Source organism: Myotis yumanensis, unplaced genomic scaffold (assembly GCF_028538775.1).
Source record: "Myotis yumanensis isolate MYYU_CA2020_CCGP unplaced genomic scaffold, mMyoYum1.0.hap1 SCAF_3, whole genome shotgun sequence".
In the NCBI taxonomy this organism is placed as follows: Eukaryota; Metazoa; Chordata; class Mammalia; order Chiroptera; family Vespertilionidae; genus Myotis; species Myotis yumanensis.
Window position 1 is genome coordinate 67,285,193 of NW_027223754.1, and position 63,470 is coordinate 67,348,662.

Here is a 63,470-nt window from a genome sequence, read left to right on the forward strand (position 1 = left end):
ATATATGCACCCCTAAGTTCATAGCAGCATTATTTATAATAGCCAACATCTGGAAATAGCCCAACTGCCTATCAGCAGATAAGTGGATAAAAAGGCCGTGATACATTTACACAATGGAATACTATCCTATATAATAAAGAGGTAATGTGCAAATTAACCCTCACAACCTCACAGGATGGCTGCCTAAGACCAGGCTGGCAGGGGTGTTAGTGAGGGATGACCAAACGACTGAACAAGCAGGCTGCATAGGGCAACTAGGCCGGTGGGGGCGTGGGGGACATGAGGGGCGACCAGACTGGTGGTGGGGTGGGGTGCAGTCGGGGGTGATTCAGCTGGCAGGGGGGGAGTGAGGGATGACTAAGCCAGTAGGGGTGCAGTTGGGGGCAACCAGGCCAGCAGAGGGGAGCAGTGGGGGGTGACCTGGCCAGCAGCAAGGGGCAATTAGGGGCGTCCAGGCTGCCATGCATAGGCAGTGAGGGGCGATCAGGCCAGCGGGGGGGGGGCGGGCAGTTAGGGGCAACCAGGCAGGTGAGTGATTAGGCACCAGAGGTCCAGGATTGTGAAAGGGATATCGGACTGTCGGTTTAGGCCCAATTCCCAAGATCGAGCCTAAACCAGCAGTCAGACATCCCCCAAGGGGTCCTGGATTGCAGAGGGTGCAGGCTGTGCTGAGGGGACTCCCTCCCATGCACAAATTCCATGCACCGAGCCTCTAGTGCAGCTATAAAAAAGAAGGAATTCTTACTATTTGCAACAGGATGAATGAACCTGGAGAGCATTATGCTAAGCAAAATAAACCAGTCAGAGAAAGATAAATATCACATGATCTAATGAACAAAATAAACTGATGAACAAAATAGATCCAGAGACATAGAAGCACGGAATACACTAATCAATTTCAGAGGGAAGGTGGGGGTGGATGTATGGGTGGGGTGAGATTAACCAGATAATTTATTTTTTTATTTTTATTTTTTAATTTTATTTTTTTTATTGATTTTTTACAGAGAGGAAGGGAGAGGGATAGAGAGTTAGAAACATCGATGAGAGAGAAACATCGGTCAGCTGCCTCCTGCACGCCCCCTACTGGGGATGTGCCCGCAACCAAGGTACATGCCCTTGACTGGAATCGAACCCGGGACCCTTGAGTCCACAGGCCAACGCTCTATCTACTGAGCCACACCGGTCAGGGCAACCAGAGAATTTATGTTGGTGCATATAAATGAATAGCTTATGGACAGACAATAGTGTGGTGAAGGCCTGGTAGGGGCAGATGCAGGGTGGAGGGGGTCAATGGGAAAAAAAACAACAAAGGGATATCTATAATACTTTCAACAATAAAGATACATTTTTAAAAAGCAATCAAGTAGAGCTTATTTTTAAAATAAGTATAATAGAAATGCTATGAAGCTACAAATTCCTATGACAATACCAAATTTTTTGAATAGTTCATGTTAACAGTAAATATTATAATAAGTTAGCATGAATCTTTCAGCTTTTTTGTTTTAGTCAGTATGGTTTGTTTTTCTAGATCCTTTGCATTTTTATATAAGTTTTAAAACCTACTAGTCAATTTCTCCAAACAGGCCTGAAGAAATTTAATTAAAACTGTTTTTTTAAGAATCATTTGGGATAATATTCACATCTTAACAATATTATCTTTCAATCCATAAATATTAGATATGTTTCCACTTATCTAGATCTCTTTAATTTCTCTCAGTACTTTGGTTTGGTTTGTTTTGTTTTTTAGTTTCATTGTAGTGATCCTGAATCTTTTTATTTTTATTTTTAAGGTTTATTGATGTGTCCCATTCAATTATTAAAATAATAACAACATCAACTCAAAAACAGCAATAATAAAGAAAACACCTGATAAACATTAAGTTTGACATTTGCAATAGAAATATTATTGTAAAATCAATTATTTTATATTTACTTTTCATGAAGATGAATTAGCATGAACAAGTTAAAAATAGAACAATTTTATTTGTAAATAATTCAATTAAATTGACCAGGACAAATATTTATATAACAATGTTGGTTTAAAAAGCAAAAATTAATAAGTTATAGCAATAGCTAAATTTATATTATGAAAAGTAACTGATCTATTTAATGATCAGAAGACTAGTGTTCTGGACTATTCTATTTCACTAATTAGCTATATGACTCTAGTCAAGTTATACAATCTCTTTTGTCTCTTGACTTCAGTTTATTCACCTGCAAAATAGAAAGAATAAACTAACTAAATTCCTCCCAGTACTAAAAGTATTTTATTTTCAAAGATTGCTCAAGGATTTCTTAATCAAGAAGTGAATATTACCATTAAGTTCATCAAAATTTTTGTATGTGTTTCTTCTGCAGAGGTGGTTTGACATGGTAAATATATTTATGCTTTGGTTTATGGTATAATAAATTGTGTGGAAAAGATATGTGGAATTTCTAGTCCTCAGTACCCCAGAATATCATCTAATTTGAAAATAAGGTCATTGCACATGCAATTTGTTTAGTGAAGATGAGGTAATGCTGGAGTAGGTTGGGCCTACTTTTGTCTTTTCAAGAATTACTTTTGAGTCCATGTTCCATATATATGTTTTCCCACAATTATGACTGCATTCCTTTAAGAATGTATCCACAGAGACCCACAAGGAGTATGTGAAGGAAGAAGCAGAGATTGGAATTATGTAGCTGCAAGTCAAGTACCACCAAAGATTGTCAGCAAACCACCAAAATCTAGGAAGAGACAAGGAATAATTTCACTAGAGTTCAGAGGGAGCTTGGCCTCACTGAAACACTGATTTTGGACTTCTAGTCTCTAGAATTTGGAAACAAACAAACAATAAAACAACAACACACACATAAAACAAACAAACAAACAAAAACAACACACACATAAAACAAACAAACAAACAAAAAACCCTCTTGGACTTCTAGTCAGAACTTTGAGAAAGCTAAGCCACCCAGTTTGTTACATTTCTATGGCAGCTTTAGAAAACGAATTCTTATGGAATACAGATTTTTATCCAGGCTCTGTTGTTTCCAGTATATGATCATGGTACTTAACCTGAATGAGCTTTAATTTCTTCTGATGTAAATTGTGGATAGTAAAATTTACTTCCTACTATTCTTTTGAGAATTAAGTTAGAATAGATATAAAAGTAACTCAAATACTCTTTCACTGTAATAGAAATTCAACAATTTCATTCTTTCTAATTTACATCACTGGTGCTCAATTTTAAGCTGTTGGAAAAGTTTTGTAAAATGTAGAGTTCATAGCCTCAACTCAATTTTATGAATTAAAATTTCTGGGAGTGTTTTTAATGAATTTATATTTTTAACTTTTTCCTGAGGTGATCTTTACTTCAGGCAGCCTACTAACACTCTACACATCTATTTTGGGAAGCCACTTATTTAAACGGTTTCATTGTTGATCTAAAAAAAAAAAACTTTTTATGTCTGCAGTATGAAATTATTGCTTTTAAATTTGAAGCACTCTTAAGAACTATAATTGGTTTCTTGAGGTGTTTTTTTAAAATCTCTTTAAAATCCCCTATGAAAAGTAGTTTGTACACATGTTTTGTAAATTAGGATTTCCAACCAAAAATTTTAAGGTTTGCATACTGAATAATAATCTTAAAAAAATGTGTTTCAAAGCCTCTGACAATCTATCAAGAAATTCATGAGTAGTTATTTTAAAAGACTATGAAATAATTTTGCTGACTTGCATTTTACAAATTTGAATTTTAAACTTCATTGATATTTTCTCAGAAAAAATTGTCATTATCATAATAATATTTATATTCTTAAATGTTTTTAATATGCTTATCAGGTTTTTTTCCCCCTGTGCATTACTTAACTTCTGCTGAGGTGTGTGTGGATGTAAAGGTCAGTTCATTGTGAATGTTATAAATTACCTTTAAAATGTTTGTTTTTAGTTAATTGTGGGAAAAAATATATATGGAACATGGACTCAAAAGTAATTCTTGAAAAGACAAAAGTAAGTGATGAAAACAGTCATGTAAATATTATAATCTAGACTTGCCATAAATAACTAATGAGATGGATGCCAATAATAATATAGATTATGAATCTGTGTGAGTTGGAGGAAATAAAACTGAGTGTGATAATTTTACACAAATAGATGAAGATGACTTAAAAGTGAGGATTGGAAAGTAGATTATTTTGAACTAGAAATTCATTATCTCAAGTTTTCAGTAGGTTATTGTTTATGAAAAACTCTTAAAGCAATTTTCTCTTTAGTAAATGAATCACATTTTTTTTTCTAGAACAGGTGCTCAATTTTAATTACAATGTAAATTTGACAGGCTTGTCATGATTTAGATGCCGAAATTATGGACATATCAAAGTTTTATTCTTTTAGGAAATCATAATCAATTATAATTAAGACATGTTATTTCAGATAATTATTCCTAAATGTTACCCTTGGAGAGAACACAGAATGGAGGATTAGCAAAATTCCTTTGTCAATAAAAATATATATGATAGCAGATATGGCAATTTACATTTTAATTAGACAGCTGATATGCAAAGTATGAGTAGCTCTTAGCATATATGTAGCATATAATAGTAGATGTGTTCAATATTTTACAGTTAATTCTCCTTATTCCAAGATTCTGTATTTGTGAATTTGTTGACTTGCTAAAAATTATTTGTAACCCAAAGTATATTCTTCTGATGCTTTAATGGTCATTTGTGAATATGCTTAAAGCAGCAAAAAAGGTGAGTTACCTGACATCCACATTCCCAGCTGAGATGATACAAGTCACAGCTCTGCCTTCTTGATTCAGCTCTCCTATGGAGATGACCTGAGGATGATGACAGTAGGGGGTAGTGGAGTGAAATGCAAGAAGATCCAGCTCTGAGGTGAGGATTGAATTCTAACTTTGGTACCTGTTATGTGGGGCAGCCTCAGGCAAGTCTGTTAACACTTTAGAACCTCAATCTCTCTTTTGCAAAAAAGAAAATAGAATCCACCAGGGTAAATTGTTTTTAAGATTTACCTATAGGTACATATTTTCCCTAAGTCAGTGGTTTACTATTTGCAAATTCAGTTTTTGACAACTTTATGGAACATTACTGTATGGAAGGGCTGTTCAAAATGAAAATTGACTGTATATTATCTGCACTACTAAACTTTATTAAGAATGAAAAAAATACATATATACTATTTTGTGATCGATTATATAGGCGGTAAATGTGTCTTAATCATCTTCCAACTTAATGTGGAAGGTTGAATATATAAGTTTTTACTTGCTGCCCAAACCAACTAAAATAATAGTTAAAAAATAAATAGCAGATAAACAGAAGGAAAAAGAAGAGAGGGGACAAGATATGTGAACAAAAATTTAGGAGATTGAATATATGTAATGAAATGTAATGATTTAAAGAGAGAAAAAAGCTGAAAGTATTAGAAGCAGTATAGGGTAACAGTTTCCTACTTCTTCCTTTTGGTAGTAGGTCCCCTCTTTTTTAGCTGGACACATGACTGCCTAGGTCTTACTATATTTCTCAACACCTGTTGCAGCTATATATGTTCATGAGATACAGTGACTCCCACAGGGGGAGTGCTGCTCAGCCAGAAGCCCTGAGTTTGGCTCAGGGCTGGTGAGTGCAGCGGCGGTGGTGGGAGCCTTTCCTGCCTCTGCGGCAACGCTAAGGATGTCTGACTGATGGCTTAGGCTATCAGTTGGACATCCCTCGAGGGCTCCTGGATGTGAGAGGGTGCAGGCCGGTCTGAGGGAGCCCCAGCCCCTGAGTGCACGAATTTCATGCACTGGGCCTCTAGTATTAACTATAATTTTCAAACTTAAAACTGTATAGCCCCAGTCCCTTTCCCTAACTCTCCAGAAAACTTCCCATATAGACATTTGGAAGACTCTTCTTTGAGCAAAATGATAAGCCAAAGAGTAAAATCTTCAAAGATTGATAGGTAGGAGTCTCTCCAAAACTGGTAAAGTCCACAGTTGTATAAGAAATCTGTGAACACCAAGTTTTCAGTTAACTTTTTAAGCATCTCACTTCTGAATATACATGGTCAGTCAAGAAAAAAAATACCATAACCGAGAATAACAAAATAATCAAGCAAGACAGAAAGAGGAACTCATAAAGTGTTAGCAAAACATACAGAAATAAAACAATATTTTTAATCTGAAATTAATATTATCTGTATTAGTCACTTAGTGCCGATTAATAGGTGATCTCAAAATTTATTTGCTTAAAACAACAATAAATATGTGTTATTTCCCATTGTTTTTCTTGGTTAGGAATTTCGGAGCAGTTTAGCAACTTATATATTCAAACTACCACATTAAGTTGGAAGTTGTGGATCTGGCTCAGGATTTCTCATGGTATAATAGTAAAAATGTTATTGGAGAGTTTTGTCTTCTGAAGGCTTGACTGGGGCTGGAGGACTCTTTTACAGGGCTGGCAGTTTGGTGCTGATTTATAACAAGACAATTCAACTTCTCCCCAGGGCTACTCAAATGTTTTCATGATTCTGGTGGCTGGTGTCTCCTAGTGTTCCAAAAGAAAGACAACACAGAGAAAACAAGTGGTGCAAGAGAAGCCAACACAGAAACTACAATTCTTATTTGGGTCCAGCTTCAGAAGAAATACAGTAATTTTCTCAGTAGTCTACTGAATATACTGTCTAATCATTGTTCATTGTGGGAGGGGTCTACAAAGGTGTGGATAGGAAGAGATAAGAATCATCAGAGTTCATTTTGGAGAATGCCTATTGCACTATCTATAAGAGATAGAGAAAAGTTGGAGATAAAATTAAATTGGAGATAAAAAATGGATATTATACTTCACCAAAGAAACTTTCTAAAAATAAAAGTAAATTTTTAGAAATTTAAATTTTGATGTCAACTAGTAAGAATTCAATGAAAAAAATATTTTTAAACTTCAGAAATTAGAATTTTAAAGGATGTTAAAATGTTAAAAATTAAAAAAAAGATAAAGAATTTGAAATTATGAAAGGAATGAGTTTGTGAAAATTTTCTAGGAAGCTGCCTGCCAAGAATTTATCTCATCCCTGTAATGCACACATCCCTTCCTGTCATATGATAAAGTCTATTTCCATTCCCTTTGAAGCTGGGCTGGCTCCAGGGTTTGCTTTGATAAAAATTTGGGAGCAAAATAAAGTATTTATCTTCTAACTCCTTCCTTTCTCCTATCTTTCAGGCTTGAAATTCACCTCATTTAAGTAACTTTACTGGAGTTACTTTTCTAGAGTTTTAGGTTATGACTGACATTTCTGAACAGTTCCCGGGGAATTGAGAGTCCCCTTTACCACCACCACCTAGCGGAGAGGTCCTTTGTGCGCCTAGAAATGGTGAGGTCTGAGGCTCTCCATGGGTTCATTAAGGCAACACTTGGCTGCTGCAGATGTTCTGCTTTCTCTACAGTGGGCCAGTTATCACTTCAAGAATTGCAGAGGCAGTTAGTAGTGTTAGGGCAGCAGTTCTCAATCTGTGGGTCGCCAACTTGTGGGTTGCGACCCCTTTGGGGGTCGAACAACCCTTTCACAGGGGTCGCCTAAGACCATCGGAAAACACATATAAGTACATATTGCTTTTGTGATTAATCACTATGCTTTAATTATGTTCAATTTGTAACAATGAAAATACATCCTGCATATCAGATATTTACATTACGATTCATAACAGTAGCAAAATTACAGTTATGAAGTAGCAACGAAAATAATTTTATGGTTGGAGGTCACCACAACATGAGGAACTGTATTAAAGGGTCACGGCATAAGGAAGGTTGAGAACCACTGTGTTAGGGGATGCTAGTTGCAGAAGCATCCCAATTCAGGGGGCAGATGGGACCTAACAAAACTGTTGGGAGAGCACATTAATTAGATTTCAGGCAGTCTATCCCTTGCACCACTCAAATCTGCTCACATTCTTGAGAGATACATCTATTGGCTGCCTCCCATATGCCCCCCAACCAAAACCAGGGATCAAGAGCTTGCTACCGAGGTTTGTGCCCTTGACTGGGATTGAATCATTTACCCTTCAGTCCTCAGGCCAATGCTCTATCCACTGAGCCAAACCGACTAGGGCACACATTCTCAATAATAATGTGAAAATAAGGTTGCCATACGTGTTTCACTAAGAATAGAGGCACCAATCCAATCATTTATATCCTATTGCAGAACTTTAAAAAGTATTGCAGAGGGTTATCAAGCAATACTACAATTCCTATTGCTACAGTTGCTTGTAAGATATAATTCATAGTTCTCTTCCAATTAATTACTAGTATATATTACCACCTCCTCATCACTTTTACCAGTATTTCACCTCACTTAGTGGAATAGGGAAGTGACCTAGATCTTCACATGCAAAAGTCTGAGTGTAAACGTATTGCTCATGTCAGACTGAATTCGCTGCATAGACACACCAAGTAATGTTACACTGAAATTCAATCATTTCATACATATTCCTTCTTGCACCCCTTGTGCTAAAGAACCCCAGTTTCTCTTGGTCATCAGGGTTAAATACATCAGATAGTCAGTGATTCACTCTTTGCCTTTTAATCCCTTTGAATGAGGAATCCAATATGGCCTAGTGATATTTGCAACGTTCATTCCAGTGAAACTCATATAGTTTATTCTGGTGGAAATCACCCTGATGGTAAACAGGACTATTTTAGCAGAATTACTCTAAAATTGTACAAGTTGATCAATGGGTGCCATAATGAGAGAGTAAATCATATTTCTTCCTCTTCTTACCTAGATCCTTTGGAATACAGCTTCATATATCAGCCATTGGATTAGCTCATATACAATCTCCAGGAGAACAATGAATTTGAATTCACTGTATTTCCCTAATGACCACAACAATATCTTTCATTCCATATGCTCTTAACTTTGTCAGTCTCCCATCAGGAGATAAAGTCTAAACCCCACATCACTTCCACCTCCATGAATCTGAGCCAGTCTTAGGGAGTACTTTGAGTAAATATAAGTGCTGATAGTATAGGCTGAATTATAAGAAATTTTGTAGTTTACACGTTATCTTTCAGAACACCAGTATTGAATGTTCCCTTCTAGGACCTAGACAACAAGCCCAAGCTGCATGGAAAATCCATGTGTTCATTCTCCAGTTATCAGCCCCAGCTGACATCAGCTCTCAATCATATGAGTGAGCTATCCACCCATTAAGCCTCTGCATTATCAGCTACTGTCCAGCCTTAGCCTCAGCCCCAATATCTGACCTAAGCCAACTGAACACCTACAATGAGGACATCCGTCTGAACCTAGTCAACCAACAAAAGAGAGAGATAATAATTTGTTTGAATCATTTGGTTTAAAAGTGATTTTTAAATAATCAGAGAGGACCTCAAAAACTTCAAAGTGTTGACCCTAAGTTGATATATTAGCAGAGACTTCAGTAGGCCATTCCATTATTCTATGGAAACAAATTATATATATATATACCTAAGCAACCACCCAACCATCTGACTGTCTGCTACCGGTAGCTATGATGCTCAATGACCACCAGGGTGCAGACACTCCAACCAGTAGTTATGACATGCACTGACCACCAAGGGGCAGACATTGAAAGCAGGAGCTACTGAGCTGTGGTGACTTGGTAGCTGGGGTTCTCGGGTGATGTACGTGGAACCAGAGAGGAGGGAGCCTGATTGTGGGGTGCGTCACCTGAGAACCACCCTTTCACAATCCAGGACCCCTTGAGGAATTTCAGAGAGCTGGTTTCGGCCCAATCCCCACAGGCCAGGGCAAGGGACCCCACTGGTGCATGAATTTGTGCACCAGGCCTCTAGTTTTAGATAATAAAAAACATTGTAAGATCAGAAAAGCCCATGTCCATACACCCATTATCAAAAGTCACTTCCATTATATGGTTTCTTTAGTTAGAGGCAATGCTGTGTGGGATATTGTTACTAGATCAGGCATTCTAAGGGTCATGATCAACAAATGGCAAACCCATATCCATAATATGCATCAATTTCAGTGAAAGTAATTTGTTTTATCCAAAGTGCCTGATGTAATCTACTGCAACTAGATAGTTGCTATGAATAATAGTGCCATGTTAAAGAGCCAACCTTATTCTTTACTTCAATGGTTGGGTGTTCTGTAGCAGGTAATTCAGCCTTTGCAACAGTAACCCACAATTTTTGACAAACACATGCCTTCCAGCTATGCCACCATAGCTTTTCTGCTCCCAGGCCAATTTTGCAGGTAACAAGATAGCCAGGAAAGAGACTGGCTAATATGCACAGTATAGGTCATCTCTTATCTATCTTTGTTAAATTACACTGGTGGGCATTGACATGAAACAAAATGATCTTTATACTTTGTGCCCTCTTTAGTAAGTTCATCCATATTTCTCTTCTCCAAACATCCTTATCCACAGTCTTCCATTCTTTTTTTAAAATATATTTTGTTGATTTTTTACAGAGAGGAAGGGACACGGATAGAGAGTTAGAAACATCGATGAGAGAGAACCATCGATCAGCTGCCTCCTGCACACCCCCTACTGTGGATGTGCCCGCAACCAAGGTACATGCCCTTGACTGAAATCGAACCAGGGACCCTTCAGTCCACAGGCCGATGCCCTATCCACTGAACCAAACCAGTCAGGCCCACAGTCTTCCATCCTTATTTCTTTATCTACTACAAAGCATTTCATGTGCATCCATACATAGACAATATCTCCACTCTGTACAGGATGGCTGAATGAGTATATTGCCCACAGCTTTGCCCCTTGATATGATTTAATTTGACTAATATTTATCAGGGCCATGTATGAGTGGGGGTATAATATGACAGCAGCCCCTTTCCAGATAGTGTCAACGTATTGTGGAGTCTATGTGTGAGCCAGGTTTAAGTCTCTTCTTCCTCTGTCAATTGGTCAAAAGTTACCCTCCTTAAGGACATAGTTGTGAGTTGAAGGATACACATCAGATAAACAGAAGTAGGTGACAAGGGAGTCTGGGTTGTCTGTTCATTTCATTTACTTACACTTTCTGAATCTGTTTCAGCCTACACCTAAATGTGTCAATTTCATTAAATCTTCTAATGCTATAACATCTGCTTAACCTTAGGACTAACTGAATTTTAAAAAAAATACTTAGTTCATTCATGGTAGAAATTTCTGGTTTCATAATCTGGTGGTGTTTCTTGGTCAGGTACTCAGACAAAAGCAGTTGCTTAGATTAAAACAGTTACCAGCATATGCATGCAAAACTATACTTTTCAAATGAAGGTTAATTCTCTGCCCTGGTGGGCAAGGCTTTGCTCCAGAACTTTATGTGAATATCCCATGTCTAGAATTCAGTATCCTTATCTACCAATGATTCCTCTAACATAAATCAGTCAATTGATTAATGTATGAACAGCAGGGCAACCTGCTCTGAAGACTGGGTTTTTAATATTTTAGCATTAAGAAGCTCCTAGACCAGTGATGGTGAAACTTTTGAGCTCGACATGTCAGCATTTTGAAAAACCTTAACTTAACTCTGGTGCCGTGTCACATATAGAAATTTTTTGATATTTTCAACCATAGTAAAACAAAGACATATATTTTTTTAATATATTTTTTATTGATTTTTTACAGAGAGGAAGGGAGACGGATAGAGAGTTAGAAACATCGATGAGAGAGAAACATTGATCAGCTGCCTCCTGCACACTCCCACTGGGGATGTGCCCGCAACCCAGGTACATGCCCTTGACCAGAATCGAACCTGAGACCCTTGAGTCTGCAGGCTGACGCTCTATTCACTGAGCCAAACCGGTTAGGGCAAGACTTATATTTTTGATATTTATTTTATATATTTAAATGCCATTTAACAAAGAAAAATCAACCAAAAAAATGAGTTCGTGTGTCACCTCTGACACGAGTGTCATAGGTTCGCCATCACTGTCCTAGACAATGGTTTGGAGCAATGTGCATGCTGCATCCATAATGCAAAGAGACTTATCAAGCACAGTGAGCCTTTCTTAGTATAGTTCTATAATCAACAACTTGTCTTTAACTTAATGCAGGTTATCCTGAAATGCCTCAGATTTCTCAATCCATAAAAATTACTCTAATCTAGAGGACCTTTAATTTGCATGTATTTATTTCTGCCGTCTGGCACTATTGCACTGTCATGATGCTCACTTAGATGTAAGACACTTGAGGTTATAGCAACACAACAAACTCTTTTGCAGTTTTACCAATCCTATATTCTTTGGTCTGATTTTCAAAAAACTGTCCAGTGACTAAAAAAATATTAAAAGTCTTAAAATCTATCACAGAGGCTCTTGGTTTTGGTAGCCTAGCTTAAGTTGACAATTAGCTTTTTATAAGATCTCCACAGCCATAAAAATCATATCACATTATAAGTATTTAATAACTTTTGGCCTTATACTGATCAATTGCACTTGCCTTTCACGTATACCTCAAGTGAACATGACTAACTATAAAGTTATTGAATGCAAAGATTTATTAACACCCACTTATAACAAGTCCTATTTCATTCCAATAGTGCCCACTCTGAAACTCATCATGCAGAATGACTTTCCAGGGCCATTCCTGGTCAATTATTTCAGCCCAAGTTCATTTGAAATTGTGGCTTTTGCTAAGACGATAAGCTAATGTTTTGTTGGTGGATGAAATTCAAGGTGCTAAGATGACGGTAAAAAATGAAAGTTCAGCAAAGATGGAGAGAAAGCAAATGCAGATTGTTACTAAACCGGTCCCAGTTTCATACGGCATTATGTGTGGTCTTGGACTTTGGAGTTATTTCAACTCCCACTGCAATGGAAGTGATGGAGACTGCCTAGTCCTTAGTCCAGGAGTGGTTAGATAGCTAACAGTGCTTACAGGTTTAATAATGAGGCAGAGGAGGCTGCCGTGGTAATATTCTCTATTGGTCAAATAACAGAGAAGGAAAGTGGGAATTAGTGAATCTAGGTTAGGTGCATAAATTGGACTCAATAACGTAAATTATAAAGACTAAATATAAATTCTGAACATTGTTTATGGAATTAATTTGTAGTTTTTATTGTTAGACTATTCCACTTATATGTGGTTTAATGGTAGTTATTGATATCATTTTCTCCAGATATTCTCTATAAATATCTCTAGAAATTTACATACATTTTCTTTCATCTTTACTTCACCTATATAATACCACTATTATCTCCGTTTTAAGACACCATAACTGAAACTAAGAGAGAAGAAATAACCTACCATTATCAGATAATTCATGTTTGTGATTCCAACCTAGGTCTATCTGACTGAGTTTAAAATCCATGCCTTTCCTCCTATACTGCGACAACTCAGTAGAAACAAATTGTCACTTGCTCATGGTTTTGTGGTATTAACAACAAACCATGAATATCTATTTTGTCCCCTTTAAAACTATAGAGTAAGTATGACATAAGTTATTATTATCCTTATTTTATAAGAAAGCTGAAGTTCTGGGGGACAAAACCAAGTTCACATTCCTAGGGAGCACAAGGTTAAGGACATACTTCTGTCATCAATCTGAAAATTCAATAAACCACCACAAGGACTCCAGACACTTTGCATCACATTTGCCAATTTCTACATTCACTTCTGCTCTCTAATTTGTTTTGGTTTTCCCATGGAAAGGAGGACAAAATTCTATGAAGCACTGACATAATATAGGATTTACTCAGGAAGCATTCCTAATGGAAAACACAAAACAAATACAATAACTCATATTGCCTAAGAAGAGGGAAGCTCCATAAATTATTTTGCAATGATTACTAAATTAGTGTTATCTTGCTGCATTCACAGAAAGTTCTAGATGTAGGAGGATGGTCTTGGTTAGTAATACAGGTGATTTTTTGGGTTTGTGGTAAGATGCTCAAATATGAATATGTGCTCCAGAGGCAGACAGGCCTGGAACCTAAACCCTGTGCAGTCATTTAATAACCATAAGACCTATGCAAAATTAACGAGGCTTTTCCATCTCAGTTTTCTAATATGCAAAATGGAGATCTGTAATTGGAATGTAAAATGGAAATATCCCACTTGTGTCAGTAAAAGGAAACCTTTGCAATGGGCTTAGTAGGTGCCTAGTTCCGGAAACTTCAACACCTGGCAGTCTTGTGATTTCATTTCAATATTTTAAATTCCTAGTTTATTGCTTATGTGTTTCAGAAAGGGCAGGTTTTTATTCAATTTGTAATCACTCCTCTTATAGTCTTACAAAGTTAGACACTAGGAAGGTTAATTCTCAGTTGCTAACAAATTAATCTGAAAATGCCAAATACATGAATTAAATACTTGTTTTCAAATAACTCACTTACTACAAATGAAGAGTTGCTACCGTTATGTAGAACATTAATCAATTATCTATCAAAAATAAGATTCCAGGGATACTTAAACTCTTTGCATTTCAATAGCGGATAATGTTTAATGTAAATCACTAGACTAAGTCATTTTATGATAGAGGATGCAAAAAAATGAGCTCTCAGCTATGAGGAAAAAATAACATGACACAGGAGGGCGACCCTATTCCCCATTTTTGAGGCAGCATGTGAAGTGTGTTGCTGTGAAATGAACAAACAAAGTCACATGTGGGGAGAGGCAACAGCTGTCTCCATAAAGTCTTTGGCCTCCTGCTGCCCTCCATCCTAGAGGCAGACGTAGTGGTTGATGGCTGCCCACCATGCTATACTTTATTGCTTCATTGCCTGTGTTGCAAATGCTGACAACAATTTACTAGCCGTAAAGAAATTATTTGATTTACTCAAGTTCCTTTGCTACCATTCCAGAGTCTTGCCTGCCCTTGGTTAAATGGTGCCCTTGTAAAATTGTGAGGCAAAAAAAATAAACTGTTTTCCCTTTAACCAAATAGATACAGTGCTGTGATGTGAAATTACTAAAAAAAAATGTGATTTGGGGAAATTACAGTTCCTTGTTTAGTATGTATTGTGCATGCCCTACAGCCTTCCCTAACCAGTAGCTCCCAATTTCATTTAAATTGTAATGATTTTCTTTAAGGACAATTAAGTTGCCTAAGAGCAGTGCATGCATACTAATGCTACTGAGGCAAGGCTCAGTGTAGAAGAGAGTAATAACTGTTTATTAATATGATAATTAAGTGTTAATGCTTAGCAACCTAATGATATCTGTTAAATAACTTACACTGTGGAACCAAATCCTGGCAAATAAAATTCTATTAAAAATAACAAAATGCAGTGAATATAAAAATAAATGATGCTAATCTGCCATTAAATCACATATATTTTCTGATTTGCAACTCATATGAGAGATGTCCCCTTATTTTCTCTTTTCTACCAAATATGTGAAACCAGTATAATTATCCATGATCATTATATGCTAGTGATGTTTATACATATTCAAAAGGAAGAAGTAATAAAAATTACAGATAAAGATGAGTACCTTTTTAGGTTATTCTTTTTAAAACCATCCTTTTAAAAGTATGCATCATCTGGATTTTCAAAAAATTATAAAATAAGACTTCCACATTATGCTCCTGGACCAGGGATTGAACCTGTAACCTAGGTATGTGCCCTAACTAGGAATCAAACCTGCAACGTTTTTGTTTGTGGGACTATGCTCCAACCAACTTAGCCACCTGGCCAGGGCCAGTATTCAAAGTTTTAGAACTTCCTATAGGTCCTCATTCTCCAGCCTTAAATTATCTTTCAACTCTTTCCAGACTATTCCATAAATAATAAATGCTTCTAATTTCCTTATAATTATCTAGAACTTTTCTCTTTTTAAAACTCACTTTTAAGCTTTAAAATCTATATCCTTATTTATATCCTTATTTTTTATTATTACATTTTTAGAGATCTACATTTGAAAGTATGACTAGCTATCCATTCTTAACAGAGTTGTAGCCAATGCGATTGGGAATACATATCGAAATTGTCATTGTTCTGACAAAATGAGTAAGAGGAAAACATTTTTCTGCAAATGTGAGCTTACACTTCTATAAACAAAATTGTCATGTGTTACTTCCTTTCCCAAGTTGTCAAACTAATTCCCAGGTTTAAATGAGATATCACAGTATCTGATTCATTGAGTGATTTTTGGTCTCTATCTGCAATCTGAACCCAATAATCAAAGGAAGAAAATATCTCATCTAAAGGCACACTTCTGAAATCCTGTTTTTTCTTGTACTTTCTCAGCCATCACTTTTCACTGTTCTCCTGCCCATGTGGTAAAATATGCACAAACTAACTGAGTGGAGTCCTTTGAAAGAAGATAAAATACCTAGTGAAGCTCTATCCAGAGAACAACGTGTATGAATATTGATTGAAGTAAAGGAGAAATCAAATGCTTAGTGGATCAAATAAAAATGACTAGTTTTATGTTTGGTGTATTTCTCCTCAAAATTATAAACACTGGTGTTTTCAAAATACAGAGTTTCACAGCACACCTGCCATCAGTTTCCTTTAGTCTACAGACCTCTCAACCTCAAAGGTTGTCGCCGGTCTAGTTTGTCTTTCCTATTTCCAACTTCTTGGTCTTTATTGTGTGGTGTCTCCCTTTGGATATCTAGGGTAGTGAGGAATTCTTTTCTGTTTGACCCCAGGTTCATCCTTTGGGCCTTCAGTCAAAATTATACTGAAATATTATCTATCTCCTTGTGAACTTGGCAGATATCCATAATCTTAACTGGAGAAGGCCCTGTCTCAGCTAACTCTTCTATTCAGAAAGGGGCATACGTCCTGCTTCCTCCATTAAAGCATGCTAGACATTTTATTTTTCTTTTTTTCCTGCTTGACATTGCCTATCCGTGGTGTCTTATCTTTTATAAAGTATAATAAAGATGAAAAAAGTGCTGATAGGTAAAGAAGTTTGCTTTTGTTGTAATTGATATTTAGCTATTTATGTTGGGGAATTAGGACTTTCATTGATATTCCAAGAGCTTGGAAGTCTTTTGTTATCCAATGCATGCTTCCCAAGCAACAAGTAAAGAAATAGGATCAGAGCTACACAAATAAATACAGATAGTTTGATTAATTTGGAGTTTAAAAGGCTTATTTGATTTTATGATTGAGTAGAGTAGAATTTGCATATAAGGCCTAGGCATGTGAAAGTACTAAAAATAAAACACTGAAGGGGGCTCAACATAGGTCAGGAAAGCTAGAACATTAAGAGGTTTGAATGGAGATACAGCACATCCAAAGTTTTTCCTTGTGAGCCTAATTAACAAATACATGTGTCAATGGTTCAAGGTTAGGTAAATTGACTTCTAACAGGTAAGTTTACTGAGACTACATACACAGAAGAAATGTTTCCCTCAATGTCAGATGTTTATTACATGTATTGTATTTTTACTTAAGATTTTCTGATGTAATTTTGTGTGAGCATGCTTATAAGAAATTGCATGCACTGCCTAGTGACCCAGTGGTCGGCAAACTCATTAGTCAATAGAGCTAAATATCAACAGTACAACGATTGAAATTTCTTTTGAGAGCCAAATTTTTTAAACTTAAACTGTATAGGTAGGTACATTGTTATTAACTTAATTAGGGTACTCCTAAGGGTTAGGAAGAGCCACACTCAAGGGGCCAAAGAGCCACATGTGGCTCGCTAGCCGCAGTTTGCAGACCACGGGCCTAGTCCAATGAGGTAAGTAGAGCACATTGTAAAGGACATCTAGACTCAAAACTAGAACACTTTTCACTAATGGAAGCATTGTATTTTCTAAGGAAAAAAAGACAAGAAACTATTGATCTCAGGATATCAAAGTGAGTGCGTATATGTGCATTTCTTGCCTTTAAGTATAATAGAAATGACCAAGTAAATGTGACAAATCCTATAACAGGGAAGAAAAAACACAGTGCTATCACTAGAACAAAACTTGGATTAATCATTTTACTACAGGAATCAAATGAGATTAGATCGAGAAAATACCCAATTAGTTTCAAAAGCAGTTGATTAAACTTATCGCATGAGGAATAAATCAAACAAGTGGACTTATTTTCCCCTCCCAAAAAAATCAAATCATCTATTTAAACTTTGAAGGAAGGATTCTGTGTTACCTGTGTCTGTATTTTTATGTGTGTGTGACCTGTGTGTGTTTTGTGGGGGGGTGGGATAAGTCTGAAAACTTCACCAAGACTAAAACTGTTTATGACTTACATTCTTGGGGATACTTGGTGAGGCAACTGCATAGTCCAACATAGACAATCCAATACAAAAAGGTAGGGAAGCAGTTTGCCAACAAAGCATTGGATTGGGACTATCCTCTCCTTGCCCTCCCAAAAAGGGGAGAAGAAAAACCTTCAGAAAATGGTGAAATCTCCAAATTAAACTAGTCTCCACATTACCTCCACTCCTATGTCCCATTCTCATTTAGATGGAAGAGAATTCTCAATAGCCCATAGCCAGAAGATCAAAGAGAATAAGGATTATTGAGCAATAGACAGAGATTAAAGATTTAAGGAGTCCCATTAGTATCCTTCACTGAGAGCAGCCAGATATTGATATCTCCCGGGAAATGCAGAAGTGAGCTTACCCACCAGTTTCTATCACCAGAGAAGGACCAACCCTAAGACTCATTTGGAGGAGAATCCTTTGAGCACAGGAAGATAATTCAACTGAAAAGCAGCCTAAAAATTTACTTTGTTGCTAATGTCCTCAGTAGCAAAAATAAGTAAATAAATAAGTTTTTAAAGACTTAATATTGTACCATCATTCAAATCCATAAATATCTCATTTTCTGAACCCATCATCGTAAAACTAGAAATTAACAACAAAAGCCAACAAAACAACCAACCACTCAGAAAGTTAACAGCACTTCTTAATAAGTCTGGGATCAAAATCGAATTCAAAATTAGACTACACATTTACACTACAAGGAGACTGGAGCAGAATGAGAACTAATCTATCTTTCAAAATCCCAGAGAGGCACTGAGCTGAAAGACAGCACTTACCATGGAGGGCCCCAGGAAGACACAGAGCTCAAACCAGAGGACTAACTGAAGGTCTGTAAAAAGGATCAACTGCGCAAAATGCCTGTCACCATCTCACCAGCACACACACACACACACACACACACACGCACGCACACACTAACTGCTGGCAAAAAGGACAAGTGGTTCTCCTCTTAAGAAACTGAAATAGTAATAAGGTGAGAGCAAAGGTTTCTAGTGGAGAATTAGAGTTTCAGATAAAACCCTCTCAGTTCTGGAGACCCCAGAGGACCTGCCTGACAGGCAGCTACCTGTCTGTTCACCCTAAAGTGAGAACTACTAGTTAACCCCAACTCTTCCCCATGCATCAGGGTCTCTGCAGCTTTCCCAGTCAGAAAGGGTGAAGAATCATCCTGTACATGCAACAAAAGAGGAAGCACACACCACCCTCTTGGTGCTTAATGACTGAATAAAAACGGATAACCAGAAATTACCAGATAGATAAATAAAGAACACTGGAAGCATAAAAGATGACAACCAAGATCAAAATAAGCAAAGCTGATTCCAGAGAAATATGGATTTAAAAAGAAGATATTAAAAGTGTCTAATTATTATATGCAGGGACATTAGGGGGAAAAGTTATATCTTTGACACAAAAAGAAAATGCCAAGGGAGAGGAAAGTTCAGAGGACAAACATGTAAAAATATGTGTTCGGTGTGCAAAACATGAGAGATTTATTATTTCATTCATTCAACAATTATGGAATGTGTACTGTGCGTCAGGGTTTCAGGCAACTTCTCCCCGCGCTCCCTGACAGTTGAAAGTTGTTTAGTGGAAAGAATCATGATGAGAATTCAGGTTTCAAACACCAATATCACTGAGAAATGAAAGGACATTTCTAAAATGCCTATTACTGTGCAAATAATCCAAATTTAAATTTTTAAATAGAGAAGCTGGGCTCTAGCGGGAGTAGACAGGGAAAAACTGGAGGCAAATTATATTAATGAGATAAAGAAAGTTGCCTGTGCCAAGCTGCTTTGGGTTCAGCTGTGAGTGTGGTGGTGAGGGAGCAAGCGCTCCATGTTTCCCCAAACCGGAGAGAGTTTTCCATCCCAGGTGTACTGAACCAGAAAATCCGGAGGCGGGGGGCGTGGGGTGGGGTGGTGGGGTGGTGGTGGTGGTGGGGCTGGGGCTAGTAAAAACCTAGGCTCCAATCTGGAACAGAGAAAAGGAACGGAATGGGGAGTGGACTCGTGGACTTGCAGGCACCTGGACTTTCAAAAGAGAAGCTTCAGCTTCAGAAATGTGTGGATCTCCCAGACCCCAAGGACCCAATGGCTTCAGTGCTTCCTCAGGGCGGTGGTGAGTAGGTTTCTCTGTTTCTGCCTTACTTCTCCTGCCCCTTGCAGAGTATTAGTTTCTCTAAATTTAAAATCCAAACTCTCTGAAAGAAAGGAACGGACTGGTGTCCTGTGAGCATTCACCATGTTTATCTAACCCCCAGTCTCCTATTTGAAAAGGAGACAGTAATTTCTACCACATAGTGCTGCTGTGAGTGTTTATTAACATTGCAATGGAAAAAATACCTGGCACAGTGCATCTGCATTGTGGAAACTCACTGAAAGGGGCCAATTAATACCGGTGAGTTTGTAGCTACTACTAACACATATTAAAGCCATGTTTATGACTTTTCTCTGCAATTAGTATTATTATTATTTATTTTTGTTAATCCTCACCCAAGGATATTTTTTTCCACAGAGAATGTGGAAGGGAGGGGGAGAGAGAGAGAGAAACATCAATGTGAGAGAGATACATGGATTGGTTGCCTCACGCACACACCCAGACCAGGGCGGGAGATTGAGCCTGAACCGAGGTACAAGGTATGTGCCCTTGACTGGGATCAAACCCAGGACCCTTCAGTCCATGTTCTAACCACTTAGAAAACCAGCCAGAGCAATACATAGCTACTGAGTACCCACCATGTGCCAAGAAAGTTATGAGATTATTATTAATTGCATTGCCTTTCCCCTGAAAATATTTGAGAATGCTATTATCAATACAGCTACTATGGCTACTCTTAGAACTCTTTAGTTGGTTGTCAATGTGGCTAAGTTATATAGGACAACGTGCTTAAGATAGTGTATAATCACAGTTAAGGAAATTTTTCTTTAATCCATAGAAAAAACTTAAGGCATGGTTGAGAAAGTTTAGAGTATATTAAAACCACCAGGAAAACTTGTTAAAAACACAGGTCCCTCTTCCTGATTTTCTGACTTGGGCCTTGGAGTAATTTGTGCAGAACCCACATTTCCAGATTCTGTACTTGGGAGACTCACTTCTTGCATATGAATTGCTGAGAAATTAAAATATCTCTGTCTGTCTCTGAGTCAGCTATTTCTGGTTGAGCCATCTATTACATCTTACACTATTAATAGAGTTTAATATCTCCATCTTTACTCTTACTTTAATTCAAAAGGAAGAGAGTTCTGCTCTAGGGAAGTCAATTAAACTACTCATTACTATAAATACGACGAAGGTAGAGAATTTTATATTACCATAATCCTGTAAGGTACTCGTAGGCAGATTTAAGAGAAAGCTTTGCGGAATATTTATGGTGTGCACAACTCCACAGGCATGACTGTGAGTAAATCTGCACTTGGGTGTCTTTGATTAGTGCTTGTGCTCTGGCTGTGATGGCTCAATACACAAAAATGGGCTGAAATAAATTGAGGTGGGAAAAGGGTTCAGTGTAGTCAAACTGCCATTTCAGGTTCCTGTTTGGAGCTCTATATAAACAGCCATTTGCTGTAACTTTCAAGTGGTTGTTGTGCTATCCAGAAACCATTAGTTCATTTATTCATTCAATAAATAGCCACTGAGTACCCACCATGTGCCAAGAAATATATGAGATTAATTAATCTTATTCTTACACAGAGGCTTTTAGTGAAAATTTACAGAGTGCAATATTGCCGTGACCTCAGAGAATAACATTGCTATAAGAAGGCAAAACTCAGTGCGACTCCTTCCATTTGAAACCTATTTCAAATTCTCTTTGCAAGTCTGTCCCCCAGGGAAGCAGGTTGCTAGACTTGTTCTAGAATTTTGCATTTATGAACTTCAGCCAGTTACACTCAAATGATCAATTCATCAGCACATAGAGCCACACACATAATTCCATTCTAATCTATAGTTTGATTTGTTTATCAAAGAATCCACCCTGTTTTAAAACCTCCACTTTCTTTTACTTCACATTATTACTTACCAAAAGGAAAAAAATATTTCAGAACACTTTGACCTAGTAATAATATTTATTTCCTCTTTAACTTTTCCAAAACAAATGTCTGAAATTATTAAGATAAGATTTCATATGTTAAAATATAACTAGGTCAATATTAAACAATATATTAAATAAAATTCTATATGATTGATAAGCTTGTTCCACTAAAACATTTGAATATATTTAGTATTCTGATTTTAAAAATATTTATACTGGTTTAAATATAAAACTTGTGGGCATTTTTTAAAAAAAATTCAATGTTATGCCTGTCTGTCACAAATATTTTACCATTATTTCTATGGGAAAATCAGATTTGATTCATATCATTTTGATTTAAATTACTTTTTTTGGGTCTGTAACACACTTTATGTGTCAAGACTATTTTTGCCTAGATTTTCTTTCTTTCTTTCTTTCTTTTTTTTCAAGACGCGGGGCAATACAACTCAGCTCAACACTTTTTCAAGGATATCAAAATTACAAGAACTGTATCATCTGAGGGAAACAGAAAGGAAACTTTGCAATGACCTGAGAAGATCGCAATAGCTGTGTGAATGCAATGAGGTGCAAGTAATAAAACTGGTGGAAGGAAATAATGATCTGATATATAGATAGTAATCTGTTAATGAAAAATAAATAAGTCCAAGGAAGATTGAGGGGAGATAATGAGAAATAGAGTGAATAAGGCTTTCAAGATAGAAAGTCATTTTGATGACAATTTGATTCCAGTAATTAGAAATTTTGATGCTGAATAAAAGAAATCAAATATAAACAAGGAAATGATGGTGACTTGAGGGTTATAATTTACTTGCCAGATAAATATCATGACCCCTCAAAAGTCACCTTCTTGATTATAGAATAGTCTAAATAACTACCCTATTTCAGTGAGTCTAGGATTTAAAACATGAAAGGATTCATGGAAAGCGTCAATAGGAAGAATGCAAAAAGTTTACAGATCTCCAAATGGGTAAGAACTGTTCCAAAAAGAGAAATTCTCCAAACTAATAGAATATATGATGGAAGGGCATAGTGGAAATACCACAATATGTGTAGCAGTTTAAAGAGCTAGAGAATATTCAGTCAGTTTCATTTGATTCCCACATCTAGCAAGTAGTAGAGATGAGGAAAATAAAATCCCTCCAACAAATGAAAAGGCTTACATTCACAGAGGCTAAATTTTCTAGACTGTCTTTGAATTTTGCTACGATATACCCATAACTTCCAGGATATCTGTTTTGTTTCATTCCTTTTGATTCCTTCTGCTATGCCTTTTCTGCATGTCAGAAAACAATAAGTATCTTGACTATATGGTGATATTATTCTTGTGGACCTTTTGTGTTTTCCTTCCAGCAGAGAAAAAACAGAATGGTATTAGCAGGTGTCATGTTTTCTGCAGACACATGGTGGTGCAGGGGGCCTTCTACACAAGAGTTTGATGCCATGCCTGAGTTGCTTTCTCTCTGTACTCCAGCCTCTCTTCTAAATTTTGAGGTGAAGATTTTTTTCCCCATTTAACCATCTCTTGGGGATTGAGATCACTAATTAATCACTCCCTCTCCTTCCTACCTTCTCAACTAATAGAGAGACATAACATGGTGGTGTTCAAGTTGAACATGTCACAAACAGAAGGGCTGGAGAACGTAGTTCAGGGTGATGGTTCTCTTTTCATTCCCTCTAGCCCAGCGGTTCTCAACCTGTGGGTCGCAACCCCTTTGGCAGTTGAACGACCCTTTCACAGGGGTCACCTAAGACCATCCTGCATATCAGATATTTACATTACGATTCACAACAGTAGCAACATTACAGTTATGAAGTAGCAACGAAAATAATTTTATGGTTGGGTCACAACATGAGGAACTGTATTTAAAGGGCCAGAAGGTTGAGAACCACTGCTAGCCAAACAAAATATGCCATCATGTACTTCTTTAGGTTTACTACAAACATTGTAAAGGGCATAAAGGGGCATCAAGGGACAGATGGGTACAATGGGCAGCAGTGATTTGCCTGTCTGTTAGCCAATGCCCTTTATTGCTATAACAGTACCTTAATTTTTCTTTCCCCAAATCTTAGTTCATATTATTTAGATTTTCATTCTGTTATTTTTCCCCAGATTCCAGGATGGGCATGGAGCACAAGACCAATAGAATCCACTCAGCAATATTTAGAAAACAGAATTGTGTGTTGGGGAAGAACAGAATTCTGCTAGATCTTTAGTTAGGACAACCCTGAGATGTTGAGATGTTTTTGTTAAATAAACAAATTACTTTTAGCTAAGTTTGAGGGCTTGTTTTTTTGTTTGTTTGTTTGTTTGTTTTGGCTAAAGTTTAAGCTAGTTTGATTTGGGTTTCTATAATTTTTTTCCTTAAAAAGTCTGAACAACATAGAGGTCAGACTGTTGGAATCTTATTTATTTTAACTTACTATAATTAAACAATAGTATTTAATATGAATGTGGTCTGCAACCGTAAAATGGCTCCAGTGATTCTGGCCTCTTAGCATTCACAATCTGGTATCAGCCCTTCTAATAAACAGAAGGTGAGAGCAATGGGTTGTTCCTTCCAAGATTGACTAACGAAGAGTTGTGACTTTGGTCTTGCTTGTCTTTTCATTCACTCTCTTGGCTCATTTGCTGTGAGAGAAACCAGCTGCCATGTTTGAGCTGTTCAGTTGCGATCCCTAAGAGTGTAAAAACTACTGTGTCCAATCGATAACCAACAGGACCGACAGTCACATGAGTGAGCTTGAGAGAGGCTCCTCCTCCAGTCCAGCCTTGAGATGACTGTAGCCCCGGCCTATATCTTGATCTCAGACCTGTGAGACAGTGAGCCTGAGGACCCAGCTAAGCTGCTCCAAGATTTCTGAACCATTGAAATTATGATATAGTAAATGTTTGGTGTTTTAAGCTGCTAAATGTGGGGGTAATGTGTCATGCAGCAATAGATAACTAATAAAATATAATTAACCTCAAATTGATTAACAATAAAATACTCATTTTATAAAAAGATAAACTTTTAAATTATTCTTTTTTTATATATATATTTTATTGATTTTTTACAGAGAGGAAGGAAGAGGGATAGAGAGTTAGAAACATCGATGAGGGAGAAACATCGATCAGCTGCCTCCTGCACATCTCCTTCTGGGGATGTGCCCGCAACCCAGGTACATGCCCTTGACCGGAATCGAACCTGGGACCTTTCAGTCCCCAGGCCTATGCTCCATCCACTGAGCCAAACCGGTTTCGGCAACTTTTACATTATTCTTGATAAGAAATATTCATTCCAACTTATTAGTGGAATTTAAATTATTCATGCATGTTTTCTGGTATAAAATTAAATGGTATAATTTTTTTTTTAAATGAAGACATTTAGCAAAGCAGTTCCTACTACTCTCACCATCAACTTCTTACCAACATGCTATAGGAGAGGTAGAATAACACTCACATATTTATTCATAATTTTTCTTTCTCTGGCCAGTAATGTCCTAACTATCTGATATGAGTATTTTACTCTAACTTAGTTTGATTAATGCTAAGCATATATAAATCTATATCTATATAATTTTTTTGCTGCTTTTACTTTTTGTTTCTTTGCTTCTTTGCTTTATTAGGTATGGAGAATAAGAATGTATGACATGGAGTTTACTCTGACATCTTTGTCTGCTTTCTTTGATTTATATTATTGTATTCATTCAGGATACTTTCTAATCTTCTGGGTTTGTGAAATCTTCTCTTGCCCTGTAATTTTAAGGAAAGAAGTATACATTAATATATATAGATATAGATATAGATATAGATAGATACATAGGTATAGATGGTAGAGATAGAGATAGAGATAGAGATAGAGATAGAGATCCCCTAATGTTATCATTCTAGCTGAGTTAGCTAGTATAAAAAGAAAATATATTATTTCCAGGTTATTAATTTGTCAATTGATTATCAATGAACTTCTAAAATGCATGAATCTTCCTTTCTCTTACTGGATTAAAAGCTTCTTGTGGTCTGTGGTCATGTCTTGCTTAAGTCCCAAAGGTACACAGCAATGTAAATATAGGGATTCAACAAATATCTGTAGAAATGAAGAGTAAACAATAACAAAAGTAGGCAATATAGTATTTCACTTTGAGTTTCCAGAGTCAATGAAATGGGCTAGATTATCTGGGTACATTTTTAAATTCTACTTAGGCATTTTTGAGTTCAATATTAGGTTAGCTTTTTAAGGACTAGAGTGCTAGGGAAGATGCAAACAGGATGATTGTTAGGCTAATTTTAAAAAATAGCATAGTTATTGGCATTTTATGGAAAATTTAAGCTTAGGTTGCAACAGGCAACTTACAGTCAAGACACTGTATAAATCATATCTGGTCATGAAATACACTGATGAAAATGAGTTATTTGTAAAAACTGGTTTCATCCTGACCACTTTGGCTCAGTGATTGAGCATCGACCTATGAACCAGAGGGTCACGGTTCCATCCTTGGTCAGGGCACATGCCCAGGTTGCAGGCACGATCCCAAGTGTGGAGCAGGCAGGAGGCAGCCAATCAATGATTCTGTCTCATCATTAATGTTTCTATATCTCTCTCCCTCTCCCTTTCTCTCTGAAATCAATAAAAATATATTTTAAAACACACACAAACACCCCCCTCCACTCCCCCCCCCCCCCCCCCCCGCCCCCAAAGACTAGTTCCAGCCCTGGCTGATGTGGCTCAGTTTGTTGGGCACTGACAGGTTGCTGGTTTTATCCGGGATCAGGCACATGCCTGGGTTATAGGCTTGATCCCCAGCAGGGGGCATGCAGGAGGCAGCTGATTGATGTTGCCTTCTCACATCGATGTTTATTTTTCTCTCTCTCCTTCTCCTTTTCTCTCTCTCTAAAAATCAATAAAACATCTTAAAGAAATAAATAAAAATATATTTTTTAAAAAGTTTGTTTCCAGACGTATGTCAAGGCAGACTGGAAACAGGCTAAATGATTTGGCAAGATCCATATGATCTCAGACAATGCTGACCAATAGGTTTTCTATGGCAGGTAGAATATCAATTGTTAAATATCCAGGGTTCAGACAGCCTTTAAACACGGAACCTCAATGCTATAGGACTGAAGGATAGAGACAAGCTCCCACCAGGCAACCAGCTTTGGGACTGATCTCCTATCTTAGAGTGAAACTAGAATTCTATGACACAATCAGTACCACTTACATAGCTACCTCCGTAAAGGAAGTTGAAAGCTGTGACTTGGGAGACAATAGCTCCTACATGTTTATCTAGGGGGTTCTAATTTAGGTCTATGTATGAACCAAGAAGACTAAAAAATCAGTGAGGAACACTGTCAGTAAAGACAGTAGTGGCAGACTATCAATAGTCCCAGACGGGAGAGTTTGAGGAAGGCAAGGCTAAGGAAGTGAGGTAACAAACTCAAAGGTGAGAGAAAATGATCAAAACTCATTGTTTGCTTTTGTATAGAATAAGGGTGGCTAAAATAAAAAATAAGAGCTGAAAGAAAGAGAAATGAAAGACACTTCCAGATTTACTAAAAATATTAAATGGAAATTTTAAATAGAACAACTATTTTAAATAAATTTTAAGTCAATTACTACATGTGACATTTGACATATATTTAAACTAAGAATAAATTTGAAATGGAATTGACAACAATAAAATTATTATAGACTCTGTCTATGACAGACTTGGAAATGTGTGATATGCAAAGGAGATACTGTAACATGACAATGTCAGCAAATTAAGAACTGTCTCCAACATTTAAATTGCAGCTAGAGGCAGGACTGATAAAGATTTAGCATGAAGAGATACGAGAATAGTTTGTTTATAAGCAGTAGTTGGCCAAGAACTATTTAGCAACTAAAGGTTTTATTTTAATTTTTATTACAAATTAACCAGCTAAATATTTTTTGCTACCCTAATAAGAAAGCTGATCTTCAATATTTCTCATTAGTATCCTGTCTTGCTCATCCTCTTTATCTATATTTGGACTTTCTGAGCTGAGGAATCTCAGCTTTGGAGTCATTAGGGATCATTATCCTTAAATGAAAATGTACTGGAAATAACTTTTATATCATTCTTATTGGGTAATTTAAAGGAGAAAATGAGAATATTAATGTTGAAAAAGTACAGCGTAATAGTCAAAAAGCCCGTTGAAGAGAATATTAAGTTGTAAGGATTACCGGGAAAGAAGTGTCCTTATCTGATGTTTCAAGTAAAGCCTCTACTATTCCTCTTACTAACAGAAAAAAAATACCCATCCTTGACTTCCAAAGCAAAGATAGGGACCTACAGCTGAACATCAAAGTGAAGCACCCAGCTCCCAGTGACTTGAAATACCAGCATTCTATAATTGCCAGAGGTAATTATTTACTAGAACCCCATCTCCATTTTTTAATCTAATAATTGAATATATCTTTACTCTTAATCTGGACCAATCATTCCTAAACATGCAGCCCCACCGGCCAGATGCTGCCTTTACTCTTCAGTGAAAACAGAGCACTCAAAGGTATTGTCATCTTGTAGCAACCATGAGACCTCAGCTGAACAGCAGATGGGGCTCGGCCATTCTAGGCAGGAACGGTGATGGCAATAATGCACTAACCAGCCCTTGAGACAGGAAGCAGGGCAAGGCACTCAGCACTCTTTCCAACCTACACGGGTTATGCAGCACCTGCTGAGATTCTGCTGCCTGCCAATCTAAGCTCCCCCTAGGTCATTTCACCAGCATCCCTCAGTCATAGGCATTGACATGATGTCAGCCCATATTCAAGGGTGGATGTATTCCATCCCTGTCTCTCATTGCTGCAGTTCCTGGGGCTATGTAACCTTGGTGAACCTCAGATCACAATGTAACATTGCCAACATACAATGAAAAATATCTGCGAAAGTGAAAGTAAGAAGTTGCCCCTAATTTTAAAAGAATAATAGAAAAAAATACCCACTTCATTTTATGAGATGAATATACAATGATAAAGTGGCGGTTTTCTATTCAATATTCTTCCGCCTTTCTGCTTACTGACAGAAAGCCAAAGTTCTTGGAGCAGCATGGTACAAAGGTAAAGAGTTATATCTCCTTATCTGTGACGGAGCCTGAGGAATATATCTCTTGTCCTAAGTTCAGTGCATCACAAAGACATTCCAGAAGATAAAAGGGGAGGAGGAAGCTAAAACTAAAGGGGGATGACAGCTAAATCTGTCTCAGTTAATCGAAGAATAATCAGCTCTCTTCAGAGTGCTGACCAGTATTTCCCCATTTCCATTTTATTGGTCAGAAATGTGTAACTTAGGCCACACCTAGATAGGCAATAGCCTGGAAAAGGAAGAAGTTAACCAGGCATATTACTAAACCAAACCTAATTGGTATCATTTTAGTTTAAAAAAAAAAAAAAAAAGGAGGGGGAGAATGAAAGAAAGCCATGGAATTTCAATCATTACTGAAATTCCAGTAATGACTTTAATGATTAATATACATAGATCACTTGTCCAGTGTTTTAAATAAGTTACATTAATGTATGTTGTAATATTCAGATTATTATATTTACTTAATATTAAATCAGCATTCTGTCTCAATTTCTTAAAAGAAAACTAGAATAACTACCCAACATCCCAGTGAAAGCTTTTAAATATTAGATTCTTAAGCCAAATGTCCTTATTATATATTTTCCTCAGGCATTTAGCCATTTTGTTACATCTTACAGCAGCAATAATTTTCTATTCCATAAAAAATAGAATTTTACAAGCAGGGCAAACAGTTCCATAAATTAAGAGGAATACCTGCCTATGCTGAAACAACACATTTCTTTCTTATTCACACTTTAGTAATGTATTTGTCTTGGAATCACACTCTCATTTGTTCTTAAATTTACAACTTCTTTTTATGGGTTGAAAATATGGTGAAATATTGGTTGACACCTAAAATATCAAGAAGCAAGGGATTTATAGGTAAAATGCATATTTTAGATATAAATGTTTTCTCAGAACATATATCTCATTCTAAAATGTTACTGAATGTATTTAGTAATTTTTTTTTTCTCCCAAACACACTTTGAGAGGTTAGGGTGTGTGTATAAACAAACATAAACACATACATATAGTTACCCATGTAGTTGAGAATCTTTGATTGTTTTTTTTTTCTAGACAAAATAATCTTATTGGCATTTTCTTTAAAATAAAATTCACTATTACTAATCCAAATCAATACATGACAATTGATAGATGAAACTAATCTGTAGAAAATGTTGCATAGCAACAATAACTCACACTTCGCATTTCAATTAATTTATTGCATTTGATTAGTTTTTCACATGTTACAAGTGAGGCAACTATATCAGAATGGGTAAACACTTCTCTTACTTTCACATTAGAATTAGGTGGTTATTGATAAAGTCAGAATGGAAACCAAGTGCTTCCCACAACCAGAAACTTCAGTAAACAATGCAAATATTAAAGACAACATTTGAAGAAGTAAGACTTTCTAGTATTTCTTCACCCCTCTCCCTTTATATAAAAACCTATTAAATTCCAAGAAAAATATAAAAATTCAAAAATTACTACATTTCTTCAAAATACATATGACTTAAGAACTTCAGTTTTAAGGTTCTGAAATATTTCCTATTCTGATATTCTTAGGACAGCTCTTCAGGAAAACCAATGCTAATTTATTTTTATAGATGTATAATTAATATCTTTGAACTCATATAGTTTCTCTGCAAATGGGTCAGATTTCATTCATAATTATGTTTTAAACAACTACTATATACCAGATTCCATGATTATTTTTTAAAAGTTTAATACATAAACTTCAGTTAAAACGAAATCAGGTTTGCAGTGGGAAAAGTTAAAGCTCAAACTAGTTATGCATTTTTACTTCATATGACTTTTAGAAAAATAAAATGCTTCATGCTTTATTTCTATTTCTATTTCAGATTAAATAGAGAGCTAGGATTACAGAGAACTCTTAGAAAGCCATTCATGTATTGGAGAATCATGAGTTCTCTTCAACCCGTTTTTTTAATGTTTTAATTGATTTCAGAGAAAGGACAAGACAGGGAGAGAAAGACCGAAACATCAATGATGAGAAAGAATCATTGATTGGCTGCCTTCTGCTTGCCCCCTACTGGGGATCAAGCCCACAACCCTGGCATGTGCCCTGACTGGGAATCAAACCTTGACCTCCTAGTTCATAGGTTGATGCTCAACCACTGAGCCACATGGGCCGGGCACTTCAACCAGTATTTTTTAAATTTCCACTGGGAATTATGCTAGGCACTTAGGTCCTTACACAGATACAAGAATGAAAAGGACACATGCTGTAAAATCTAGCAGGCAAAGCAGTAATTATGGTACAAGGCAAAAGGAAAGGTAGAATATGTTTGTTATAAAAGTATTCAGAGGAGAGGGGAGAAAGAGGAAGAGTGAGGAGGGACAAGGCAGTGAACATTTTCTTTGGGACATCAAAAACGTGCTTCTGTGTATTTTATCCTCATGACAGATTTCCAAAGGTAGGCATTCAAATTCCCTTTTTTATTATTGAGAAAATATAAAGAGATGAAATAGCTTACAGGGTCTGTATCAATCTGTGACTCTGAGCGACTTTGAGGAGCAAAGTGGACCCCTACCTACCTTTCCCTCCCACACATTCTTACACAAACATTTGCATAAGAACAAGAAATAAAATTTTGTTGAGTTATGTTACTTAGATTTGGGGCTGTTTGTAATTGCAATGTAACCTATAATATATTATCAATCAAAGGCATTCTAGGTAAAGGGAAAAGTAAATATAAATGTTTAAATGAGTCTATCAAAAGTGAAAAATGGGAGAAATTTAGTTTGGCGAGAGCATACCACCTGTGTAGGGTGGTAATACGGGATAAGGTTGTAAAGACCAGTTGGGTCTATGTTATAGAAGCCCATCACAGCCAGACGGAAAGCAACTACCCTCAGTTCAGAAGGTGTAATTTAGTACTTAAGCAGTAGGCTGAATACATTATATGAAGATTAATCATCAGCAAACAAAGCATAGAGTAATAGTGCTTTCTAAACTAACTGATTTATTACCCTATATTTTGAAGCTGTTTCCTGTATTCTCAAGTGGATACAAACAATTTCTGTACCACATATCATTGCCCTCAAGGCCCCATATTCTAGGATTATAGACAAAGTGATATTCTGTGAGAGAGTTACTAAAAATCAGAAAATAAAGTTCTATCCAGGTTTATGAAAATGCTATATAACTCACCAGAAGAAGACCTTGAAAGGAAGATAATAGCAGAACTAGGAAAAGTAGAACCTGATGCAATGCCTAACAAGCATTTCCCTCAGTCCTAGCTCCTCCTCTCACAAATAATTGAGATATACGTAGTCTCTTTGAAAATTTAAAGTTGCAGATACCTTATATTTTATTCCAAGACCTCTATAATAATCCTATATAATAGAAGCATAGTATGCAAATTGTCCCCTCAACCAGAAGCTCGTCCAGGAGTTCAACCAAGGGGCGGGACTGTCCAGGGGAAGGGAAGGAAGCCCTGGCCAGCAGCCAGCAGCTACTAGAGACCCTACAGTGCACAAATTTTGTGCACTGGGCCTCTAGCAAATGATAAACAAGAATCATTGTTAAAGTAGACAGACTATTCCTAGCTGGTTTGGCTCAGTAGGTAGAGCGTAGGCCTGCGGAATGAAGAGACCTGGTTAAGATTCCAGTCAAGGGCACATGCCCAGATTGGGGGCTCGATCCCCAGTGGGGGATGTGCAGGAGGCAGCAGATCAATGATTCTCTCTCATCATTGATGTTTCTATCTCTCTCTCCCTCTCTTTTCTTCTCTGAAATCAATAAAAAAAATTTTAAAAAGTAGACAGACTAAATTACAAAGGATATATTTTAGTACATTTTATATTGTTTGAATTTTGGAAGATGTACTGTGATGTTGTTTTTTTAAGTTTACTAATTTGTACATTTTATCAAACTCAATCCTAAGAAACCTTAGGAGCAAAATATATTCAATTTTTCAAGAACAATAAATCGTTGTTTAAACATTCTTTGGAATTCTGCAAAATCCACTCCTACCCTATAGCTCCACAGTATAATTAAGATGTAAAAGTTCCCAAGATGTCTCATAGTAAAGAAACATCTTTAACTTGATTTGAGTTAAATAAACTTATTTCCTCAGAGGACATTTTTTGTTCACTGTTTCTTTGCAAACAAACCTAGTATCACCCCTTTAGTGCTAGGCTAGAATGGTTATGGTTTCTGAACCTTGGCACTATTGATGTTTTTGACCTGTATTTATTTTCTATTGCAAAATAACATGACAAATCTGGCCACTTATAACAACACCTGTTTATTACCTGGCAGTTCTGCAGGTCAGAAGCCCCGTTGTGTGGTTGAGTTCTCTACTCTGGCTTGGGATGAATTCTAATCCAGAAGCTCAGGTCCTCTTCTAAGCTCATATCTGTTAGGAAAAGAACTCAGTTCCTTGTGATTGTCAGATTGAATTCCTGTTTCCTTGATGGATGTCAGCCAGGAACTGCCCTTGTCTCCTAAAGGCTACCTGCAGTGCAGCAGGATAGTAAGAAACTAGGGAAGCTCCTTGACAAGTGGAATAAGGGAAACTGAGACAAAATAATTAAACAAGGCCAAACAATTGGAGCAACTTATATCCAGCCAATGAATCACAAGGTTTTATCTTCCTCGAGGACACTTGAGGAGCAAATGATTAACACATTCTAGACCATCCCAGGGCAGACCGGCCTTAGTCACGGTGCCCTCTTCAATGACGTTCTTTGAAAATAAAACTAACCAGAAAATAACTCCTGATCCCTCTATACACACATTTTGATGAATCAACATACTGAAGGATACACCTGGAAAGCTAATGAATATTTTGTTCAGACCATTCACTGAGAATCCCTTAGGATTCCCACTGACCAAAGAAAGATAAAAAACCCTCAAGACAAAGGACCCACAGTGCTTCTCCCTAGAGCATGCCCACTATGTGTATCTCTATTGTTTTTTCTCCTAAAATCTAATGGATCCCATGAAAGTTGCAACCAGTGGAGCAGTGGACAGTGGCACCTTGTCCTCAGTTTACCCACTGAACCTGTCTCCAAGGCTCGGTTCCCTTTTTCTCTGCCTTTCTATTTCCTCTTGCTTCTTCTACCTTAAGCCCTTTCTTTGTTTCATTGTCCCAGTTTTAACAATACACTCTCAAAATCACCTGTATTAGGGTTGTGAAATCTTCCCTGTACAAGGTCAACAACCCACGTTACTGGGGGGGCCCACGGCAGAGCAACTCTGGGACCAGACCCCATCTTGTAACAACAGATCCTTAACCTCCAGCGCCTAAATCTGGGCAACAAAGAACTTCCTTTACTTCTGTGAATCTCTCTCTCACATCCAAATCTCTTTGATTTCCTCTTCTGTGACCACTGGGAGAAAACTCTCTGCTTTAAAAGGGCTCATAGGTTTAGCCTCCTTGATCTCTTTATCTTGAAGTCAACAGTGCCATAGAACCAAAGTCACAGTTTTGAAGTCTCATCATAGTCAAGGTTAGGGATTATATAGAATGTGTCCTCTGGGAGGGGTGATAAATATTCAGGTTTATCTTAGAATCCTGCCTACTACAATTTTGTGGTGGGTGCTGATCCCTGCATTGTAGGATGTTTAGCAGGATCCCTGGCCTCTACCTTCTAGATGACAATCACACCCCCTGCCCTTGTTATCACAATCAAAAATGTCTTCAGACTTTGCCAAATGTCCCAGGGGGAAAAAGTATGCCTGGTTAAGAACCTCTGGTTAAAACCCTATACTATTATTATGAAATTCAGTGTAAAAATTTATATTGTCTTACTAAAGTCTGATAAAATGTGGATTTGTTAATTTATTAATACAATTTATTAATAAGTTGGTGCTGATTTTTAAGCATATTTCCTAGCCAACATTAGTATAATCAACATGTTTGCTTATATGGAAAAACACAGCACTGGTTGCTTTGCCAGCAAAACAGCAACAACAACAAAGATTTAACACCACTTTAAAAACTTAGGCAGATAGGAGACAGATTAGTGGACACTTCAAAAAACTTGGACTCTACTGAAAATATTGAGATAACGCATTAACAAAAGTCATGGCGGGGAGCATATTGGCCTTCGAGTTCCAGTTTTCCTTCCGTTTGTTATGAATTTGCCACCTATGGAATTTTCTCTGCCCTTTTCAGGTTTATTTATAACTTCAATCTGGAACATTCGGGTTTTAAGTTTCACAGTTTTTACAACTAACTCTGTAAAATGGAAGTATCTTTTATTACTTCTAAAAAAGTATGTTTTGTGAGTTTCTGGGGACTGACTCTTCAAATGTCCTCTGATTGCTAAAAACTTTTATGTCCATCCTCTCATAATATTTTTGAATTTATGGATTTTACAATATCCCTTCTTGACTTTTATTTCTTCAGGTTAAAGAATTCTATTTTTTTTTAAATTCTACTTACATAGTAGCATTTTTTTTTTAGCTCCATAATTCATGATACCTCCAACTTTTGTGATGAGGGGTCAGCTTGCTTTTTCGAAGCCTTGCTGCCAAAGAATATGCTAACTAGTTGTGTGACCTTTTAGACAACTTAAATTTGGGTGCTCATTGTCCATATGCTAATGTAGATATTATATCACATATCTTTTAGGATGGTTAAAATAAATAAAGTTATTCCAAGGCTTAATGTTGTTACTTAGCTCACAGATATCACTAGTAAATTTACCCATTCATTTAAGTAGTATGTGTGGAAAGCTAGTTTGTGGTGATGCTGGATATTAGAAGTTGAAAAGACACAAAACAGACCAGCCCTGGTTTTCATTGACCTAGTAATTTGTATGCTCACACAAGGATAAGGGAGAGGAGAACAAAGATGTTAATTGTGATGTTCTTGCCCCACAAGTAAGAAGTCACCACACAGGATGAGACATTGACCACAATTCAAAATTTTCTGTCTTTTCAAACTTGTAAGCAATAGGATAGTACATAGTTGAAATCCTAACTATGCATTTAATAGTTAGAATATTACTTCTGTAGATAACTACAAAATACAGATATCTGGGCCATACCCCATGAATTTTCATTCATTTAGTTTTTAGTGGGGAATGCTATCTGAATGTTCAAAAATGGTCAGAGGTATTTTTGAAACATAATTCAACTAACAAAAGAAATGGTCCTCTGGTCAAAGATTGATGGTTCCCTATAGCATTACCCCTTGACCAGTTGGGAATTACTGCCTTAATTATTTTATTACACTGTATAGGCTTTTCTTCACGTGGTAATTTCTTGCCTGAAGTGCAGTTGCCAAAAATGCATAGAATATTTCAGGTCTGTATGTATTATTATTGTTAGAAGTGTACAATAATATTTTCTGTTTTGTGTTCAACACTCTTAAACAAAAATTCTCAACATTCCAACATAGTGTGATGATATATACAAGGCAAAGCCCATAGTAATTGCTTCAGCCTAGAATATGACTGAATACTAGAGAATCAAATTTAAATTGAAGACATTTTTAATATTTAATATAGACATCTATATGCTAATTCTGTAAAGTTCATATGCTTTCCTTCTTCCATTTATATAATTTATCCTGATCATCTTTAGATTTTTGCTATTCATGTACCATTTCATTCTCCAGATATATAATAATATCTACAAATTTAGCAGGCTTACTAATTACTTTAGAAATCATATTAAAATAGTAAATAATTATGCTCTCATAAGCATTTTTAGAAGCCCTTCCATTCGCAGCTTTACATTAATCTACTTTTAATCTATGTTCATTGACTGTAATTCAAATGTATCCATAATCTATTCTTTCCATATTTTTCATAATCCTTTAATTTTTCAATGTGTTTACCTTTTCCAAAAACGTTTGACTGTTGTTAGTCTAATTTTTCCATTCTAAGAAAGAAAAAGTAAATAAACAAAAAAATTCAATTATTAATCAAAATGATCTTCATTTATAGAAGTTTTGCTATCTTTTTCAAAATATATACAATTCCATAAATTTCCTCTAATCCTACCTTCAGTGCATTCGACTAAGTGTAAATAAGTATGCAAATGAGACTAACTGGCTATAATTCATAGTTATTCCAGGAGCCCCTCTCAGGAATAAAATCAATAGGCATTCTTAAAGAAACTATTAATTACACCACATTTTCATAATTTTACTCTGACACTTTTTTCTCCAAATTCTGATCATTGCTTACTTAGTAGTCTCTAGTGTTTCCTTAACATGCTGGTTTTCAAGTGTCTTTACCGCAGCTATAAGGAACATAGCTGTAAGATATACATATTTACATGGCAGCTACAGAATGTCCAATGCAATGGTTTACCAGACACCTCCTCACTCCAACCTATACTCGCCCTCTAATTTTTTTGGATAATAATAGATACAGATTGAGGTAGAACCCAAGGTGTATACAGGCATGCATGTCATTGAGCTTTTTTGCTGACCTTTAGAAATGGGCATCCTGAACTGGATGTGATTTGTTTGGCAAAAATGAAGATATGTCACAGTTCTTCCACTTTTAGTGTTCTGGATCAATGAACACCCATTGTAAATGTAATTTGTATTGGGTCTTTGCCTTCTTCTAGTATTGTTGTTTCATTCTGGTTCTGAAATTTACCATTTTCTATAGAGATTAGAGATCAGGTCCTATCAGTGAATAGACATAGGATGTGATTTGAGCTTTTTGTAGTCTAGAAGCAATGCATGTGACACCCTCATTATAATGATGGAAAGAATCCCAAAAAGTTAAAAATTCTAACATTTGCATTAAAAAAAATAAAGGAAAATAAGGCTGTTTGACTGTGACTATTTGCCAAAGGCACTAAAAATCATTTCTTTTCACAAATGTTATTCAAGGCAAGAGGAGTTTGGAATTTTCTCCTTTAAATATAAGAAGCATCTTCTTTATTTCTTAGGATGATGATGAATCATTTCCAAAAATACATTCTTTTGAGTTGAAATGTTTCATGCTTGAAGAAAGCCTAAGGCAAGTAAAGTTTAGATATCTGAAATTACCAAGTTTCATATGCTAACATATAATCAACTGATATGTATGCTATATTAAAAATGTAAATATCAGTAACAATTCTTACTTTCTCATACAAAGGTTTTCTCTCAACTTCTAGGAATATTAAATTTACTTTCACAGTTAAAAATCAGGAATCACAGCTACAAAGCTGAGGTCTAGAGGACAGGCAGCACATGTCCCGGGCCTCCATCCCCACCTCCTCCCCTCCACCCTCAGCCCCAGGCTGAGGCAGCCCCAGCCCCAGAAGCAGAGCCCAGGCCTGGTGAACCGCCTACATCCACAAAGTAATTAGTAAGCCTACATCCTCATGGCCCTGGAACCTCTCAGGGTATGGAACTTGTGAGCTATAAAAACTCATCCTCAGTCTGGGCCACTTTCCCTGGGAAATCCTTCCTCAACAGCATGCTAGTGGAGGTTGGTGTCCTGGTTGGCAAAGACCTGTCAAGGATTTTTCGTGAATGGGCTGACACTTGGAGGCCAGAAATGTCTGTTATCCGGGACTCAGTGCTGCTGGATGAGGAGTTTACTATGGATCTTCGAACCAAGAGCAATGATGGAGCCCCCTCCTTCAACATCACTGTCACGTGTCTGTCAAGACAAGACATTAGTCCTGCTGATGGGCAAAGAAGTGGTATGCTCAACAAGAAATGTAATGAAATGGCCCCCCACTGGAGGCGTTCCCAGCACTGACCTGGTTGTTCCCTTCCACCTCACCACTCCCCGCTACCTTTGCACCTCTCTCCTTCCCATACACACACATACACCATTTTTATTTGGGGGGCCATTACTCCACACCCTTTATTGCTGCCAAAAACACATAGACTTGGGCCTAGGGCTGGGTGGACAGACACCTCCCCCTACTCATACCTCTCCTGAGTGTGTTTTATTTTGTTTTGTTTTGTATACTGAATAAACAAGATGCTACTAAAAAAAAAAAAAGTCAGGATTTGTAAAATTAAGTTAACTAGCACAGAAGATAACACTTGTAAAATTAAAATAATTTATAGGAAGAGAGTCACAGAAGTGAGGTGGAAATGTCACTAAGATTAAATATTTGCTGAATTCTGTAATTAAGTAAATATAGTAAAAATGTCAACACCATTTTAATTAACTTACATATGCTATCTCATCACAGAATTCCCTATTTGAATAGCAGACATAAGGAAAACATATTGAAAAAGAACAAAGGGGTCATTAAAATACCTGTAAAATGGGAACTAGGGCACAAAAATGTTTAAATAACTGCTTTTTTAAAAAAATCTTTATTGTTGAAAGTATTACAGATGCCCCCATTGACACCTTCCACCTCACAACCCCTTCCCCCAAGCCTTCACCATACTCTTATCTATGTTCATGGGTTACACATATCTATAATAATAAAAGCATAATATGTTAATTAGGCCAGATAGCCGAACGACCTTCCAGACGTCCTTCCAGATGAAGCCACAGCAGCAGGGACTGAGGCAGAGGTGGTTAGGGGTGATCAGGCAGGCAGGCAAATGGTTAGGAGCCAGAGGTCTTGGATTGTGAGAGGGATGTCCATTTGGTAGTAGGACATCCCCTGAGAGGTCCCAGATTTCGAGAGGGTTCAGACCGGGCTGAGGGACTTCCTCCCTCCCCCTGTGCACGAATTTTGTGCACCGGGCCTCTACTATACATATAAGTTCTTTGGTTAAACTCTTCCCACCCTGTCTTCCCTCTGAGATCCATCAGTTTGTTCCATGCTTCTATGTCTCTGGATCTATTTTATTATTAGTTAATTTTGTTCATTAGGTTCCACATGTGAGTGAGATCATGTGTAAATAACTGTGTGTTTTTCTTTTTTCTTTATTTTTAAATCCTTACTAGGGGATATACTTTTACTGATTTAGGAGAGAGAGAAACACGGATCAGTTGCCTCCCATACAACCCTGACCAAGATGGAACCCACAACCTTTTGGTGTACAGGACAACACTCCAAACAGCTGAGCCACCCAGCCAGGGCTAGAACTGTGAGCTTTTATTTTATGTAGTATTTTGGTTTTATGTCACTGTTTTCATTTGACAAAATTTTTCAAGAATAAATATGTATCTTAGGCATAGTATTGAGAGTTTCAAAAACTTTTATTCAATGAGATAGCTACTCTAGGAAACTTAAAGTTTAATGAGGAACCAACATTTAAAATAATAAGTATAATATATTGACTTGATTGCTACATGTTTAGAAGAAAGTCTGTCTTAAAGAAATAGCCTTGGCTTTGAAATGAGAGTGAAAAATGTTGATCCTTGTTCTGCCACCACAAGTGGTATGAGTTTGTCATGCCACTTAAACTCTCAAAAATACTATTGATCATCTGCAAAATGAAGATATAAAATCCTAGAGGTATGAGAAGGTTTATATGAGAAATGGCACTTAGTGGAGTACATAGCACATAGTAGGCATTCAACAGTGGTTGCTATTATGTTCAACAGTGAATCATTTGTTTCAAGGTGAAGGGAATCAGAAGGACTATTAGAAAGGCTTTAATGATAAGATACTATTGGACCTTAGCCTCAGAGGATGGCTTTTATATGCTGTCTGCCAATAATAAAATTGTCTCTAAGCTATATTTGTCCCTGACCCTTATAAAAAAGGTAAAAACACAAAGAGTGATAATGAATTAACTACTTTCAACATGCCTAAACCATATTACCTTTGATTCACACATGCTTTCAAATAAACCAATACCGACTTGATACATTTGCTAGGGGCCAGGACAACTTCAACTATGTTTTAACAGCTTTTCTGAAAGGATGCCTTGGTCTTTCCAGTGGGTTGACAGGAAGAGACTACTCAGGTTGAAAATAGGGAAATAGAGTTCATTTTCAGATTGAAAATGGGAAAGTTAGCAGATTGCAGCCCTGCTATTTTGAAGACCTTCAGTTCTGTCAACACTCTTATCATGCTAGGACCTTGTTATTTTATCTTTTTCTAAAGAGTCATGGACAGAAATATTTGGAATAAGGACAGTGGTTAATTATGCTTTTGAGGAGAGGTTGGAAATGGGTGAGACTATTAACAAGAGCAGAGGTCAGAAAAATAACATACAAGCATGATCACAGCTCATTCTCCTCAGCTTTGAGAAATTGTTCTATTGGGTCAGAGAAAATGTGAATCATGTATTGATACATATGCATAGAGTACATTCAGTGAACTAGAAGATGACAGAATGAGAAGAGCACATGACAAAGAAACTGGTGGGGCTAGTGGTACAGGGGAAAAGGGAATCTTACTCAGGGAGGGCTGAGGGCTTTCTGGATAAATAGATACCTTAGTTGAACAAAGGCGGGGGGGGGGGGGGTCTTAGGGTGGGAGAGAAACAGCACTGATAGAGAGTAGAACTTTGAACTGATTAATTAAATACCTAAAATATACATTTTTAAATAAGAAAATACTGAGATACTTTTAATTAGCAAACTGGAATCCTATCTGTCCTCCAATGATGTTTTTATCCATCACTATTCTGAATATAGAACAGTGGGTGTTAGAAGACTAAGGTTGGATCAAACACAATTAATTTGCTCAATTGAAAGTATTGGGTGAATTGTGTCATCACTTTATGGGCACAGAAAGACACGTTGGGCTCTGTACCTTTCACATCTCTCTGTCCTTTTTGGTAGACAGAGTAGTTTTATCAACCTTCTGCATTGTTGAAAAGAGAAGGTTGTCTGGATGGGGTAGTTCAGATAAGGTGAGTAAACATTCAAAAGGCATCACTTCCACTCTACTTTTAGGGGAAAATAGGCTAATATGAAAGAAAAATCACTGTAGGACAGAGATAAGGAGGACAAACAACATAGTTCTTTGGCCATGTGGTTGTAACTAGTGTCCATTCACATAACAAAAGAGCCTGTACTCCCAGGCACTGGCACTGGGGAGATGCAGGGCTTGATCACTTGAAGGTGGCATAGAATTTTCAATTACAGTTGACATTCAATTTTTTATATTGATTTCAGATGTACAGCATAGTAGTTAGACAGTTATATAATTTACAACATGATGCCCCCAATAAACCAAGTGGTCACTTGGCACCATAGTTATTACAATACTAGGGGCCCTGTGCACGAATTAGTGCACCTTGAAAGGAACTGTGGGCCACGAGGCTGAGGTGGGCACAGGGCCAGATCTCGGCCCATCCTCCACTCCCCTTGCCTGGCCCCTTCTGCTGTGGCCCTGGGTACCCTGTCTGCCAGCAGTCCTGCTCCTAACACCACCACTCCCATGCACTGACGGCTCCAGCCCTGCTCAATTGGGACTGGCATCAGCAGCGGTGGCAAGCGGGGCCAGCTCTGTCAGCAGGTGGAGAAGCCCTGAGGGATGATCGGGGCCAGCTGACACTGCTCGCACCTGCTGACAGCGTGGAGAGATCGGGGCTTGCACTGGGCGCCAGGAGCAGGTGTGAACAGCAGCTCCAGCACCATTAGCGTGTGCGAGCATCCAGAAGAACCATGTGCGCAGGAGCAAAGAATTTTCAGTAACTACCAGAGGCTTGCCCCAATGACAGTGACTGGCGCCTCACCTTGGTCTGGCGCCCCCACTCACCTACTCCACCATCTCGCCATGGCCGACGCCCATCATTGTTCGTGCTCTGCCACCTGCTGCTGATACCCGCCATGTTCCACACACGCTCCCTGGTGGTCAGTGCGCATCATAGCGACCAGTTGTCCAGTTGTTCAGTCGTTCGATTGTTCTGCCATTCAGTCTATTTGGAAATTAGGATTTTATATATATAGACTAGAGGCCTGGTGCACGAATTCGTGTACTGGTGGGGTCCCTCGGCCTGGTCTGCAGGGATTGGGCCAAAACCATCCTGGTGCATTGATTTGTCTAGGGCGTGTCCAGCCCATCTTGCCCAGTCCCCATTGGGACCAATTGGGGCTGTCTCGCCCAGTCTCAATTGGGGCTGACCTGGGCCAGCCGGCCAGGGAAGGACTGCAGGAGGGCTCCAGGGTATGTCCCGCCCATCTTGCCCAGTCCCAATTGGCCAGACCCCAGCAGCAAGCTAACCTACCAGTCAGAGTGTCTGCCCCCTGGTGGTCAGTGCGTGTCATAGCGACTGGTTGAACGGTCGAACAGACATTCAGACACTTAGCATATTAAGCTTTTATTATATAGGATTATTGACTACATTCCCTATGCTATACTTTACATCCCTGTGTTTATTTTGTAACTACTAATTTGTACTTCTTAATTCCTTCACCTTTCTTACCCAGTTCCCCAAACCTCCTGCCCTCTGGCAACCATCAGTTTGTTCTCTGCATCCCTGCCTCTGTTTCTGTTTTGTTTGTTTGTTTATTTTGTTCTCTAGAGTTCACATGTAAGTTAAATTATATGGTATATGTATTTCCCTGTCTGACTATTTCATTTAACATAATACCCATTCATGTCATTGCAAATGGTAAGATTTCATCATTTTTTATGGCTGAGTAATATTCCATTTTATATATGTACTACAACTTTTTTATCCATTTGTCTATTGATGGGAACCTGTGTTGCTTCCATAACTTGGCTATTATGAATAATGCTGCAATGAACATAGGGGTGCATATATCTTTTCAACTTAGTGTTTTAGATTTTTTTCAGATATATACCCAAAAGTGAAATTGCTAGGTCATAAGGCAATATAATTTTTAATTTTTTGAGGAACTTCCATACTGTTTTCCATGGCGGCTACACCAATTTTCATTCCTACCAACAGTGCATGAGGGTTCCCTTTTTTCCACATCCTTATTAACACTTGTTTATAGATTTATTGCTGATAGCCATTCTTATAGGTGCAAAGTGATATAGTGGTTATAATTTGTATTTCTGTTATACAGATGGCCAATAGCAGGGGTGGGCAAACTTTTTGACTCGAGGGCCACAGTGGGTTCTTAAACTGGACCGGAGGGCCGGAACAAAAGCATGGATGGAGTGTTTGTGTGAACTAATATAAATTCAAAGTAAACATCATTACATAACAGGGTACGGTCTTTTTTTTTTTTTTTTTTTTTTTTTTTTAGTTTTATTCATTTCAAACAGGCCTGATCCACCCCTCTGGCCGTAGTTTGCCCACGGCTGGCCAATAGACATGTGAAAAGATGCTCAGAATCACTTCTTTGGGGAAGTGTATATTTAGGTCCAGGAAGCTGGCATAAACTTTTAAATAATTACTCTGCAGCTCACTTCTAAGACCCCACAGATATGAGGGCTTAAATTTCAAATCTAAGCTTTTGAAACTCAATTTTTGTTTCTTTCAGACTAATGCCTTTGAGATAAATATTAAAGCATGTTTGAAATTCAAAAATAAGCGTTGTCTTTCTAGTTATCTGAACTTTTCCTTTCCCAGAGATAGGCAAGGTAGAAAATCAGAGCTTCCCAGACTAGAGAAAAATCAAGTTTATGTATATGCAGATATAAATGTATAAACTCTATCTAGATGTATATAGCTATATACATCTAGATATAGTTTATCTATATATACATACGAATATATATATAGCAAATGTGTTTGTAATATATAGCATTTATATAATAAATAATATGTTATAGCTATTATTTTTTTTGAAACACCATTTCTAATTGCTTTTCCTTTATAAAAAGTATTCCATCAAGAAATACATTTGGGAAACATGGGTGCTTTGTGTGTTTTTTGTAAGTGATGATATATTACCATATTAAATGTTATTTAGAGCTGTGAAATATATGTATATGTTTTAAAATTTTATTCATTGATTTAGGGAGAGAGAGAAACATTATTGTTCCACTTATTTATGCATAAATTAGTTGATTCTTGTATGTGTCCTGACTGGGGATGGAACCCACAACCTTGGTTTATTGGGTTGATATTCTAAGCAACTGAGCTACTTGGCCAGGGCCTAGAGCCCTGAAATATATTTTTAATAGATTATATTTTAAATACCAATATTGTTTAAATTTTCTTCATGAATTAGGGATTTTGGGGTAAAAATGAGTCAACAACATTCATTCCTTGGTAAAACATTGTACATGTTTAAAAGTTCTATTTTATTGTTATTGCTATAGTTTTCAATAAAGATGGAGGACAGTTAAATAAAATATGTTTAAATGCCTGTGACTGCCTAATTAGTAAACATTTTTTTATGATCTTACGATGGGTAGGACTCTTGTAGCTATAATATAAAAATTAGAAATATAAAAAACATATTTGTAATATTTAGATTTAAAATGTTTTTATTAAAAATATGCCATAAAGTTGAAAGACAAATGAAAAAAATAGTTGCATTATCTGACTATCTTATTTTTCAAAATACATTACTAGCTTCCATATTTCAGTAAGAAATACATAAATTTCTTTAAAAACAAAATGGTATGACCAGGCATCTACCGAAAGAAACACAAACAACAATGTACATCATTTAAAAATCTCAAATTCGCTAATGGCCAAATAAATGAAAAATTAAAAATAATTTATTATTTTTTGCCTATCAGATTGATACAAATTTAAAAGATTGATCATATTCAATGTTAGAAAGGATTGGAGTATATACTATTGATAAACCAAATTAGTGTATCTATCTGGAAGACAATTAGGTAATATACATGTAAATATGTCATATGCATTTCCTTTTACCCAACAGTCTTGGTTCCATAAATTTATCTATATTGATACAAAAGAAACAAACATAGCATAGATCTTTATAAAAAATCAAGCATATGAGAATGGTTAACTTTCTGGAATATTCCCACAAATATTGATAAAGTTGATTACTAAGTATGTCCATACTTAATATAATACATATTTATTGCTGTGCAGAGTGAGGTGGGAATGAGAGTGGTGAGAGAGCCTAGTGTCATTGTACACCAATCTATTTGCAGTTAAAGTGGGATAAAATGGAAAAGACTGTGAGAGGAGACATTCACTCTATGTTATGCTGTTGTGGGTTTGTTTGTTTGTTTGTTTGTTTGTTTTCCTTTTCCCTAAGGAGTTTGTATAACTTTATAGTTTAAGAAGCAAGTGCAACCCTAAAAAACACTTTCACATACAAAAAGCACATTTTGGTGGAGAAAGAAAAGTACAAGCATACCTCGTTTTATTGCACTTTGCTGATGTTGTGTTTCTTACAAATTGGGTTATGACAACCCTGTTCAGGCAAGTCTATCAGCACCATATTTTCTAGCAGCATTTACTCAGTTGTGTCTCTGAGTTTTCAAGTCACATTTTGGTTTTATTGCAATATTTCAAACTTTTTCACTATTATATTTGTTACGGTGATCTGTGATTGGTCATCTTTGCAGTTACTATTGTAATTCATACTATTTGCAAAAGTTGTATGTGTTCTGACTGCTCCACCAACCAGCCCTTCTTCCATCTCTCTCCCTCTCCTCAGGACTCCCCATTCCCTGAGATAAAACATAATTGAATTTAGGCTGATTAATAACTCAACAATGGCCTCTAAGTGTTCATGTGAAAGGATCACAAGTCTCCCACTTTAAATCAAAAGGACACAGACAATAGTGTGGTGAAGGCCTGGGGGAGAGGGATGAAGGTGGGGTGGAGAGGGTCAATGGGGAGGAAAAAGGTACATCTGTGTATATATATATATATATATATATATACATATACACATATATATACATATACATATATATGTATATATATATATATATATATATATATATATATATATATATATATCGCAAAGGAAAAATTCTTGAAGGAAATTCAAAGTGCTACTCTACCAAACACGCAACTGACAAAACAACCAACCAACCTCATTGCTGATATGGAGAAAGTTTTCACATGTTTAATTATGGTATGTACATTGTTGTTTTCAGACAAAATTCTGTTGCACATTTAATAAATTACAGTTTAGCGTAAATATAACTTTTATAAGTACCAGAAAACCAAAATATTGTATGACTCTCTTTATCACAATATTTACTTTATTGTGGTGGTCTGGAATTGAGCATGCAGTGTCTTTGAGGTATTACTCACTAATGAGAATAGATAACAATTCATCTTGTATAATACTAAATTAATAATCATGTTACTAACCTGGATACGTTAAAATGATTATGGTGTACTTGTTTAAGTTATATGAAAAAATACTATTTCTTAGCCATTGAAAGTTGTCTATTAGAGTTTTAATTTAAATAGATTACATAAACTAAGATTCAAAATAGGAAATGAAGACAGTGCAGCCTATCAGATTATCAGAATTGCAAATAGTGAGCACGTTATACTGATAACATTTTAAAATATAAAAGAATTAAAACACTCTTGAAACAAAATCAATAAAAATGCCCCAAATTGGAAAACAGAAAAACTGTGTAATTAAACACTCAAAGTATTCTTTTTTTTAAAGAATCAATTATTTGAAACTTGGCAATAGCTCTGTGAATCTTATAAAATGTAAAAGTTAGTGATAAAGCATATTTTAAATAAAAATTACATATTTTTTTCAAGTACAATTTCCTGGAATCTTTTTCTAAGCCTTTAAAAAGATTTTCAGAGAAAAATAAACCATTTTGATGCTGGGTGATTTAGACCTCATAAAAGGTTAACAGAATGCTAGAAACCTGATCAGCGCATGCATTTGTTTCCCTGTAGGAAGCTGAGCTTTATTAAGTATATAATTCTAAGTTGCTGGAGAAATGCACGTGGCACGCAGACCTGCTGGCCGCTCTATGGCATATCACACGTGTCTTGATTTTGTGCTCAATCCTGAAGCCCAGAAAATAACAACAGAGGCTGATACCAGCTCCTCACATTGTGTGTACTCTGTTTATAATGCACTATGGTCTTTATGGTGTGTTTGTTTAAAGTACAGAAAATTAAGTTTTTTAAGTGATAAAATTAATGGGAAAATAACTGAATTAAAAAGCAAACATTCTGAGAAGTATTTGGTGCAGTACATTTTAAAAGTCAAATGAGAAAACCCTCAGATTAATTTGAAAATCACAATAGCCCTAATAGTTTTTATTTTTTAATATTTGTGAAGGGAGGGAGAGAAAAAATAAAGAGGAAGAAGAATGGGGGAGGCAGAGGGTGCGCGGGCAAACAGCGGGGCCAGCAAGAAGCTGCCGGAGGGGAGGGGTTTGACGGGCCTGCGTGAAAAAGGTGAAGGAATTAAGAAGTACAAATTGGTAGTTTCAAAATAGTCATGAAGCTATACAGTACAGCATAGAAAATATAATCAATAATATTGTAATAATTATGTATGGTGTCTGATTGGTACTGGAAATATCAGCGGGAGCACTTTGCAAAGTATATGTCTAACCACTACATCTGAAATTAATACAAAATAATATTGAATGTAAACTGTAATTTAAAAATAAAAAAAATAAAATTAATTAAAATCTTAAAAAAGAAGCTGATCCTGTCGGTACCCGAGGTTTAACCTGGTGGGAGGCGCGTTCCCCAGGAAGAGCAGAAGGGGGCCTGGGGGATGGGGGGGGAAGAAGGCAAGCTCTGCACATGTTAACGTCCAAGTCACGTTGACAAAGCCAAGCCCAAGGCAAAGACCCAGGACAGAGTCCAGCAGGTCTACGGTTGATGCTTGTAGTCTTTGCACCAAATGGGGCTCAGAGTCGGGCCGGGTGACAGTATTTGGCTCCTCTGTTGCCAAATACTGTGGGGTAGGGACAAGAAGAGACTCCAGCACATCAGAAGGCAGGGGGTTCAGGATGCCTTCCAAGCAGGCTGGGATTCTGCAGGGGTGTCAGAACCTGAGGGGCACTGAAGGGGAAACTGGAAGGATGACAGGACTGGGGAGGCAGAAGTGGGAACATTGAGGGAGTCAGCGGCTCCAGCGAGTTCATGCTTAGTCCTCACTGTCACTGAGCACTTGTGGTGATTTCTCAGGATGGTTGCATGCCCCACCTATCGGTGGACTGGGCTCCCACTCTACTCCAGACAATGTTATCCATTTAGGACTGGGAAGCTGCCTGCAGCAGGCAGGGCTCAGGTAGGAAGGAAACCACAACCGCCCTTCAGGGGAAAACCAGAGAGCGCTCACTTGTACTTGGCAGCCTCAGGAGATACTTCTGTTTAGTTTGTTTCGTCTTATTTTTGTCACTCTGTTTTATTTGTATTGTTTTCCCACAGCCATGCATACAGTCCTTTTAACACCATACAAAAGCCCTAACATGGCAGAACAGAAATTCTCTTTCAAGTGGCTGTGCAAACATAAGAACTTACCTAGCATTGGATTCATTAGTTCAATTACAAGGTGACCTTCTTTCTCTCAATGTTTAATTTCTGATGAACCAATATTGTGACTGAGGACACTTCTTCTCTTCTAAACAACAGGTGGATATTACTCTATTCTGGGGAACGGGTATGCAAGATAGCTAGGGAGGGTGATCAAGGAGTCATCACAGAGCCATGAGAGGTGACGTTTTAAAAATGTTTTCTCTGAACCATGCATTCTACATGCAAAGTGACAGAGAAAATGAGATGTTTGCTAAGTTTATCCTCTTAAGGAAGAAATAATCAAACAACTGGAGACTGTTCTATGTGCAGCCAGCACAGGTGATGCTATATTATACTGATGTAAATTAAACAACTCTTTTCTAGGATATATTTTTAAATCTAGTATGTTCAGGTAGTGTATGTGTGTATGTGTATAAATTTCCTTTTTTCCAGATAGAATTGCAATTTGTTTTAGTTCCTTCAAAAACCCACCTCACGCCCTAGCCGGTTTGCTCAGTGGATATAGCGTCGGCCTGTGGACTGAAGGGTCCCAGGTTCGCTTCTGGTCAAGAGCACATGCCCAGGTTGCTAGCTTGATCCCCAGTAGGGGGTGTGCAGGAGGCAGCTAATCAATGATTCTCTATCTTCATTGATGTTTCTATCTCTCCCTCTTCCTTCCTCTCTGAAATCAATAAAAATATTTTTTTAAAAAGAAAAAAACCCCGACCTCACATTGGCTATAAAGAAATGGGGACAAGAGCCACGAGAGTGAAGAGCAGAGAAGAAGCTCATAAGCAGATGTGAAGTTTCAATAAACCTATGGAAGGTGAAAAAACAAGGAGGCATAAGTTCAGACAAAGAGAAGAAAGCTATCCTTTAGGATAGAGGAAGTTTAGGGTTGGGTCAAGAACAGTGATGGCGAACCTATGACACGGGTGTCAGAGGTGACATGCAAACTCATTTTTTGGTTGATTTTTCTTTGTTAAATGGCATTTAAATATATAAAATAATATCAAAAATATCAGTCTTTATTTTACTATGGTTTCAAATATCAAAAAATTTCTATATGTGACACGGCACCAGACTTAAGTTAGGGTTTTTCAAAATGCTGACACGCCAAGCTCAAAAGGTTCGCCATCACTGGTCTAGAAGAATCCTAGACTCACATCAAGTTTAGGAATAAGATAGACCATATGTAACTGAAAGACCATATGCAATTGCTAGCTAATGTGTGAGAGAACCCTGAAATCTCAGTATTACTTTTCAGGTTCATTTGTTATGGGATACTCCTGGTCAGGGTTTGGGACTTCTCGGAGGCCTAAATCCTGGATCCTTACTACTTTCATCTGGGCCTCAGCTATCTTCACAATGTGGATTCAAAACTAAACAAAGCAAGAGCTATCTAGTGCACTCAGAAGAACTTCATAAAAAAAATTATGTTCAAGGAACACTAACAGGGTACTATGAAAAAGGAACCCTTGTAGAAAGTGAAAAAGCATTAGGATTTAAAAGTGTGATTGTTTAAGAATTTTTTTAATGGTAGTAAATAAAAAAAGAGAAGGAGGAAGGGAAGTGCTTCTCTACTGGAAAATGAGATCTAAAAAAAAGAAGGATAATAGTATTAGGAAATCCCTATTTCGCAGCATATGATATAATTATTGATTCAGGTCAAAGATCATCAATGGCTATGAGAATCCTTTGGTACCATTGTGTCAAGTAACTAAGGATTAAAATAGAGCCAGTGTATCTCCCCACAGATCATTTGCTAATTGAAAGGAGGAAAGCCCTCTGCAAAGGAATGGATGACAGTTACCTCCCACATAAGATGACTGTAAGTCACACCCCCCTTGAATAGTGAAATGATCCGACATTGTGGTTCTCCCGATCAAATTGAATATGAAAACCACACCTCACCTGTGAGATATTATTTCCCAGAATGTTTAGCTTTAATCAAGGCTTTAGTCTAATCTGTTGTACAGTGTTAGATGCTAGACATGTGTGACTATTCAACATGAATCGTCACTAGTCCAAATGAAGACATGCTGTAAGTATACACACAAGATTTTATTTCCTACTAGAGGCTCCGTGCATGAAAATTCATGCACTCGGGGGGGAGAGGGGGTTCCCTCAGCCCAGCCTGCACCCTCTCACAGTCCAGGACCCCTCGGGGGATGTCCACCTGCCGGCTTAGGCCTGTTCCCCAGGGGATCAGGCCTAAGCTGGCAGTCAGACATCCCTCTGGCAGTCTAGGAGCCCTTGGGGGATGTCCACCTGCCAGTTTAGTCCCACTCCCTGGGTGATCAGGCCTAGGCTGGCAGTCGGACATCCTTAGCACTGCTGAGGAGGCAGGAGAGGCTCCCATCACCACTGCTGTGCATGCAGCCTTCAGCCCGGCTTGTGGCTGAGTGGAGCTCCCCCTGTGGGAGCGCACTGACCACCAGGGGGCAGCTCCTGCATTGAGCATCTTCCCCCTGGTGGTCAGTGTGCATCATAGCAATCAGTCATTCCTGGTCGTTCTACCATTAGGATCAATTTGCATATCACCCTTTTATTATATAGGATAGTACTTTAAATAAAAAAAGGTAAAATATATTAACACCTTTTAAAATATTGGTTACATGATGAAATTATGTATTTTGGATATATTGGGTTTAATAAAATACCTTATTAGAATAATTTCATCTTATTTTCTAATTTTTTAAAAGTGGCTATTGGAATATTTAAAGTTACATATATGGCCCACATTATATTTTGTTTGAACAGCACTGTTTTAGATCTCAGTTTACAAAAATACAGGTCACAGAGAAGCAAGATAATGACCCAAAAGGAAGCAATTAAGCAAATCCAGAGTGTGGAATAGTCTACCCTACAACTGTCCTAAACTAATCAGAAATAAAACGTCAAGGGGAAAAAATAAGAGAACTCTTTTAAAATAAGAGAATGAAGAAACAGTGTGGACATAAATTAGATTGGATTGAGTTTGAAGAGGAGAAAAAAATCCAGATAAATGGCTATAAACCTTTTCCTGGGGAAGGGTAGAAAAACTTGAATGTAAAATAGACATTACATGATGTACAGAATTATTACTACTTAAGCATGATATTGTGTGGTTATGTAGGAGATTGTCCTTATTCTTAGGGGATGCATACTGAATGATTTTGCAATGACAGGTCTATAACTTACTTTCAAATGGTTGAGCAGAAATGTGAGATAGGGGTCAAGGAAATTGCAAAATATTAAAAATTGCTGAATCTAGAATAAAGTATTGTACTATTTTTTTACACATAAAAATTTCTCACATTCTTTCCCTTTGTCTTGCCACTGAAGATGCTGGGGTCACTGGCCATCACCCCGCCCCTTGTTACTGGTATTGTAAGAACAAACCATACCCACAGGCTCGCTTCTGCAGAGGTGTCCTGGTGCCAAGATATGCATCTTTGACCTGGGGTGGAAGAAGGCAAAAATGGACAAGTTCTTAACTGTGCCACCAAGTAAATACATGGTGAAAAGCTGTGCCAAAGATGGCTTTCACTGTGGCTCCACCCCTTCTATGCTATCCGCATCAACAAGATGTTGTCCTGAGGGGGCTGAGAGGCTCCAAGCAGGTATGTGGGGCGGTGCCTTAGGAAAAACCCCAGGGCACAGTGGCCAGGGTCCACATTGGCCAAGTCATCGTGTCCATGGCACCAAACAGCAGAACAAGGAACATGTGACTGAGGCCCTAAGCAGAGCCAAGTTCAATTCCCTGAACACCACCAGAGCCACATCTCCAAGCAGTGGGTCCTTAAGTTTAGTGCGGATGAATTTGAATACCTGGTGGCTGAAAAGCGACTCATCCTAGATGGCTGTGAAGTCATATACATCCCTAATCACAGTCCCCTGGACAAATGGTAGGTCCTGAATTCATGAGTGTCTGAGTGCTGTCCCCACCTTACACTCACCAATAAATTCTACTTCCTGTCAAAAAAGTTTTCTTATTAAAAAGGCAAGGATTTTTCACTTAGCATAATATCTCCAGGTCCCGCCATGTTATCTTAAAGAGTAAGAGGCCCTTCTTTTTTACAGCTGCATAGTATTCCATTGTGTAAATGTACCACAGCCTTTTATTCACTCATCACGGGAGACTTGAGCTTTAAAATGTATAGATGATGCTAAAGCAGAATTCTTTGGAAGGACCAATCAGGAGCTAGCAAAGCATATAGCTACTCCTAAATAAAGAGCTTCACCGGCCACCCACTTTGGGTCTCCTCTCTGCTACTGGAAGTCCATATCTCTCTCTCAATAAACTTCACTTCTGCTCACCATCTTTGTCCATGAACTCATTCTTCAATTTTGCAAGACAATGAACCCTGATCTGATCACAGCACTTTGATTTCATCAGCGTTTCAGTATTATTAACCCTATAATTTTTACGCACTTAAATTTTAAAAAAATAACCAAATAAGATTGTATCAGATTCTGACACTGATATTCATTGTAATTATAACATCAAATTATGAAAAGAAAAATTACTTGTATCCCCAGTTATAGATTTCTCCTGAAGCTAGACTTCTCTACAGCATTTTAGCATCTTTGCAGTACTAAGTTTAATGTTACATATATTTTTACTTGATTTGAAGTTTATACTTTCCTTTGTCTTCATAGTAATAGAATTAAATGAATAATCAAGCACTTTAAGTGCAGATCTAACATTAATGAAGATACTAAAATAGAATCCTAGTCATCTCAGAAAATTGCAAATATGTGTAACGTTGGTTACAAGTGATATAAAGTAGAATTTCACAAATCTTATTAGTAATGAAGTTGGAATTCAGGGAGCATATAAAAATAAATTTCAGTAGGCAACATTTGCATAATTTTAACTATATGAGTGAAAATACCAGATAGCCCCTTAACTTTTAAAAATTAGTACTGTTGTTATGTGGAGAAGGTGTTATAGAACATACATGTTTTTCTTTGTTCCTATTTATCAGTTCTGACAATGGAAACTTCACAGGTGTTAAGGTGCTTGTATTTCTATTTAAATAGGCAACATAGTAATCTACCCTTATTTTATCCCTTTTTAGGCTCTGAGTTTCTGCAGTCTTAGTTACCACTGATTAGTGAAGAATTAAAAAAGCAGAACTTAGAAATTAGCACTTGGAGTAAACTAATGAAACTGAACTGAAAAATGGTCACGTTAAAAAGAACACAAAAGAGGGGAAAACGCAAGAAATAATAAGAATAGTACAGGCAATTTTGTTGCTTTCTAAAAAGAGGCATTTGTTTTAAAGGTGTGCCTTATATAGTAATATCATTGCATTGCAAGGTTTTCTAGGTATTGATTCTAATATACCTTTTGCAAGAATCTGATTATAATTCTGATATTGTAATTAGTTTGTTAAATACCAAAGTTAAATTACTATCTGACAACTGTGAGAAAACATCTTGACAACATGGTTAATAAAAATGATTTCATTCCAATAACTACTTTGACAATGTATTGATATTTGAAAATCACAGCAATAGTATTAGTTAATAGCTCAGTTTTACAATTACATTTATTTAAAGTGATATAAAATATTTTTCACATTTATGAAATTTATAAAATAAAAATTATGGCATAAATCCATACATATAACACTTTTAGGCGTTTTAGTTTTGATATGCATTACCAGGAAATTCCTCAAGATGGCAGTGTTTACCACAGTTAAAAATTATTTTAGAAATCCTTTAACTTTTAAAATGATTTCCAGATGAACCAAATAGTGTATAGTTAAAAATTCATTTTCTAGTACTCAATATTTCTTCAGAATTTTTTCTTTGAATATTTATCCTAATTCAGAAAGTTTTTGCTTATTTATTAGATTGTTATTGTATTAGAATTTGTGGATTTCCAGGAACCATTAAGTTGACCCAAAAACTTTAGAATAAACCTATATGCGATTTATACCCTTTGTAGGAAATAAAATGTTATTGAGAATATGGTAACAAGAATGAAAAAAAAATCTTAGCAACAAACCAAATAAATTATATTACTTCTTTTGTTTGAGTGTGTATGTGATCATAATGGAGTTATAGATGCTTTTTTGGTTTATAACCAAGGGAGGTTTACATCTTCTATTGCAAATAATTGTAGTTTTATTTTTATTGTTTTTTACCTGATAAAAAATCCAAATAAGTCACAATTATATAACAGAATCTAGGGAATTCATATTTTATCAGAGGAACTGTAGGTAGGATAGATGTTTTTATAAATATGAAATAAAAGAAATAATAATAAAGGAATTATATAAAACCAACTTCTATAATGGATATAATACACATTAGCATAAACCTAATAAAATGCCTCATACATTCGTTGGAGAATCTTACAGTTTCTGAAGGACGGACAGAAATGACCACGATTAGGCCCAATGATTGGTTTATAGATTTGCTGTGCCTTCTATAAAAATAGAACATTTGTCATGAAGGGTTACAAGAGATATTTATTTCTTCATATTTCAGCAGCATAATTTGTAACATATTTTGTCTGTTTTCCTATAGGTCATCAAATGAACTTTAATGATATATTAACTTTTGATTTTGCTATTTACAAACAATAGATATAAATTTGCTTAAATAAATCACACAAAATACAAATGCTTTTCCTCTAAATCAGGGTTTCACAATTTTGGCACTACTGCCACTTTGAGCCATAGTGTGTGTGTGTGTGTGTGTGTGTGTGTGTGTGTGTGTGTGTTTACATGTGTGTTCACGTGTGTGTTCATGTGTGCTTATGTGTGTGTGAGTGTGTCGGGGAAAGAGGAGTGGGGAGGGGCAGCACTGCACATTTTACAATATTTAGCATCATCCCTGGCCTCCACCCCACTACATGTCAGTAGCAGTAACAGCCTCTCCACCCACGTCACAGTTGTGATGATCAAAATGTCCCCAGACATTGCCAACTGTCACCTAAGGGGCAATATCATTCTATGTTTAAAACCACTCGTATAAAAATTTGATTATTTTCACTCTTCTTATTCTCTCCCACAATTATAAAATCCCAGTCATGTTATTACAGTCCATATTTTAGCCTTTCAGTGTGTTAATTAATTAGGAATAGATAGGGTCAAGCAAAATTACTAGTTCCTGTGATTAGCTCATATTAATTAGGGCTCTTTCTTGCAAACTATAGCTATTATAAAGGCTCTTAGACTAGCTCTTAAGAAACAGTGGTAGGTATATAACTGGGCACCAACAATGAACTGAAACCAGATCATTAACTGCCATAAGGGCTTCTCTGTCTCTGATTCTTTATGTGTATCACCTTCATTTTTCTTATTCTCTCTCCCTCTACTTTTCTTTGTTTTCCTGGTTTACACAATGAAAAACTGCTTCTAATTACTCCTGAGAATAAATCACTTCATGTTTACAGAACAATTAGATGGATCTTGATTACAGAATCTAGGTTCTTTGATGAAGGGGTTCATTGGTCCACTTGGGTTTAGGAGAATGGGGTAGATCCATTAATTTCTGGCAGAGTGGGAGAAGTCTATGCTGTGTGAAGATGGCTGCTTTGCTTACCATGGGGATGGAATTTAGGAGAAACATTGCCCCAAAAGGAGGAACTCATGTGAGCCTGGAGAGGACACGTAGTTGTTCAGGCATGTATTCTGTGTCATCCTGGTTGACACCTTCTGTATGCATCAGTACCCTGTACCCTCACATTGCCCAGCAGGTGCCCTGGGTCCTCCTGTTCTGTTCCATGCAGTTCTGTCCTCCCCCGAAAAGGTGCCAGCCTCCAAAAGGCTGTCTTCCTCATTTTCAGTCCAAAGTAAAACTAAAATTTAGCTCAAGATATTTAATTTCTGTGAGGAAGAAAACAAGCTAAACCAAGTTAGTAATATATGAGTGGTATGCACATTCCTTGAGTGTCTGACCGGTACTTGCATCAGAAGAATGCTTGGAAACAGAATTAATCCATGCATGGGAGAAAGTAGGTATAATCCTTTCTCCAGTGTTCACTTTTGCATGTTGTCCTGTGTGCCATGCACTTTGCATCCAAGAGGCCTTTTAGATACTTGCTACATCAAGTGGGCCCCACAGATCAACAGCATCAGGATCCCCTGAGAACTTGGTAGAAATGCAAGACTTCAGCTCCCACCCCAAAGCAAATATATCAACCTGCATTTTAATTTAACAAAGTATCTGGGTAATTTGTGTTCTAATTAAAGTTTGAGGTAAACAGAATCAGTTTAATTGTCATGTAAATCACAAAAAGTCAACTTTAGTATATTGTTAGGCTTACAATAATAAGCGGTAAACATTCTGGAACAATATGAAGAAGAACACAACTAAACTGTCAGTATATTTATTTAGGTATATTCCCCCAAACTTGCTATTGAGTATTTGAAATATTACAATGAATGTACTAAGCAAAGTATTTAAAATCTAAAATGTAAAGGAGAGATATGATGATGAGAATTAGCAAAGTAGGAAGTACTCTCCGGATCGTATGCCTCTATGTAAAAAATAACAACGAAAGGAAAACACAGCAAGAGGCCTCAGCTGACTTATGTTTAAGATATACAGGGTGGGGCAAAAGTAGGTTTACAGTTGTTTGTATCGAAAATACAATAATTAATAAATGAGAATAAACTCTGTGTTTAGAGTACTCACAACTACAAACCTACTTTTTCCCTGCCTTGTAGATATTAACTATCTCTGTGCCTGAGAATACAGAAGGCTTTAAAAAATATGGTAGGTATTTTTTACATGGTATGTTTTTTATTAGATTTTTGAGTGAAGTAATGAATACATTTATGACGCTAAATCTTTCACTTTTGTGTTTTATAGTCATTTCATGTAATTCTCTCTTTCCACTTTTTCCTGCTGATCCTGGAGTGTATCTGAAATGTCACCCGGTTTTTAGGATCTCCTTACTGTTCTAATATACCAAAATGTCAGCCGACTTGCACAGTGAGGGACTAGTATTACTGGGCAATAATCCCATTATTTCAGCATATGGCTTTTAAAGACACCTCCACTGGTATGATTGTTTCTTCTAGAAATTACATAGATAATAGCCATAGACATACTGATTCTGCACTCAAACGGAGATGCTTATTTACTCTCCAAATTAATAGACTGCATGACTGTGTTGGTGACATTAAAAAATGTTCCACATCTTTTGAAATATAAGAAGTATTTATTGGGTTATTTCACTTTACAAGTGACGTTTTTCCAAGGAGAGATTTTCTAATTAGACTTATGCTTTAAATTCTCAACATATGATGTTCCTTATAACTTCTATTTTTAAAAATACGTCGCTCTGATGATGTGTCCTGGCTTACTGTAAAGCAGACAGACTCCGTTCCATCCAGCCAAGAAGATTCTGAGGTGCTTTTAATCCTTTATGAAAATTTCACCAATCCGTGTGTAGCGAGAGCGCAGTAAATTCACAGGGATAGGCCTGAAAAGATGATGTGCATTTTTAAAGGTTGTATATTAATATACTACAAAATGATTTTCGTTTAAGAAAAAAATATATTAAAGGATTATGTGTATACATATATAATTTTTGAAAGTGAAGTGGTATTGACTTAAATCCCAGGCAAAGCATACCAGTGTATTTGAAAGGCTGAGCAATCCCTCTCTCTATTACTTGGGTGTTATCAGTGATCTGGAATTAAGCCAGGGCTGCAGGAGTCAATGGAATATGCATAGCCTCCCTGACTCATCCTAATTCAATTACAGGGGGACTGTGGGTTGAATTTGGTTCCTGAGAGGAGACTCTAAGAGAAAAATGAGGCTTATCCATTCTGCCCTATATTAGTAAGTCTATTTATGTGCACATTATGTAACAAGTTGGGCTCTTAGAAGAATATCACGTGAGTTTATTTTTTAAAAAAAGAAAAGAAAAAGGACGGAAAAAATATAGGCATGCAGAAGTGGGAGAGAAGAATAGGAATGGAAATTATTAGGATAATGTTTCAGGTACTATGAAGTTCTGTTTTCAACAACATACTCTTATTAATGAGAATGTATTAAAGAGAATAAAGAAAAAAACTTGTACAATATTTATTTTAAATTGAGGAAGTTCTAATATCTAAGAAAATCACTTTCCCAATTACCTTTGGGCAAATGCTATTGTGCATTAAATGTGTTCTTGTCTCAACATTTCTCTATATCTATTTTTAAGAGTAAATAGAGGTGCTTCTGAATAATGTGCATGTAATTTCTGCATTTGGGGGCATTTTATTTTATGTAAATATGAATAAAATAGATCATACTTGATATTCTAACAGTTTTTACCTACAGAAAATAAATGTTCTACAGACAAGAAATAGAAAGTTTTCTGTTACATTTCACATGAAATTATATGACTTAAAAGTGAAGAATGAGAGAGAGAACAAATATATATATTCGAAGGAAAGACCTAATGGTGTAGCAGAAGAATTATTCAAGGACCTTACTACACTTTGCCAGTTTGTACAGTCTTAAAAGGTGTTAATTTTTTGTGCTGCTAACATTCTGCATTGTCATTTTCTAAGTAGTGATAATATAAATAACCCTCAGCATTTTCACACAATTTCCCCCCAGAAATTCACTACAATAGTCTAGACTCTTTTGTGAAATGAGTACAATAATACCTGCTGTGACACAAGATCCCTGTGATTGATTTATTAATGTCTGTTAGACACAATGAGACATCTGGATTAAAGGCACTTTGGAAGTACAAGGCTCACTAGTATTTATTTTATTTTACTTTTCACTTTGATTGGAATACAGAAATAGTATGTTAAAGTTGAACATTTTAGTCTTGAAAACCTTGAGGAGGTCATTTCATCATTGCAAATACCACAGTCTATGTCTTTTATACAAACTGTAGCTTAACGCAAACAGCCTTTACAATCTCTGTGTGAAATGTAATTTTAAAATGCTGACTGAAAACTAAAAAATCATAGATGAAAATTCAATGAACAAACCAAACTGCTTGATAATTGAAGTTATTAAATGCCATCACATGAAAATTGTTTAAATATATAACTAGAACTACATTAAATGTTGGAATGTAAAATAATGTTATCTCAACATCTGTTTCTATATTCATCTGAAATAGTATTTAAGTCTTTAGGTAGCTGGTCTAAGGTGACTCAGCTTCACAATATCCCATGACCTATATAGCAGCAGGGAACACTAAAGCAGTCTTACTATAGCCCAGATGGCACAATTCCTAAATTATATACTAATCAGGTACAACACATGTGAGAATATAACAATTCCTTGCTGTAGAAAGCGTGCAATGACAAAAATGAATAAGGGTAAATTAATGAGATCTAATTGGAAGCCTAATACGTATACTGGAAGATCTATATTGGAAGTCACATAATTGGAAATCAGATATTTTATTAAATTCACTGAAGAAAAAAAGTGATTAAAATGCATCAAAACCAATAGATAGCCTCCTACAAAAACTAAAATTTATGTACAATATAATTTCCTTAATACATAATTATGTAGATATCACTTTAAAAAAAATAAGGTAGAAGAGGTGAATTGTGAGCAGCTCTCATTATGGAAATGTTTTATATAGATTGCTGGGCAGAAGCCTCAAGTTATGATAGCAGAGGGTTAGAAATATGACCCTTTAGATTCAATTTTCTTCCTGAATATGAATAAGATCTTTAATAATAGTTCTCATTCTGGAGTTTAGCAGTTTGGAATATAATAGGGCAAACAATAAGCTTCAACCATTCTAGCTTTAAGAGATAAAACTAGTATGATTAAAGAATTCCAATAATTTAGATATTCCAAATAAACACCTGAATGAGAGAATGCACTGAAGTCAGTAGCTCTGTTTCTATATTATAGTCAACATCCTTTAAAGAGTCTAGAGATGGACCTCATTCGGGGGCTTTGACCTTTGGTTTCTGTAATTGAAGTCTCATGGTCATAAATGTAATCATATGATTTTTTTTCTCCTTAACCTTCATCTGTGTTCATACTAAGATTTCATTTATGAGCATAAGATAGTAATGAGTCCTGACTACTCACAAAGCTACCCCTTAGCAAACAGAAATAATTCTGCTTAGTAACAATATTAATTATTGCTAAGTTATGTGCTGTGACTGCAACATGAATTTGAAATGACTATAGTATGATTAGCATAATTGAGATGACTCTGATGCCTAAGAAGTGAACTGGAAAGTGGCTGTGCTGCTGTTTATTGTAAATGTATCAAAATGATGGTTCACTTATTCTTTTAAACAAGTTCAGAGCATAAAATAGGTGGCAACTGGAACAATGCACTAGTTCTAATTGTAGATTTTGTGAATGGCAAAATGATCATTCAGAGTTAAGATAAAAGAATCTCCTTTGATTCACTCCTATTGTTGTATGAGGTGATATTTTTCTTTATAATTTTAAATACTTAAGCAGTCCTTTTTATTCTTAAATTTTGTATGCTCTAATCATACAAAATACTATTATGAGAGGACTTTTGGCTATTTAGAAAGCATTATCAATCTACGGCCTTGAGGAATCCCGTTTTATATTTTTCATTAAGAGATTAACTATTTTAGTGCACACTAGGCACTGAATTTTGCCATGAATATTGACCTCAGAAAAAGTTTATTTTTTAAAAATATTTGTCAGTGATTGGGGACATTGTAATGTCAAAAGAGTTGGTTAAATAGTGAAATTATTTATACAATATCTAAGTTTGGTGGGTTTGCTTGGTGATAATATTCTTACATTTTAACTTAAGTATCTAAAAATAAGTGTTCATATTGAAAAAGAAAACCATTCTATTCAAAAACTAAGAGGTATCTTTGTACATGCCATCATAGTGCAGAACTGTGTGAAGAGCCTCAATGCATCCATCCACAGCTCAGTACAGAATGGAGAACACGGAAATGTAAAATAGGTGCCCTTTATTCTCCCTGTAAGTTAGAACCAGTTATTCAATTACACATTAAGACCTTCTCAGACAACCTTTATAGGTCATTCAAAAAAATAAAATAAAATTTTTGTTCCAAGTGAACTGTTATTATGAAAGCCTCAAACTTTACTCATGCACATATCCTTCTGGTAACAACCCATTACGCAAACCTGGTGGCTTACTGATTTTAAAAGTTCAGTCATTTATAGAGATAGTCTAGTTTTCGGGGCCCATATTTCAGAAATCAGGCTAATCCTTTCGGGAGTCATTCCATCCTGCACTAGCACGAAAAGGAGAAACGTGTGAGCACACGCTACAAAACGAGTCAGAGAGACATGAATCGCACAGGGAAAGACAAGTATTACGTGTACAGTTGGAATCAGCAGCAAGTGCCAGGGGAAAGGAAATGGTCCACAGCCTGGGGAAGCAGCTGGACGGGACTCCTTCCAGCCTTTCGCAGGCAAAGTTTGCAGTTAAGTGAGCTGGGAGCGGGCTGTGCAGCAGCCGAGCGCTGGGCGAGCTGGGCTCGCAGGCTCCCGCGCGGCGGAGAAGCGCAGAGGCAGCCGCCCGTGCGCCGCAGCGCGGGGAGAGGAGACTTCGCGCCGCACCCGGCTGGCCGGGGCTGACCGGGGACCCCGCGGCTGCGGCTCTCCCCGTCTCTCCCCGTCAGCTCCCGTCACCCAGCAGGCCAGAAAGGCTCTACTGAGTTTTCTTTCCGGTCTCGACTGAGGTTCAAAGATTCAGATTCTCAGCCCGGACCTTGCGCTATCCGCCCCCTCCGCTCCGCCCTTCTTGCCAAGTCCCTGCCAGCATCGCCGGGCGTGCTGTCTGCTTAACGCGCTCCGGGGATCCGCTGGCCCGTCCTCCCGTCCGAGGGGTGACCCCACATCTCCGGCCTCGGACTCCGGGTGCCCTCCCATCTCTTTGCATCGGGGCCCCTCCATTTAGTAGAAAAGGCGAGCGCGACATGTGCGCCCAGATAGGAGCGCCCTCGGCGTCCCCCATCTCCGCCCGCCGCGGGGCCCGAGGCTCCCTGGACCGGAGCCCGCACGCCCGCCGGCCCCCCAGCAGCCGCCCGTACCCGCCAGGCCGCCGGGATCGGCGATCGCTGCCCGGAGCGCGCGGAGCCGCCGCCAGCACCGCCCGCG

General features: G+C 37.0%; 1 pseudogene; it reads left to right on the top strand.

Annotated features, from left to right (window-relative positions):
- Nucleotides 1-38,646: 38,646 nt before the first annotated feature.
- Nucleotides 38,647-53,312, top strand: LOC139006179 (large ribosomal subunit protein uL16-like; annotated as a pseudogene).
- The last annotated feature ends 10,158 nt before the right edge of the window (nucleotides 53,313-63,470 follow it).